This window comes from Macaca mulatta, chromosome 2 (genome assembly GCF_049350105.2).
Source record: "Macaca mulatta isolate MMU2019108-1 chromosome 2, T2T-MMU8v2.0, whole genome shotgun sequence".
In the NCBI taxonomy this organism is placed as follows: Eukaryota; Metazoa; Chordata; class Mammalia; order Primates; family Cercopithecidae; genus Macaca; species Macaca mulatta.
This window is the reverse complement of record NC_133407.1, coordinates 75,821,350-75,893,438: the sequence shown is the minus strand read 5'-3', so window position 1 is coordinate 75,893,438 and position 72,089 is coordinate 75,821,350. Positions and strand designations below refer to the sequence as shown.

Here is a 72,089-nt window from a genome sequence, read left to right as displayed (position 1 = left end):
ATTGGATTGTTTATTATTTAGTTGAAGGAGTTCTTTATACATCCTGGATATCAATCCCTCATCAGGTACATGCAAAATATATTCTGCCATTCTCTTGGATAGTTTTTTACTGTATTGATAACATCTTTTGATGCACATAAATTTTTAAATTTAAATCCAATTTATTATTTCTGCCTTTCTGTGTGTTTTTGGTGTCACATCCAAGAAAACATTGCCAAAAACAATGCAGTGAAGCTTTTCCCCATATTTTCTTCTAAGAGTTTTATAATGTTAGCTCTTAAGTTTAGGACTATTGTTCCCTTTAGTTGCTACTTTTATAGGTACAATGTAAAGGTACAACTTCATTCTTTTGCGTGTGGATATCTAGTTTGCCCAGCATTATTTGTCGAAGAGGTTTTAATGTAGCAACTCTGGAAATCTGATTCTCCTACTCCCCAGCAATCACTGATTTTCAAAGTTAACGGTAGGGAAATTCTTAAGTAACACAGTTTTCAATTAAATTAAAAATCCTAATTTTTAAGATAAATGTGGCCAAAAATTTTGGCATGACATATGTATTTTTTTACCCAGATATTGAGGAAAGCATTACTGCAATCTTGCATTTTGTTTCTTTTGAAAGTTTTATATCTTTAAGACACAATCTTGAGTGAAATTTAGTATGGTTATCAAAATAACAACAACAACAAAATTGGCATGTTACTATAAATTAATTGGAAACCCTTTCCTTACAACTGAGATGACCTTTATTTGGATATGTTAAACTAGGAATTTCTGGATTACCTGAAACCAAGAGCTATATATGGTGTTTTAAAAAATTTAGACAAATTAAATTTAGCCGAGTTTATTCCAGCAAAAATGAGTCCTAAATCAAACAGCACCCTGGACCAAAAGAGTTTCACAACACTACATCAAGCAATGTGGTCAGACAGTATTTGCAGACAGAACAAGAAAATGACTTACAGAAACAGCTTGATGGAATACAGCTCAGAATTTGCCTTATGTGGACATGGTCTGATCAGTTGGATGTCTGCCTTGGCCCAAGATATATATACAGAAATATACTCTTAAGTTAGGTTGCAGTTTGTTTATATACTAATTTAGGTTGCAGTTTGTTATGTAGGAACGCAAAGTACCAAGGGAGCCTCAAACTAAATTTAGTTTAATTTAATAGTTCTCCTTCAAAACTGAAAGGATGACAAAAATCCTGGGCATTGATAGCACTCTGTTACCATCATAATTGACTTCTTCGTCTCAGTATGGAATTCACAATTCTTGATAAGTCAGCTGCATATTTATTTACGTTTTCTTCACAGTTTCATTTTCTAACCATAGACAGTTTGATGTATAAGGAATGGCTGCATATTAACATTTAAGATTCTTGAGAATATATGAAATTCCAGGGACACTGTTATGATAGCTATTAGGCGAATAATACTAGGAAACTAAAGTATACTCTTTAGAAGGAGCTCCCATAAACCAAACTGATGAAAATAAAACACATCAAAAACGAGCCATAAAAGGAATCTACTTGTTTTAGCCAGATATCTTGTTGAGTTTTAACCATAGCAGATATATTTATCCAAGTGCAGTAGGAGGTGTTAGCTATGGCATACACCCCCTCTTCAGCCAACAGGTAAGTTAAAGCAATTGTTTGATCTAAAACAATTTTAGCAAGAGAAGTTTGCTGGGCAACGGTAGCTTTTGCAGTGGAGTCAGTATATTAGCTAATGTTTGAAAAAGATCTTTAATCATAACCTTATTTACATTTAGCCAGAGAAGGAGCATTCTCCCAAAATATGCCCATTTGGAGGAATTTATGACTGCTGGCAAGTTCCTCTTTATGCCATAATGCAAATTAAGACGTGTTCAGTTTCCAATTTGGTTTGGAGAGACCATGGTACTATTAGAATCTCTAATCCACATTGGCCTCTAATTTTCCACTTATGGGTACATGAAGTTGCCCACATGTTGAGCATTAAATCCTGTAGAGATAAAGTATACCCTAGTGGGGCACAACAGAGAGGCCTCTATGAGATGCCTTGTGCATTAGGGGTCACGAGCAGGGAAGCACTAGTAATATTTATCTGAGGCTCCATTATTATATGATTGCCTGGTTGGAGGTTACTAATGATTAAGGGATTAAGATGATACATTTGCCTATAAACTTTCAATTATCCTTTTTTTGATTCCTTTTTTAATTTCTGGCATAATTTAACTATAAAACCCTCATTATAGGTTTTTCCTACTGCATCTGAATGCCTGAAACTAAAAATGTAAACCTGTAGAAAAAAACACACATTCCACTTAGAGTATCAGTAAAATTTGTTACAGGATAAGCCAAACAATCTCTAGTAGCATGTAAGGATTTAAGTTTATCATGACATATCTAACATTCAATTAAGTTCCCTGTGGAAGCTATTGATTAGGAAATCTTAATTATCTTGTCATACATAGACGGAAAAGAAACATAGGCAAAGAAGAAAGGTGAAAGAGATTTTATGATGGCAGAGGGGAGCGGTCTTGATCTGTAATCTTAGGAAAGCTGACTAGGCTGTCACCCGGTTTTGAGGAAAAACGTCTCTTGTTAGTTTTACCTTGAGGTCTTCAGTGGATTTAGAGTCCCAAGATTCTGAAGGGGCTCTGTTAGATTGAGAAATGTGGATCTAAGCTCCTTAAGTTTTACTGCCACGTGGATAGATCTTGGTATGGTCTCCTCCAACAAACTTCGAAAGCAGTCTTTTTGTGGTGTAATTTCCAAAAGGACCAATCTTCAGGTTCTAGGTTGTAAATGGTTAGGCTGTTGTTGGGTCATGAAGGGCTTTTACTGGTGAAAATATACTTTGGCAAAATGCTTTAAAGCCTGGCAATATTGAATCATGTCAGAATTTATGAATGTGAGATACGCGAAGTTCTATTATTAGGGGCATAGGCCTTCCAATGACTGTTTGTAAGGGGGCAATTAATGTTTCCCAGTGGGATTGGATCTGATTGCCATGAATTGATAATACCTTCGGCCAATCTAATTTATTCAGTTAGGTTCCTGGTTGCCATTGTGTTTGAAACACTTGACTATTTTGCAACTCGTCCAGTAAAATGAGTACCTCTATCACTGGAGATTTCTCTGGGAATATTCCATAAGCAAACATATTTTCTCACAAAATAATTATGTATTTAACCAGAGTGATAATCCAAATAATTCAAAGGAAAATACAGTCAGTTACATAGTTGTAGGAAAAAAAATTAACTTTTTAATAGAGAAGACTTGGTTTTTCTTAAGAAGTAACAAATTAAATAATGACAACATGAAGTGCAAGATACCTTGGTAAAATACTAAACCTTTGTTTCTTAGGCCAGTTTCTCAAAAGGTAAAGGAAAACCTTTCATAATTACCTATTAAGAGCAGTTCAATACCCTAATAAAATCTTTCTGTTAACAGAGAGGACCAAATTCTAGTTTTACATGAATGTATTTTGATATTAATCTTAGTTTTAGAAATACTTATGAAAAATTACCTTCTAAAGTTGGTCACATATAAAGTTTATTTTACAATATTCATCTTTCATAAACTTCCATAATCTTCTTTTATCCTTTTGGTTATCTGTCTTATAATTTTGCTTTTTTTATTTTGAAATAATCATTCTATTCTAGGATAAAAATTACTATTTTTCCCTTAAAAAACACATCTTTGATTTAAGATTCACTTACCAAAATCACGTCTTCCATTTCTCATCTAAGTTGTTTCCTTTTTTATTTCTAGTTTTAATTATCATATATTAATTAGAATCTTAATTCTTAGCAACTGTGAATCAGCATTTTGTAGACTAATGAAATTTTATAATTTCTGGAATTATGTGTTTCCTTAAAGTGTAAGTTTTCATGTTTATTAACAATCTCAAATATATTTAGTTTCTCTATACCATATTAAAAACAATATGGCAGAAGTGCAGAAACATAAACCTGTTCAGCAATTAATGTTTTAGTATTATATTTGTAAATTATCTAGATGTTTAATGAATATCTATCATTTAATTTAACTTGGTAAACCTCCAGTGGTGTACGTTTCCAAAGAGATTTGTAAAGCTATTTTGAAGTACCCATGTCATAACCCAAAACAAAGCAAGGCACCCAAGTTATTTCCTTGCTAACTATTTTTACTGCATATGCATCTTATATAGTCATCACAAAAGTAATGAAACTAAAGAGCTAAAAACAAGATTTTTTTTCATGTTTTGTTGCTTGATATATATGAAATAATGGATATTATACTTCAGCTTGCACATTTGTTCTTAACTTGAAATTACAGTTTATTATTTTAAACATCTAATAAAGATACAAGTTATTGGCCTGCATCATACTTAATGCTGATAACTCTGATGACATGCCTGCTTGTATTACACCAACAATATTTTTATTTATCAAGGATCACCTAAGTCATGTGAACTTAAAAATAATTTGGATTGGTAATCATTTTTTGAAAGAACAATTAATGTATCTATTTTTAAAGCCAATTAAATAAACCTCTTTAACAATGTAATTTGACAATGTAATAAGATTTTTGAAATCACACATAAATACCATACATTCAGACATACACAGACATATTTAAAAACTATGTGTCCAGCACAATACTAAAAAACGTAATAATTGATGAAAGCATCCAGATTGGATCTGATAATTAAGTAGACTCAGTCGTAAAAAGTTGGAGAGTCTAATACACAAATTTGAGAAGCTCTAATATGAGAGAGAAGTCACCCATAACCCTAATTGCTTAAAGAGATTAATGGACACAATGGTCCTTGGAAGGTACGTTTGCTTGATCTCTTGATGCCCCTAGGGTTGATGGAGGTCTATTTTGGATCTAAATACTGACACACCAAATGGTTATAAGACTTTAGATAAATACATTTAGCAGAGTTTATGTGAGCCAAGAATGATTCATGAATTAGGTAGAAACTTGAACCAGCCGAAGTTCAGAGAGCACAACCCACTAATGTGAGCAGATCATATTTATAGATAGAAAAAGAAACACACAAAAACAGCTTGATTGATTACAGCTGGGCCCTTTCCTTATATGGACATGGTCTCGTAAGTTGGGAGCCTGCGATTGGCAGAAGTTTGGTTGCTGTGATTGGCTTAGGCCCAGGTAGTTGTTCAAATAATGTACTCCTTAGTTAGTGTGGAGTTTGTTTGCATACTATGTTAGGTTACAGTTTGATATGCAGGCAATTAAAATACAAAAGCAGGATTAGGCCAAATGTAGTGTAATTTAACAGTGGTGAATCAAAAGCAATATAATATCCCTGAGTATCAATAAAAAGTGCTTAATAAAAAATAGTCATGATTACAGGGAACATATTACCTACAAAATGTTATTGTAATGTTGCAAATTTGGCCAGCACAAAGTTGGACAAAACCTGGCAACTGAGAAGATTCAACGTGACCTAGAGATGGCCAATATTTTTTTTGGTGTGTGTGTATGTGTTTTAATCTTATTGTGTAAAAACAATTAACATGAGATTTGGCCTCTTAACAAATTTTAATTGTACAGTACAATATAGTTATCTATAGGCACGATGTTGTACAGAGGATTCGTATAACTTAGCTACAGTAATTGAAATTTTATACTCATTGATTAGCAAATACCCCTTTGTCCCTCCTCCAGCCCCTGGTAACCACCATTCTATTCTTTGCATCTATGAGTTTGATTATTTTAGGTAACTTATATAAGTGGGGTAATAAAGTATTTTTCCTTCTGTGACTGGCTTGACTTAACATAGCAATAGTAGTAGACTTCAATATCTCACTTTCAATAATAGGTAGAACAAAGAGACAGAAGATTACCTAAGAAACAGTAGACTTGAATAACATTATAGTTCACAGGCACCTAGCAGACCTATTCAAAACATTAAAGCCAACAATGGCAAAATATATATTCTCCAAGATAAATCACATATTAAATTACAAAACAAGTCTTAACAAATTTAAGAAGGTTGAAACATACCAAGTATCTTTTAATCACAACGGAATAAAACTAAAAACCAACAGCAGAAGAAAAACTGAAGAATTCACAAATATGTGGAAATTATACGACATATATTTGAACAATCTCTGGGTCAAAGAAGAAATCAAAAGGGAAATCATAAGATATCTTGAGAAACAATAAAACTCAATATGTTATAACTTATGGGATGCAGCAAAAGCAGTACTAAGAATAAAAATTTTGACCATAAATGTCTATATTAAAATGAACAAATACTTCAAATAAACAACCTAATTTTATATCTCAAGGAAGTAGAAAAAGAGAACAAACTAAATACAAAGCTATCAGAAGGAATCAAATAATAAAGATGGGAGCATAAATAAATAAAATAGAGACTAAAGAAACAATAGAAAAAAAATAAACAAAACTCAAAATTAGGAGTCAATTTTTAAAAGAAATAAAATTGACAAAACTTTAGCTAGACTAAAAAGAGAGAAGATTCAAATCAATAAAATCAGACATGAAAGAGGAGGCATTACAGTTAGTGCCACAGAAATAAAGAGGATCTTCAGAGACAAATATGAATAATTATGTAACAACAAAAACTAGAAAATCTAGAAGAAATGAACAAATTCCTAGAATTCAACGACCTACCAAGGCTAAATCATGGAGAAATAGAAAGTCTGAAGAGGCTTATAATGAGTATGGAGATTGAATCAGTAATGAAAAACATATCAAGAAGTAAAAATCTAAAATCAGATGGCTTTACTGGTGAGTTCTGTCAAACATTTAAAAAATAAACAGTGTCATACCTTCTCAATTTTTTTTCAAAAACATGAAGAGAAAGAAGCATTCCCAAATTCATTTCAGGAGATCAGGACCACGCCGATACCAAAACCAGACAAAGACACCAGAAGAACATAAAATTACAAGCCAATAATCCTGATGAACATAGACGCAAAAATCCAGCAAAGTACTAGCAACCAAATTCATCTGCACGTTAAAAGGATCTTACATAATGTCCAGGCATGTTTTATCCCTAAGATGCAAGTGTGGTTCAACATAACCAAATGCATAAATGTGATATACAGCATGAAAAAAAATGAAAGATAAAAATTACATGATTGCCTCAATAGATGTAGAAAAAGCACTTAAAATTATTAACAAGCATTAATAATTTTAATGCTTATTAAAATTAAGCATTTGACAAAAACTCCCAAAAAAGTAGTAATATGAGAAAATTACCTCAACATAATAAAGGCTTTATATGAAAAGTTCATAACTAACATTATATTTAACATACTTAACATTCATCATACTTTGTGAAAAATCTTTCAGTTTTTACCATTAAAAACTGACAGCTTTTTCAGTAAGACAAGGAACAAGGCAAGGATGTCCACTTTTCCACTTCTATTAAACACGGTATTGGACATTCTGACCAGTGAGTTAGGAAAAAGACATAGAAGTCATCCAAATCAGAAAGGAGAAAATAAAATTGTCCCTGTTTACAGATGACCTGATCTTATATATATTAAAATAGAGCATAATTAAAAGAAAAATAAGAAAACAATGTTATTTATAATAGCACTAAGAAGAATAAAATATTTGGGAATGAACTTAACTAAAAAAGTGAAAGACTTTTACACTGAACTGCAAAACATTAATGAAAAAAATTATAGAAGTTACGCAAAGAATGGAAAGACATTTTATGTTCATGGATTGGAAGACTTAATATTGTTAAAATAACCATACTTCACAAAGCCATCTACAGATTCAATGCAATTTCTATCAAAATTCCATTGACTTTTTTCTTTTTTACAAAAATTTTACATGGAACCAAAGAAGACAGCATATATCTAGAACAATCTTGAAAAGTAGTAAAATATGAGGCAGTATACTTTCTGATTTCAAAATATAAAACAAAGATTTAGTAATTAAAACAGCACAACATTGGCATAAAGACAGAAGTATTGATCAATGGAAAAGAATAGAAAGCCCAGAAATAAAAACATGCAAAATATGAACTTTCTACTTGAAGATCTGATATTACTGATCTAAAACTTGCATCATTTAATTATTTGCTATGTTCTGCCAACAGGTTATCACATGAGTAACCGACTCCTTATTATGTGTACATGACAAAAGGAGACTGTTTTCTAAATTCATAAAATTAACTGATCTAAATGAAAAATCATGCTTTACAGAATGTAAGCAATAGTACTTTCAGCAGCTGCAACCCTTTGTCTTTTGGAATGGTCTTCCTAAGGCTACTACATTCACAGAATGTTGAATTATCAGCCTAGAGAAATCTCCTAGGCCAAAGGAAGTATCTGGGTAGCTATTGAAAATGCCTTTGCAGGCTAGGCGCAGTGGCTCACGCCTGTAATCCCAGCACTTTGGGAGGCTGAGGAGGGTGGATCACTTGAGGTCCGGAGCTCGAGACCAGTCTGGACAACGTGGTGAAACCTTGTCTCTACTAAAAATACAAAAATTAACTGGGTGTGGTGATGCATGCCTGTAATCCCAGCTACTCAGGAGGCTGAGGCAGGAGAATCACTTTGAACCTGGGAGATGAAGTCTGCAGTGAGCCGAAGTCACGCCACTGCACTCCAGCCTGGGCAACAGAGTGAGACTGTCTCAACATAATAATAATAAGAAGAATACATTTTTTAAAAAGGGGAAAAAAATTCCTTTGCCAAATTATGACAGTAAGATAAATCTGACATAGTTGACTCCATCATGCTTCTGACCTCCAAATTCTCCTTGATCATTCCTGGGCATACTAGGCCAAGCAAACTTTGGGAGGAATTTAGTTTATAGTTTAACCTTAAAACAAATAGTGATTCCCAAAACAAAACTGTGTAGTTTCTGTAGTTGCTTAGTGCTCAGGGGTTATGTGGCCAGAGGTCACAAGATGCGTGACTATTACAACTGCTTCTATAAATAACATAAATATTGTAGAATCTAAGATTGTTTTTTTGAGATGTTTTCCAGAGTGACTCCACCTGGACTTCTGACTCATGACTCAATTGATCTTGTGGCCCCCATCTAGAATTACATACTATTTTGATTAATTATGAAATGACATATAACAAAAAATTCCATTGGGTAAATAGTCTAGACCACTGGTTCAAGCTATTTTATTGTTTTTATGTTTTTTCCCTTAAATACTTTTCAAATTCTATTATATCTGTTGATTTAGCAAATATTTATTTGCTTATAGTGTAATGAATAATCCAATGTGTTCACAGATGAATTTTCTGATTAATATTCATAATACAACTTTAAGGAATACTTGATTTTGAACGATCTTAACTACATTCATCCTGTTTCATTTTTTAACTTTTAAAATTGTAAAGTTTTTCTTTTAAAACAATACATTAAAACTATGCTTATGATATATAGAGAGATAGATAAAATGAAATTATGTGTGGGATTTACTGTAAAGTAAATCAGGAGGGAAGTCATTAGATAAAGCTAGTGTCATTGATGAGTAAATGGGAGCCCATTACATTTTTCTCTTAAATTCTTTATATTTGGAAATGTTCAAAATAGATAGCAACAAACAATTATAATCCTATTAGAAAGTAATTGTTTAGAAATATTTCTGACTTTTCCCCAAAGTTACCTATTTGAATCTTTGTATTATGTTACATGAGATTAAAGTGTTTTAAAAATTATACTTAGAGTCTGAGTGCAGTGTCTCACACCAGTAATCCCAGCATTTTGGGAGGCCTAGGCAGGCAGATCCCTTCAGCCCAGGAGTTTGAGACCAGCCTGGGCAACAGAGCAAAATTCCTTCTCTACAAAAAATAGAAAAAATTAGCCGGGTGTGGTGGTGTGTGCCTGCCTGTAATTCTAGCTGCTCAGGAGGTTGAGGTGGCAGGTACACATGATCCTAGAAAGTCGAGGCTACAGTGAGCTGTGATTGTGCCACTGCAGTGCAGCTGGGGTGACAGAGTGAGACTCTGTTTCAAAACAACAACACAAACAACAAATATGTGTATAAATGTATGCATACATATTATAGTACTGAAAGGTTAGAAGTCACTTCTTGGCTACCAGGAATATTTTTATATTTTAATGCATCAATTTTCTTTATAAATATATTTCTTTCATTTTTTTCACCTAAGTTCAAGTTATGATGTAAGAATGTAGCATCAGATACTAAGAAAAATAATGTATCTCACTGGTACTAAGAAAGATCATTATGTATTATTGGGTATACCAAGTTAAGTACATTAGCCAAATATTTATGCCAAAGTAAATATTGAAAGAACAAATCAAGCAAATCTAAATTATTTTTTATTGTTTTATTTCTCCTTTATTAAATCTAAAGATAAAAGAATACATGTGTAGAGGAAGCAAAACTTTCTAATTACTCTTTTAAGCCCTAGCTGGACCTGAGAATCAACTTGGTATAAGATAGATTCACAGACAAAAACCATTCAGATTTATTTAATGAAAGTTTTAGATCATCTGGGAGCCTTAGTAAATAAGTAAAGACCCAAAGCAGTAGCAAGAACTACTTTTTAAAAAAAAATTCTAAGTTGACCAATGTGAAGTAAGTTGTGTGTGTGTGTGTGTGTGTGTGTGAATGTAACTAAAATATGTGGGGAGGCCAACGAAGATAATTATTTCAAAAAAATGTACAGAAAGTTTTCAGTTTTAACCTCCATTCCTTTATGGTAAGAATATATATATGTTTTTTTTTTTTTTTTCGCCTTTTTCCTTTTTTTTTCTGAGATGTAGTCTCTCTCTGTCACCCAGGGTGAAGTGCAGTGGTGTGATCTCAGCTCACTGCAACCTCCACCTCCTGGGTTCAAGAGATTCCCCTGTAGTAGAGACGGGGTTTCACCATGTTCGCCAGGCTGGTCTTGAACTCCTGACCTCAGGTGATCCACCTGCCTCAGCCTCTCAAAGTGCTGGGATCACAGATGTGAGCCACTATGTCAGGCCGGTAAGAATTTTTTCTTTTATCCTCCTGGCATAGAAAAGGTAGCTTTCATACGGACACTGTATTTCTTATTTTAAAAGAAAGAGGATTAGAGTACTCTTCTTACATCTGCTGTTTTTCAAATGACTTTAACTCAAAATAGTCAATTTGCTAGAATAGCATATTTTCAAGTGTCACATTCTAATCTCCTTCACACACCTTAAAATATTCTGAAAGCCACATACATGATCATTTATCTTTGTTTTGCTTAAAGATTTAATTAAAATGTAACAAATTCATAGCTCTCTCCCCATTCAATATGTTTTCTAGATATTCTCTAACTTGTTAGGTACAGACCTTTTTAAGGTCTTGTGTTGTCTTTGCTAATGTTCATTGCGCATCAGAGAATGACTCATTAGGTTACTGTATTTTTGAAAACACAGTTCACCTACATGTTGACATTAATTTTTAATTACAAGTTTTACAAATAAAACAGCTGTCCCCTTTCCTGGTTTTGTTTCTGTTCTCTGAATGAATCTATTTTCCAGTTGACATTCACAAGTTATATATGTATTTTTACGACTTTTCTAAATATAAAACAAATTATATATCTAAAAACTTTTAAAACTCCTATAATGCAGAGAAATGTCTAGAAATAACCTCAAAGGAAGAAACTATAAAGATAGAGGTAGTTTTAAATACAGAAATACTGTCTTAATTTTCAGAAAGTACAAAATTAAAAGTCACATGAAACATGGGAAAAAAACATGTGATCATGAGCTTCTGTTCATTTTTACGTCTTTCACATCACTATACTGTGAGCTCGTTGGTTACAGGAAATGTATTTTTATAATGAAAACAATGCTTTTTAGCTACTTCTGCAAGTCTTATATCAGCCTATGTTCTGGACTATGTTTGCAAGGATATTTGTATAGCAAATGGCAGATAACATCCCCTCTGAGTGAAATGGCAGATGTGTTTCCACACGAGAATAATGAAGATAACGTCTCCCTCCAGGGAAAGGTCAGCTAAATTTGCTAGCACCATGGTCAAAAGATCGGGAATGTCATGTTCTCTGGATTTCTCAGTTGTGACACAAACACACCCAGGGTGCGATATCCACCTATATCAAGACCTGCCGACTATGGAGTCAAGGGAAAACAATGTAAACATAAACTTCATGCTGCCTGGTGTGCCATAAATAGAAAAGTCTTCTTCCTTGAACCTAAAAATTTCATACCTTCTCACAGTATCTATGAAACTGTCCGGATAATTTGTTAGCTTCCAATCCCAGTAAAATATCAGACCTTGCAAAGTTCTTCACCTATCAAGTCTTTGCCTGATACCTGTGTATGAACCTTATTGGAGACAAATACAATAAATTTGAATCAAAAAGTAATAATTGAGGCCAAGAATGTTGAATCTTGCAAGAATTTTGAAGTCTGCATCTTTAGTAACTAAAATAGTGTCTGACACCATTGAGTTAAAACCCAAAAAATTTCATAGGCCTGGGCAAGGACTTCATGTCTAAAACACCAAAAGCAATGGCAACAAAAGCCAAAATTGACAAATGGGATCTAATTAAACTAAAGAGCTTCTGCACAGCAAAAGAAACTACCATCAGAGTGAACAGGCAACCTACAGAATGGGAGAAAATTTTTGCCATCTACTCATCTGACAAAGGGCTAATATCCAGAACCTATAAAGAACTCAGTCAAATTTACAAGAAAAAAACAAAACAACCCCATCAAAAAGTGGACAAAGGATAAGAACAGACACTTCTCAAAAGAAGACATTAACACAGCCAACAGATGCATGAAAAAATGCTCATCATCACTGGCCATCAGAGAAATGCAAATCAAAACCACAATGAGATACTATCTCACACCAGTTACAATGGCAATCGTTAAAACATCAGGAAACAACAGGTGCTGGAGACGACGTGGAGAAATAGGAACACTTTTACACTGTTGGTGGGACTGTAAACTACTTCAATCATTGTGGAAAACAGTGTGGTGATTCTTCAAGGATATAGAACTAGAAATACCATTTGACCCAGCCATCCCACTAGTGGGTATATACCCAAAGGATTATAAATCATGCTGCTATAAAGACACATGCACACGTATGTTCATATGTTTATTGTGGCACTATTCACAATAGCAAAGACTTGGAATCAACTCAAATGTCCATCAGTGATAGACTGGGTTAAGAAAATGTGGCACATATACACCATGGAATACTATGCAGCCATAAAAAGGATGAGTTTGTGTCCTTCGTAGGGACATGGATGCAGCTGGAAACCATCATTGTCAGCAAACTATTGCAAGAACAGAAAACCAAACACTGCACGTTCTCACTCATAGGTGCGAATTGAACCATGAGATTACTTGGACACAGGAAGGGGAACATCACACACCAGGGCCTATTGTGGGGAGGGGGGATGGCAGAGGGATAGCATTAGGAGATATACCTAATGTAAATGACGAGTTAATGGATGCAGCACACCAACATGGCACATGTATACATATGTAACAAACCTGCACATTGTGCATATGTACCCTAAAACTTAAAGTATAATAAAAAAGAAAAGAAAAAATAAAAAAGCCAATCAACCACAACAAATGTATTGAACAAGCAAACGAATTAGAATTGAAGTATTTTGTCTCTATTTTAAATGTTTTCCTACTGCACTATAAATACTAGTTAGACTTATAAAATATGGTTTAATTATTTTAGTAAACTTGACACTTAGGAAAAGTCTATCACTACTTGAACCTGTTAATTCAAACTGCTTGTTGATAGAGGGTTCTTGATTCATTTTACATGCCAAAAACATCATCATTGGAACATTTTATTTTTGAAAAACACCACAGAAATATCAATCTAAAATTTTCCTTTGCATATAAAATTAACTAAATGTTAATACTCTGTTTTCAATATAATCATTTCAATGAATTAAATATTTTATATTTTTAACTCATATGTAAAAGTGTCTATTCACATAGTATCAAAGTCAGTAAAGTGCTAAAAAGGTGCCTTTTACTGCTTTTCTTTGTGTACTTTTGCACTGAAATTAAATTGAGTGGGAATTGTGTTTTTGTCATATGTGATTCAAAGTGGAAGTGAGCTCTCCAAATAAATATGTCTGAGAGATAAGTAAGCATGTCAGACAGGATACATGAAGAAAATAGATTGTGTAAAGAGAACTAGACATGGTATTTAAAAATGTGATTTCATGAAAACTTGTAAGTGAAACAACAGGAATTTATATTGAATCATGAAGAACATTTGCAAAGAATGGTGAAAATACTGATGAGAATTACAAAGGAGGTCACTGAAGAGAGAAATGAGGCTTGCTCAGAACAATGAATTTTTTCTTGTAAATGAACTGGGTTCTGCAAAGAGATAGTCACTTCATTTATCAAAACATTGGTGAATGAGTTGTCTCCTTGCCATCACCAAAAGACCCCAGACAGTAGAGCTTAAGGTAAAAGGAGATACGGAGGAGGAAGAGGAAAAGGAGCAGGGAACCTCATGTAAGGACTCTGTCAAATCCCTTGGGAATGTGAAATAGTCTTGGGAATCTTTTTTTTTTTTTGAGACGGAGTCTCGCTCTGTCGCCCAGGCTGGAGTGCAGTGGCGCGATCTCAGCTCACTGCAAGCTCCACCACCCAGGTTCATGCCATTCTCCTGCCTCAGCCTCCCGAGTAGCTGGGACTACAGGCACCCGCCACCTCGCCTGGCTATTTTTTTTTTTTTTTGTATTTTTTTTAGTAGAGACGGGGTTTCACCGTGTTAGCCAGGATGGCCTCGATGCCCTGACCTCACGATCCGCCCGCCTTGGTCTCCCAAACTGCTGGGATTACAGGCTTGAGCCACCGCGCCCGGCCAGTCTTGGGAATCTTAAGACATATCAGAGAGTGCAGCTTCTTTACCAAAGCAAAGTACGGAATTGTTTGGGGAAAAAGTTGCAAATGAAGTAAATGGGTGGGAAACAAAAAACAGTATAAACATGTTTTAAAAATGCCATCAACCAATAGAGTCTAGAATGACAAAAGATACAAGGCCTCTTCTAGAAATGAGGTCTGGAAAGAACTTTGTTACTCCCCATCATCATTACAATTGTTTTTCTGCTTGGGAGTGAATCTAGCCCAGTATACTAGGATCTACCTGCTTAGAACTTATTTTCCAAATACATATAGTGTAAAGAAGACCCAGTAAGGGATACATTAATTATAATAATTAATGTCATAATGTCTTTGCAATGTGTAAATCTTTTGATAAATAAGAAACATGTTAAATCCAGGTAATACAGATTCAAAAATGTTAAAATGCCTTCCATAATTCCATTGATAGAGGCAAAAGTCAGAGAAATTCTAGGTGGACAGGGGTGGGTCTCCAGTAAAACCCCACCCTCAAGGTGAAAAGTCTGAAACCCATGGCCCAAAGTGATAATTTCTATCCCTGTTTGCCGACTCTCTCCCAATTATTTGTTTCTAAATAATGTCTTTTTATAAATCAAATGTTGCCTTTTCCAAAAGTATCTATGCTCCGCCCCCCACCCAGCAGCTCCCGTGCTGGACCTGTAAAGACCCCAGACTCAATCAGTAGAGAGGGGGATGCAGCTTGACTGGAAAGAAGCAACTTGATTTGAGAGGTACGGCTGGACTTCAGGGGAGAGATGGCTTCACTTCGAAGAAGAGCTGGCCAGAGATAGCTGGACTTCAGGGAAAATTGCTTGCCTGTCCTTCCACCCCTCCAGCTCCCCTCTCTTTTGAGAGCCATTTTCATTGCTAAATAAAATTCTCCACCTCCACCATACTTCAAGTGTCCATGTGACCTCATTCCTCTCAGATCCTGGACAAGAGCTTGGGACTCGTTGAGCACGGGTACCTGAAAAAGGCTGTTACACTGCCCCTTTACCATCACTGGCAGAGGGCAGCTGCCCCACCTGACAAGAAAAGGTACCCATTGAGCTGACAACACACTGCTGTCCATGGATGGTGGAGCTAAGAGAGCATTGTAACACACACTCTGGGGCTTCGAGGGTCACAGGCACCCCTACTTGGGCTCCACCATGGGGCCCGCACAGAGCCTGCGCTGACCAGTGCCCAAAGTGGCCAGCCAGATCCCACACTCACTTGCTTACTCTCTCCTTCCCATAAGAGGTTGAATACAGCTGGCCGAGTAAATGGGGCAACCCTGTTGTAAGTCCAACGCAGGGGTCGAGAAAAATTCCGGCATCACCATGATATAGAGATAATGGAATGAAATGTGAAAGTCCCATTTGTTTTTTCCCAACAATTTAATTATAGTTGTGCTTCAGGCACTTGGTTGATGACTGGGGATAAAATGACAAATAATATAGCTATACCCATAAGGAGCACATATTTTATTAAAGAAATAAGAATTAGGTACAGGAACAACAACAACAAAAACCTAGAGATTTAAATATGCTATGAAAGGCACTGGTTGAATGTTGGCTAGAAATTGTTAATGTTGCTGAATAAAAAGTTACTTTAAATGGGATAGGATAAAAATATTTCTCTGAGGTGGGGAGCTCTAAATTGAGTCCTAAGGGATGAAAACTTCCACGTGAGGAAGCATGGTGAAGAATATTTTAGGCATAGGAAACACACAGGGTGACTATAGAAAATAAAAATGACAATGTCACCAGATTAGACTGGAGAGAGAAAAAGTGCAAAAAATATTGCAGTGTCTTGTAGACCAATCATTAATGATTGATTCTTCTACCCAATTATTCAATTAATGTTTATTGAGAACCTATTATGTGCCAGGAACTATTCTAGGCATTTAGGAATATTCTCTATGGAGTTTACATTTTATGTGAGAGAAAACTGACAGTGAATGCAAAAGATAAGAACAACACTTAGTATATTGATGGGTGATCAATGCTTTGGAGAGAAATAAAACCGTGAAGGGAAAGAGGGAGTAGCTCCATGGAGAATTGGCTTACAATATTTATTATGGTTTATGTAGACAGTACAGATAAAGGCAAGAATAAAGGCTTGAACTGATTTGGGTGTAATGTTCAGTGTTACATTTTAAACATGCTAATGAAATTGTCCTTGCAAAATTATGACAGTAAGAGAAATCTGACAGAGTTGACCCTAACTTGCTTCTAACCTCCAAGCTGTCCTTGGTTATTCCTATACATAGGCCAAGCTAACTTTGAGAGAAATTTATAGTTTAACTTTGAAACAACAATAATACTAATCCCTACCAAAAATTAATTCCCTCTCTCTTCCTGCAGCTATAAGTGCTTTGTAAGACTGATGAGAGGTTATGAGACACATGTAGTTTCTATAGTCCCTTACTGCTCAGGGGTCATGTGGCCAGAGGTCACAAGATTTGTGATCTTCCCAATTGCTCCTATGGATAACATCACTACTGTAGAACCTAAGATTTTTTGTGTGAGATATTTTTTAGAGTGACCTCACCCAGACTCCTGACTCAGGATTCAACTAATCCCGTGGCTGCATCCAGAGGCAGATGCAAATGGTTTTCCATACCTCCATAATTTCATCTCTAACCAAGCAGCAGTACCCATTCCCTAGTCCCCTGCTTTCCAGAGTGTGCATAAAACCCTTGGAGTCTTTGGGAAGACTGATTTGAGTAATAACTCCAGTTTTCCCTTGTGGACCGGTCTTGCATCAGTTACATTCTTTCTCTACTACAATACTGTGGTCTTAGTGGATGGATTTTGTCTGGGCAGTGGGCAGAAAGGACCTGGAAGATGATTACATTAAGTTGAAATTATTCTTAGATACCAAGTGAAAATTAGCTGGCTATAGTAAAAATTTAATTTTAAGTTACGGAAATTTTCAAGATCTTTTCACTATTTTATTTTATTTTATTTTTATTTTTTATTTATTTATTTTTCTTTTTTTTTCTTTATTATACTTTAAGTTCTAGGGTACCTGTGCACAACGTGCAGGTTTGTTACATATGTATACATGTGCCATGTTGGTGTGCTGCACCCATCAACTCGTCAGCATCTGTCAACTCGTCATTTACATCAGTTATAACTCCCAATGCCATCCCTTTCCCCTCCCCCCTCCCCATAATAGGCTCTGGTGTGTGATGTTCCCCTTCCCATGTCCAAGTGATCTCATTGTTCAGTTCCCACCTATGAGTGAGAACATGTGGTGTTTGGTTTTCTGTTCTTATGATAGTTTGCTGAGAATGATGGTTTCCAGCTGCATCCATGTCCCTACAAAGGACACAAACTCATCCTTTTTTATGGCTACATAGTGTTCCATGGTGTATATGTGCCACATTTTCTTTATCCAGTCTGTCACTGATGGACATTTGGGTTGATTCCAAGTCTTTGCTATTGTGAATAGTGCCACAATGAACATACGTGTGCATGTGTCTTTATAGCAGCATGATTATAATCCTTTGGGTATATACCCAGTAATGGGATGGCTGGGTCATATGGTATTTCTAGTTCTAGATCCTTGAGGAATTGCCATACTCTTTTCCACAATGGTTGAACTAGTTTACAATCCCACCAACAGTGTAAAAGTGTTCCTATTTCTCCACATCGTCTCCAGCACCTGTTGTTTCCTGACTTTTTAATGATTGCCATTCTAACTGGTGTGACTGGCCATCAGAGAAATGCAAATCAAAACCACAATGAGATCTTTTCACTATTTTATAAAAGAATATCCTGATAGATGTTTGGAGAATTGGTAGGAGTCTACTTTGAAGGAATGTGATCATGGAAGATTATTAATACTGTTTGAGGATAAAGATGTTGACTTGGACAGTGGTGGCAATAGAGTTGGAGAAGAAACAGATTTTAAATATATATATATGTGTGTATATATATACATATATATATGTGTGTGTATATATATCCTTTAGGGTTTTACTTCACAATGGAATCAGTAGTTAGTACAGGAATCTGTATCAATATTGTAATATGAACACTAGATATTTTGATTATTCACTTGATAAGGAAACTCTGAAAATATAATGAATTCAAAAGGCCTAGGGTTTAATGCTTTTATATAATTCAATATTTGTAGCAGTACTGCAAATGTTATAAATTCCCTTGGTTACAAGGCAGACAAAAATTTATTAGGATTTGTTCCATCCATAAGTCTGAATTACTTGTAACATATCACATTATTTTAATTACTATGTTTTTGTATTATGTTTAACAATTTAGTTGATGAAACCCTGTCTCTACTGAAAATACAAAATTAGCCAGGCATGGTGGCAGGTGCCTGTAATCCCAGCTACTTGGCAGGCTGAGGCAGGAGAATCGCTTGAACCCGGGAGGCAGAGATTGAAGTGAGCCGAGATCGCACCATTACACTCCAGCCTGGGCAACAAGAGCGAAACTCCATCTCAAAAAATAAATTAATTAAAATAAAATAAAAAATTAAATATATTTTAGAAGAAGAAACTACTGAAGACACGATAGATAAGATATATGACATAAAAAGAGTAAATATTGAAGAGTGCTTTGGAAGTTTTGGGTTTGAAGAAATCAATGTTTATTCAGGGCACGACTAAACTATTAGAAGGTGAAGAATAGTCAAGACATAGATTCTATTTTGGGTGTAATGTGGGAGGGAGCTAAAGTCAAGGGTTTCTCTTTAAAATTTGCAAAACGACACATAAAAGCGAGTTGATTAGTCAGCAAGTTACTGACAACTCTTTTTAAGCTCTTGTTTTGTGTCAGACACTGCTATAGTCTCTAAAGGACACAAGAAAACAAGGTAGAGGTTTCTTGACATCTCTAAGCCTCATTTTCACTCTTCTATAAAACTAGTGTCTACTAAATGAAGTTGTGAGGATTATATAATAAATAACCATACTTTTCCATAGTAATTATGTCTGCTAAAAGGTGACCACTATAGAATAAAACTGAGAGTGCAAATTAAATTTGGAGGAATATATTTGATTGAAATTTAAATGTTAAGTAAATAATTGTATGCAAACAGTTAAAGACAACTCTTCCTGCAAAATAAAATATTCTAAGGGTTTGAGGTTCCCAGGGAAGAACCTGGGGTCCCATAAAACATAGTTTAAGAAATTAAAGTCTTAATCTATGATTTATTACTTAGCAAGTGGTGGTTAATTGTCTTGTCTCAAACATTCCGTTTTCTACCTTCGCTTTAATTTCCTCAAGTAAGTGCATTATATTTCCCACACTGAGATATTAGAAAACAAAGTTAATCTACGCTCCCAAGGAGAATCAAATTAATTTAGTCACCAAAATTTAGTAATGTTGTTTCAGTGCTGTCAGATTCTATTTTGAAATCTGTCAAATTTTCATGCATCAGTGATCAAAAGGGATCCCCCCAGTTTGATTTTTTTAATCTATAGATAAATTTATTGACTGTTTTTCTTTAAAATGTCTTTTTTCTCTTCTTTTATGTTTTGTTGTTGTTTTCCAGTGAAGAATTTACTATTTTAAACACGCTTGCTGCTACCAGCGTTGAAAGCAAAAATTATGGCTTCAACTACATTTTGTTTTTCACTTATAAGTTTATATATTTTCATTTAGAGAAAAGGAAGTTCTCTGTTATTACCTACCATTGAAAAGCAGAATAAGAGTCTAGATTTAACAACTGTATAAATCTACCAAGGATCTTTCATTTTGGTGACACTATTAGTTGAGTTGATAGGTTGACTATCATGACTCATCTTCCATTTGTTGTGTGGGTTGAGGATTTCTTTTTGGGAAAACGCTAAAAAGGGAATATTTTTAAATTGTGATTTCCTTCATATTTTTCCTGATTGATTGCACAGCTTTTTCTCTGTGGCTTCTTCCTCATCCAGCATATTTCAGCTTTAATAGCATCTTTTTTAGAGAGGCTTTCACTAATCACTCCGCAGAATTAATTCTCTTTGTACTGTGCTCTATCCGTATACCTTGTTTATTTCCTCAACAGCACTCATCAAAATTTCTGATTATCTTCTTACTTTTTTATCTACTTCACTTTATTATAATTTCGACAAGGTCAGAGACCATTCCTGCTTTATGCACTCACTTAAAACATTTATAATTTTGCATAGGACTCTTTTCAGCTAGTTCTCTAGCTCCTGTCAGGCCAGTGCTGTGGTGACCAGGTCCTCATAGGCTTGCACCAACTTCATAAAAGCATCTCATCTGGGGCCCATATCCATCACTTTCCTCCTTATTATGTAATTTTTCTGTGCACCTGAGAGAGATGTGCCCAGTAAACCCACTTAGCCCTTACACACACAAAACCTCAAACTGTGGAGAGGTCAATGCCTGTGAATTTCTGGATCAATGGGGAATAAGAGCAAAGGACAAATGCTTGTCCTTTTAATCTTCTGAGTGGACAGTTTTGAAATATATGTCAGAAAGCTCCTCAGACGTTCTGAAAAACTGTACGTGAATTGCTATAATCTGTGGCCAACTTGATAAAGCATTCATATATTAAACTTTTCTTCTTCATCTCATTTTTCTTTTCCCTCATCCTTACTCCCTGGTATAACATTAGCAAACAAACTAACTCCTTGCAAACCATTGTCTCAGGCTCAAGTTTTTTTTATGCTACCCTAAAATAGGCTATTTCAGTTTAAATTAATTAATATAAAATAAAAATTAAAAATTAGTTTATTAACAAAATCAATGCACAAAAATTAGTAGCATTCCTATACACAAACAACAGTCAAGTCAAGAGCCAAATCAGGAATTCAATACCATTCACAATTAACACAGAAAGAAATAAATATCCAGGAATATAGCTAACCAGGGAGATGAAAGATGTCTACAAGGAGAACTACAAAACTGCTCAAAAAATCAAATGGAAAAACATTCTATGATCATGATAGGAAGAATCAATTTTGTTAAAATGTCCAAACTGTTTAAAAGAATTTGAAGATTCAATGCTATTCCTATCAAACAACCAATGACATTCCTCACAGAACTGGAAAAAAAACCCTATTTTAAAATTCACGTGGAACAAAAAAGAGCTGAATAACCACGGCAATTCTAATCTAAAAGAACAAAGCTGGAGGCATCAGGTTACCTGATTTCAAACTATACTATAGAGTTACAGTAACCAAAACAGCATGGCACTGGTACAAATACAATCATATAGACTGATGTAACAGAATCAAGAGCCCAGAAATAAGGTCACACACCTAAAACCATCTGTTCTTTGACAAACCTGACAAAAACAAGCAGTGAGAAAAGAACTCCCAATTCAATAAATGATGCTGGAATAACTGGCAAGTCATATGTGAAGGATTGAGACTGGACCCCTTCCTTATACCATAGGCAAAAATTAACTTGAGATGGATTAAAGACTTAAATGTAAAACCCAAAACTATAAAAAACCTGGACGACAACCTAGGCAATACCATACTGAACATACAAATGGGTAAAAATTTCATGATGAACATTCCAGGAGCAATTGCAAAAAAAGCAAAAATTGACAAATGGGATTTAATTAAACTAAAGAGCTTCTGCATAGCAAAGGAAACTATGAACAAATGGACAACCGACAAAATGAAAGAAAATTTTTGTAGACTAGCATCTGATAACAGTCTAATATCCAGTGTCCGCAAGGAACTTAAACACATTTGCAATAAAAAATCAAACAATCCCATTAAAAAGTAGGCAATACAGCTGGGCGCAGTAGCTCATGCTTGTAATCCCAGCACTTTGGGAGACCAAGGCGGGCGGATCACGAGGTCAGGAGATCGAGACCATCCTGGCTAACATGGTGAAAACCCGTCTCCACTAAAAATACAAAAAATTAGGCAGGTGTGGTGGTGGGCACCTGAAGTCCCAGCTACTTGGGAGGCTGAGGCAGGAGAATGGCATGAACCTGGGAGATGAAAGTTGCAGTGAGCCAAGGTGGTGCCACTGCACTCCAGCCTGGGTGACAGAGCAAGACTCTGTCTCAAAAAAAAAAAAAAGTAGGCAAAGGACATGAACAGACACTTTTCATAAAAAGACGTACATGTGGGCAACAATCCTATTAAAAAATGCTCAACATCACTGATCATTAGATAAATGCAAATCAAAACCACTGTGAGATACCATCTCACACCAGTCGGAATGGCCATTAAAAAGTAAAAAAAATAGGGCCTGGCGCAGTGCCTCAAGCCTGTAATCTCAGAGCTTTGGGAGGCCGAGACGGGCGGATCACGAGGTCAGGAGATCGAGACCATCCTGGCTAACATGGTGAAACCCTGTCTCCACTAAAAAATACAAAAAACTAGCCGGGCGAGGTGGCGGGCACCTGTAGTCCCAGCTACTCGGGAGGCTGACGCAGGAGAATGGCGTGAACCCGGGAGGCGGAGCTTGCAGTGAGCTGAGATCCGACCACTGCACTCCAGCCTGGGCGACAGAGCGAGACTCCGTCTCAAAAAAAAAAAAAATAAAAATAAAAAAATAACAGGTGTTGTGAGTTCACAGAGAAAGAGGACACTTATAAACTGTCGGTAAAATTGTAAATTACTTCAACCGTTGTTGAGAACAGTGTGGTGATTCTTCAAATACCTAAAAACAGAACTATCAATCAACCCAGCAAACCTACTACTGGGTATACATCCAAAGGAATAAAAATCATTCTATTACAAAGACATATGCATGCATATGTTCATTGCAGCACTTTTTACAGTAACAAAGACATGAAAGCACCCTAAATGTCCATCAATGGTAGACTGAATAGAAACTGTGATGTATATACATCATAGAATAGGTAGTAATAAAATGATAGATTATGTCCTTTGAAGCAATATAGATGAAGCTGTAGGCCATTATGCTTAACAAACTAACACAGGAAAAGAAAACCAATTACTCATGATCTCACTTATAAGTGGGAGCTAAATGATGAGGACACATGGACACATAGAGGAGAACAACACACAGTGGGTACTTTCAGAGGGTAGAAGGTGGGAGGAGGGAGAGGATCCAGAAAAAAATAAGTAATGGCTACGAGACTTAATAAATGAGTGATGAAATAATCTGCACAACAAATCCTGATGGCACACGTGTATCTATGTAACAAACTTGCCTACACATGTAACTCTGAAATATATATATATATATCACATATATATATCATATATATATGATGATCAGTCTTACTAGCCACATTTTCTTTTTTTTCCCCTCTTTTTTCAGAGAGGGTCTCTCTCCCTCTGTCACCCAGGCTGGAGTGCAGTGGTGCCTCTGCTCAATGCATCCTTGACTGCCTGGGCTCAACGGAACCTCCCACCTCAATCTCCTGAGTAGCTGAGAACACATCACAACAGCTGGCTAGGTTTTCTTATTATTATTATTTTAAATTTTTTGTAGAGATGAGGTCTCACTATGTTGCCAAGGCTGATCTTGAACTCCTGGACTTAAGCAATCCTCCCACCTTGGCCTCCCAGAGTTCTGGGAATATAGGCATTTGTCACTGCACCCAGCCTCACTAACTGTGTTCCTAACACTCAATAGTCCCATGTGTCTAGAAACTACCACACTGGAAAATAAAACTTTAGAACATTTTCATAAAGATGAAGAAGTTTATTGTATGACACTTACTAGTCCACTGACTAGTGCACCACAGAACCCCAGTAGACAAGTGAAGGCACGTCTAGGTAGGAATTAATCCACCTTTCTTATCTAGAGAGATAATCAATAAGCCTGATCGTTTTGATAGGATTTTATTGACTGATCCCTTTCACTTATATCATATGCTTTAATTTCCAAGACTCACTAATTTGTAGGAGTTAACAAATGGCTATGCCAATTGTGAGACTTATTGGAAGAAGATGTGAATAATTTATAAAGACAACACTAGCATAGGAAAAGGTGATTACAGTTTTTTTAAATTGAAAACAAACGTATTCACTAAACATGTAGAAGAGATACACTACTTCTATATTAAATACATATTTTTAGATCAGTCCACAAAATGAGTTTGACAGTCAATCTTAAGGTATAATTTAAAATAAAATTCAAAGAAAAAGAACAATTCAGGTTTAACCAAATAAATTGGGACGATTAATTAAACTAATTATTGGCATGATAAGTAATCAAACTCTTGTTTTCTCAGTTAGAGGGTTATTTGAAATGTTTCTTGAAATTAAATTTCTGCTAAATAATTTTTGCTTTAAAAAATGCTTTTTGGTTTCAAATAGTAATGTTGTGGTGATGCTTCTAGTTGTATCACTTCAGGCATCAACATTTTAATTTGTACAAACTGGGACTTCATTTCTGTCTTACTCGTCGAGTCTTTGAAATACTCATTATGTTTATTTATAGTTACAAGACGGACATTATTTGTTGGCTATACCACTAACCTTTATCTCCTCTAGAGTCATGAATATTTTCACCAGAGGCGGTTGGCTCACGAAGTCAAGAGATCGAGAGCATCCTGGTCAACATGGTGAAACCCTGCTTCTACTAAAAATACAAAAATTAGCCGGGTGTGGTGACATGTGCCTGTAGTCCCAGATACTCAGGAGGCTGAGGTAGGAGAACTGCTGGAGGTTGCAGTGAGCCAAGATCGAGCCACTGCACTCCAACCTGGCAACAGAGTGAGACTCTGTTGGAAAAAAAAAAAAAAAAAAAGCATACAAAACCCCATTTCCTTTGTAGAAAGGTAAGCGTATCAGCTTTATAAACATGCAATTTCTGATATCTAGTGTGTTTTATTCAAGTCCCCAGTGAAGTCAAAAACAAGCATTCCCCCAGTGTTGACTGAATCTGAATTCTTGTAAAATTGTGCCTACTTTTCTTTATACAAAGCTGGAAATACATATTTATATATTTAAAAATAAATACTTATCAAGTAGAATCATTACATTTATCATATATGCTAAAAGTAACTCTATGCACTAAATGATGATTAAATATGTACAAATGAATATTAATTTGTTGTCTCTTCAACTTTATGAAAAATCTTCAAAATGAAAATCAATTGGTTATAATTAACAAATAGTACAAGATCTAAACTTTCAGTATAATTGTACTTATAAGTTAAATATCTTTCACAGTCAAACTGAAGTGGTGAAGCACCCCAAAAGTAAGTTACCAAAAAGAAATACCAGTGACCCATAAATATACAAAAGTGTATCTAAATGATCAGTATTCAGCAACTAATTTGGAGAGATAAAAACGGATGATACTATAAGTGTAAGTATAGATTTTTTTTGAAACAATATTTGACAAAAAATTCAAAACAAACTTAATGCCAAAACTTTTGACCAAGGCATACCATATGAATATATTTATTCTATGAAGAATGAAACAAAGAAAATCACAGAAATGCTTGTTTTAGAATATTTATCATATGATTGTTTATGATGGAGAAAAAAGTAAAGAGCTGTAATATGCTACTTTAAGGGTCTGAATTATATAATTGGATAAATTTTTTTTTACACATGACTTTTATAGAGCCACAAAATTATGTTCTTATAAATCTAAAACTCTTCTAAAAAGTAAAGTCTCTTTAAGTAATATTCTTAAATATATTTATAAATCTGTAGATATTCTTACAATATATTATTAGGTAATTAAATCTAATTATGAAGCATTGTTATGATGCCAACAATATGAAATGATAAAAACTTAAATAGAGAGAGAAAAAAGATTGTCATGGGCCAGGCACAGTGGCTCATGCCTGTAATCCCAGCACTTTGGGAGGCTGAGGCAGGCAGATCATGAGGTCAGGAGTTCGAGACCAGCGTGCCCTACATGGTGAAACTCCATCTCTATTAAAAACACAAAAATTAGCCACGCATGGTGGTGGGCCCCTATAATCCCAGCTACTATGGGAGGCTGAGGCAGGGGAATCACTTGAATCTGGGAGGTGGAGGTTGCAGTGAGCTGAGATCACACCATTGCACTCTAGCCTGGGCAACAAGATCAAAGCTCCCTCTCAAAAACAAAAACAAACAAAAAAGATTATCATGATGTAATAGTAAAGTACTTTATGGCGTGCTATAAGCGCTTTGAGATGTCTCGTTTAATCATTACTGTTCTTTATGTAGTGTGATTAATTACTGTTCTTTATGTAGTGCTATAAGTGCTTTTATATTTCCAAGACAGATATTACTTGTTGGCTATACCACTGTCCTTTTTCCCCTTTCAGTTCATTCTGTAAAACTCACTTTAGTTTTTCTTTCAAGACAGGTCTACTAGTAATGAACTTCTTCAGCTTCTGTTTGTCTGAGAAAGTCGTAATCTCTACCTTATTTTCAAAGGATAATTCTGTTGAATGTAGGATATTCTTGGTTGACCGTTTTATTATTCGCACTTCGAACATGTTGGCCCACTGCCTTCTGGCATCCAAAGTTTCTGATAAAAAATATGCTTAAAATATTTTAATGGATTTCTTGTATGTGACATGTCATTTCTCTGTTGCTGCCTTCAAGAATGTCTTTGTCTTTCAGAAGTTTGATTATAATCTGACTCGGTGTGTGCCTCTTTGAGTTCATGTTAGTTGGCATATGTTGCGTCTCTTGGACGTTTTTTCAGGTCTTTCATCAAATCTGGGAAGTTTTCAGTGTTTACATTTTCAGATAGTCTCTCTGTGCCTTTCTTTTATCTAGCTGCTTCTTCTAGAAATTCCACAATCCATATGTTAGTCAGCTTGACGGTGTCCTATAGGTTCTTCAGGATCTGTTCAATTTTCTTCAAATTGTTTTTTTCTTTCTGTTCCTCAGGCTCAATAGTTTCCACTGACCTATTGTAAAGTTCATTATTTATTCCTATTCTTTATTTTGCTTTCTCATATTTGCCTTTGAATTTGTCTAATTTTTCGTTGCAGTTACTGTACTTTTCAGATGCAAAATTTCCTTTTTTTAGTTTTTTCTCTTTATTATTATATTTTGTTTATGTATCATTTTCTTAACTTTTGAAAAATGTTTCTTTAGTACTTTGAACATCTTTTGAAAGAAAAATCTTTGTTTAATAGATATGTCAACAGCTCCTTCTCATGAACAGTTCTTGTCAGTTTATTTATTTATTTATTTTTCTTTTGAATGGGCAGTACATTTATTCTTCTTTGTCGTTCTTGTGATTTCTTTTGTTGAAGATTAGAAGCATAAATCTGATAATTTGTAACTCTGGAAATCAGATTCTTCCAATACCAAGGGTAGGCTTTGGTGTTATTTTGGTTATGACTTTTGTTTATTGTTTTTATTTTTTGCTTGTTGTGAGCTGTGCCTATGCCAAGTATCAGCTTAAAGTGTAAACTTAAGGTCTCCCCATTTCTTTTGAGCCTTGTGTTTCCCTGAACATGTGTGGTCATTTCTAATTTTCCTTATATATAAACTTACTTTTTCATATTCTAGCTTTTAATGTCTGGCTCTCAAAATGGGAAAGAAAGAAAATTGAAGAGTAGGGAAAAAAGAATATAATCCCTTTACATCTTCTGGAAGTCACTTCAGCTGCTGAGGAAGGAGGCTTTAACCATGGGACAGGTACAGCATCAGACCATCCCCTGGAAGTTGGAAGCATTAGATAGACTCCTTCTATGACAAAAAAGGGACTTCTGATATCTGTCATTTGTCTATCTCAGTCATCTGTAACTATCCACATGTAGCAAGAGAGATGCTTTCATTTGACAGTATGTTTTGGAAAACACTCCATATCACTACACAGATATATTTTCAATTTCCCTTCATGTGTGTATAGTAACTCATTTATAAATGTGTCATTGTTATTTCAATCAATTCCTTAATGAATATTTGAATTATTTCTAATATTTGCTATTACTAATAATGGCACTAATAATGAAGAAATTTTGTGCATTTCAGTTAGCTTTGCATGAGTATGTTTAAATACCTATAAACAAGTCAAGGAGTAAATGGATATGTGATTTGCTAAATAGTGTCTAGTTTTCCTTCAAAAAATTTGCACGATTTTATATTACCACCAATAGTATGCCATTTCTGTAAACATTTAAAAACTATTTGCTACTTAAGTTTTTGTTTTTTTTGTAATATGATAGATGAGAAATAGTGTTACTGTAGTGTTACTTATCTCCTTAAGAGTGAGATTAAGCACCTTATATGTTCAGAGATGTTTGCATTTCTTTTCCTATATATTGAATTTATATATTTTTCCTATCATAACATTGGTATATATCTTTTTTATTTTGTAGGAGCTCTTTCTATGTTAAGGACATTAACATTTGGTTGTCACATAAGAATATTATAGTTTCTCTTTTTAGGGTGATTTTTGTCAATTATTTTATCTGCTATAATTTCTGATTTGCAAAGTTGCTGCAGGTTATTATGCACAGATAATAATTCTTATATTTTTATGGGACATTTAGAGAACATGAAGTAGCTCTTTTTCTCTTATTTTTGGCATAAATTCCATTTTTTTAGATATGAAGATTATGGCTTATTTTACTTTTATTTGCATTTGTCAAGTTTATGATTCCCAATGTTTTTCTAAAATTTACTTATTTACTGTTTTTTTATTTAAAAAAATAGATGTAAGTCTCACTATGTTTCCCAGGATAGTCGAGACCTCCTGGCCTCAAGCAATCCTGCCTGAGCACCCCAAGGTATGGGTATTATAGGCATGAAACACTGCACTCAGCCGTGCTTTTTTTATTTTTAAATGTCCAAAATAATTTAGTTTGATTTTTTTATCTTCTTGTTTTTGCATTGAATGGCTGAATTTTACATTGTTAACAAATCTTAAAAAATTGTCATTTAAAGGGAAAATTTGACATATTTATATACATAAGATAGATGTTTGATCTCAATTTTGTCATAATGTTTCATTCCACTACATATGCAAAGAAAAAAAATACTATGAGGTTTATTTCTTTATCATTTTTCTGTTGTTTTGGTATATTTTTGGAATTTAGTAAGTAAGATTTCTTGGCTGCTTAAAATAAGAGTAAATATGATTAGCAAACAACGTTTTATCCTTTTTACCTTCTCTCACTCTATTAAAATATTATCACTAATATTATCTTAATTCGGGTATTTTCTTTGTCCTGTTTAGTGTGATAAATGTAATTGAACTACTTAATTTTTTGGCATGAAATGAATTTTTTTTGCATCTATCTGACATACACCCTGCCTTTTTTTTTCAAATATCTGTAAGTTCTATACTCTTACATTATCAGATCATTTGTATTTACATAATATCCTATTGCAGTTATCTCTATTTTTAATCTTAATTTTGTATTTAAATATATTTAATGTATACAAATAACCGGTTGCAAAATCTTCAATGTCTTGTTTGTTTGAAGTTCTTTCTTTGTTCCTCAGGAACACTGCCCGAATATATTAATGCAAGAGGATTTTTTTGTTATTTTGTTTTAGATGCTTTTAGCCTTTATTTACTTTTTGTACTAAAATTTCTTTTGGTTGGATAGAGAAAAATACTTGATTCATATTTTCTTTCTGTTTGTAACCAGTATCTTTGGTATGCAATGTTACTCTTCAGATGTTTGATGAAAGCCTGATTTTTCTTAATATAAGAAAATTGGTATTCATGCCTAGGTTCTCAGAAATTTTTTTCTTTGTTTTTGTAGTCTAATAGTGTTGCTATGATAGTTCTCAGTGTCAATAATTATTACTCAGTTTCTCCAGGTAAATAGCATGCCTTATCAGTGAGAATATTTCTGAAATAAGGTTCTCTTGACATAGGTCTATATATTTTTAACATTATTTTTTGCTTTTGGGGGGAAGATAGAGTACTTTTGTGGGAGCTCAAATTAAACATGTGCTAAATAGCTTCATCTTCTGCTTATATCATTTTCTCTTGAAATATTTTCATGCTTTTCTCTGTATCTTGAACTTTTCAATATTTTTCTATTCTAGTCTCTATTTTTATTACAGGGCTTTATGAAGTCTGTATTTGCTCTGTGTTAATTCTACACTGTCATTTCTGAATTTCTTTTATGTTTCACCTACTTGTTTTGTCTAGTTAACAAGAAGAAATTTGGAAGATTTAAAATTATGCCATGGTTTTATTTTCTTGGAACTGAACATCTGGATTACATAATAAAATATCTATTTTTTAAAAAGTTAGTCTAATTTGTGAGAATACAATTTGGGCCTTTTAAAATCACTTTTTTGTGTGTAGAATATTATTATAAATCAGAATTATCTTTTGACTTACAGGAAAACTAAAAATACATGGACCTAGAATGTATTTCCAATTCCCCTAATTTTTATAGCACAATAAGGAGTCACCCGAACAGTGTGATGAGATAGACAAGTATTAAACATTTTTAGATTCTCATTAAAGAAAAAAAAATGACCACAAATGCCTTTTTTTTTTTTTTTTTTTTTTTTGAGATGAAGTCTCACTTTGTTGCCCACGCTGGAGTGCAATGGTGAGATCTCAGCTCACTGCAACATCAGCCTCTCACGTTCACAGCAATTCTTGTGCCTCAGCCTCCCGAGTAACTGGGATAACAGGAGTGAGCCACCTCGGCCAGCTAAATTTTGTACTTTTGGTAGAGACGGGGCTTCATCATGTTGGCCTGGTTAGTGTCTAACTCCTGACCTCAGGTGATCGGCCCGACTCGGCCTTCCAATGTGCTGGGATTACAGGGGTGAGCCACTGCACCCTGCCACAAATGCCATTTTCTGATAGACCCAGGAACTCCCTCTCCTAGTTTTTCTTCGTTTGATTCTGCACATTGCCTCATTTCTTTCCTTTCCGGATAAATTAATATTAGCTAACTTAAATTGCCATGGACCGTGAAAATACATGCTTTCTTCCCACCCCTTCAGGTACTCTGCAAGTGGTAAATACCTTCCCTAATTTACTAAGGATAATGAAGTCGCATTTACTAAGGATAATGAAGTCAGCATATTCTCAGCATACGTAATGAATAGAGTCTCAATCTTCTGGCCTTTAAAATCTGCCTATTTTAGTCGGCAAATAACAAAACATTCAAATATTAAATTTTCAGTTTATTTCTAATGGTAATATACTTAAAATTTACTTTGATGACTTTTTACAGAATTGAAGTATCATTTTGTCATGAAGGAAAAATATGATTCAGCATCGGTAAACCTATTTTTCCACAATCCCTCTAAAACTGACAATATGCCAGACAGAGACAGATTTAGATAATTTGAGACAGGTGCAACAGTATGCGTATAATAAATCTGTTCTCTACAGACAATGATGTGGATCAGATGGGCCAGGTGTCAAGAACATAACAACCAGCATCAACTAGAAGACAGGTTTGGAGCTGATACTGTTTGAACAGGTGCAAGGTATCTACAAATATAAAAAATATCCATCTATTGAATGGAACATGTCCAGTTGGAATCAGTACTGATTCATAACAGATGAAGAAAATCCAGCAAACACCTGTTAGGTTTTCAGAAGAGAAAATATGTTGGTGCTGTTAACTAGGTTGTCAAATAATTATAAAATGCTATTATAAGACAACTGAAATTTAATTTTAATTTTCCTGTAATGCATCACCATACTGAACTACTTCCCCTAGAGATACGGGTGATAGGAACTCGCCATCAGCAAAGCAACTTCTCCACAGGAGATGCTGGAGGACATCATTTAACATAAATTGGAACTTCACATTTATGGGCAATACCATAAACAGCTTCACCAAATACAACTGAATTGGCTGACTTAACTACATTCTTATAATTGCTATTCAATTCAACGATAGAATTGATTTATCTGGTAATGTACTAGCTCACAGAAGGTTGAAAATTGAATGTCGGATTTTCATTTTAAATCAAATGTGTTGTTTGTTTATGGTCAAATAACTTGTCAACACAACCAAAATAAGGACAAAAACAAAATAAACAATTGAAACTACTCACACACATATAGAGATATCGGTCTGAGGCTATTGTAAGTCAGTTCTAGTCTAAAAATTGAAACAAAAGTATGGTTATGCTTGAAAGTGCTCTAAAATATTTCCAGTTGTAGAAATTGGTATTTAATTTGAAGATAAAAATAAATACTTTATAATAATTATTATATATTGTAATGTCTCAGTGTTAAATGCGTATGATTTACAAAAGAAAATATATAATACCTACCAATTAAAAACCCTTAATTGTGTATAATTCACTTGAAAGATGAAAAATCTAGCTTCTCCCTTAAAAAAATAACAAATACATATGCAAATATGTTTGAAATGATATTAATTAATTTCCAAATAATTCAATTTAAATTTTGTAAAAATTTTAAGGATGTTATAACAGCAATATAGATTAATTTGGACTATTTATTCTAAAACTAAAATTGAAACCATAACCTTTTCAGAGCAATATCAAATATTTATATTTAAAAATACTTACTAGGTAAAAGTATGCCCACACCTAAAATGGACAAAGTGATTAAATATGCACACACTTGTCATTAATGTCAGTTTGTAATAGATGTCTAAAATATCATTTCTTTAGCATACGTAGTCTTCAAATCTCTGAAATAAAGTGAATCACAAGGCCAACCAATTTAAGTGAGTATAATTCTTGCAAACAATTAAGAGTACATCTACTGAAGCAGTGTTTAGCATCTGAGTTATCTCTGCTGTCATTTCTTTTCCTTAAGTTAATTATTTTATAAATTAGAAAATGAATATCAGAAACTTTAATGAAGACAGTCACAGAGATTTAGCATAGGCCTAGGTTAAGTAGCTAAAACATCTCACCACAGTCTGTTGCTGTTAGAAGGTCCAGAATGAAATCCAAGTACAATATAATAAATTAGCACCTATATATATAGGCATAAAATTGGTGTGATTTGTAGTGTCTTATCTGCACATACTTTCAAATGTATAATTTATTTTTAATATGCTTAAAAATATGTGCATTTTTGAAGGAAGCATATAATAATTCCTAATAAATACACTGAATGTTCTTTGAGATCTATGGCCTTCCTTTATTTTAAATCTTCACTTCTTTGTATTAGTGTGCTTACCACCAAACTATTGTCTCAAGTTACTTTAAAAAAATCATCTAGCCTGTTATATTTATTACTTTAATTAATACTCAAATGCTAATTCTTAAAACGTTTTCATCTTTAAACCCCAGTAATCTCTGAATATGATTAAATGGTCAAAGACTATGACTGGTGCCACACATGAGGTGGTTACAGTATCTAATACTTGCCTAAATTTTTGAAAGTAAATCCAGCACAACAGATGCAAATGACACAGTGACTGTATCAAAATCCATTCTCAAGCTATGATTCTTTCCTGTGTTCAGAGGTCCTTTCTATTTTGAATGTTTAGCCTCTGCTTGGCCGAAGAATCTAGCAAGTGACTCTCCATCTCTCCTCAAGGATGGGTCACAACTGGTCTTAGCTAGGCAGAGTGATGTCATTCCTTTTAGAATGATTGTTTTAACAGAGACATGTATTTTTTTCCAGCCAGCGGGATATGAAATAAATTCTGTGGGAGTCATGAATAAGGTTTGTCTTCCTTATAAAAGGAAGCACTTGGGAGTAATTGCCTATCTTCTTTGCTGCATCACATAACTGCATGTGATACCTAGAATTACTGCAGCAGTCATCTAACTGGAGAGAAGGGCGGAGGAGAGAAATTATTAACACCTGTGGTAATGACAGAAGTAGGAGATTAAAATCACCTGGATCCCTGTGCTATCTATCATTCAACCAGCAGCTCTAAAGTTCTGGAGACTCAGGAATTCTTTACAGTCTTAAAAATTACTGAGGATTCCAAAGAGCTTCTGTTTATGTGGATTACATCTCTCAATATTTGCTGTATTAGAATTTTTTAAAAAGAAAATAAAACATACTATATATTAATTCACTTGATATCAATATATTTATTACACGCTATCATGAATAACATGTTTTTTATGAGTGATAACTATATTTTTCAAAATAAGATAATTGTGGTCAGGCATGGTGGCTCATACCTGTAATACCAGCACTTTCAGTGTCTGAGGTGGGTGGATCACCGGAGGTCCGGAGTTTGAGACCATCCTACCAACATGGTAAAACCTCATCTCTAGGGGAAAAAAAATTAAAATAAAATAGCTGGGCATGGTAGCACGCACCTAATAGTTCCAGCTACTCGTGAGGTTGAAGTAGGAGAATTGCTTGAACTCGGGAGGTGGAGGTTGCAGTGAGCCTAGATCACGCCACTGTGCTCGAGCCTGAGTGACAGAGTGAGACTCTGTCTCAAAAATAAAATAAAATAAAATAAAATAGACTGTGTGAGAGGGAGCATAACTTTACATTGTGTTCTAATCTCTTTAATATTTGGCTTAATAGCAGAGGGTGGATTCTTATATAATTTTTTGCATTATCCAGTTGTGATATCACACATAATATAGCTCCTAGAAAATGTCACTGTACACTCATGAGAGAAAGAGAGAAATAGGCAAATAATATCTGAGTATTATCTGGAAGATATTTCAGATCCACACTATGAAAACTGCCTTATCAATTCACCCTGGATTAAACACTTTCTAATTATTGTTTTGTGAAATAACATAACTTTTATTACTTAGAGTCCCTTCAATTGATTTTCTGCTGTTTTTGGCTAACACAATTTTAAGTAAAACAACGGTCAAAAATATATCAGTCATGAGTCACAGATTGTTTTTTAATCTCAAAAAATAGTTACTAAGTTTAGAAATTGTTATTCTCTGTGCTTACTTTCACCTGTGTGTTGTATAACTGGTTCTAAAAGTTGCTGACTCTCTAGGCAAGGAGGGCCATTGGATTAAAAATACAGTATAAATAATTCTTTTGTATTACTAACATATTTGTTATTATGTTTTTACTTATTTATTTATTATTTATTTATTTATTTTGATATGGAGTCTCTCTCTGTCACCCAGGCTGGAGTGTAGTGGCACAATCTCTGCTCACCGCAACTTCTTCCTCCCAGGTTCAAGAGATTCTCTTGCCTCAGCCTCCTGAGTAGCTGGGATTACAGACGCCCGTCACCATGCCCAGCTAATTTTTGTATTTTTAGTAAAGATGGGGTTTCACCATGTTAGCCAGGATGGTCTCGATCTCCTGACCTCATGATCCGCCTGCCTCAGCCTCCCAAAGTGCTGGGATTACAGTTGTAAGCCACCTCACCCGTACTAAATTATTTATTATTAAGAGGTGTTCATTACAACATCTATTAGTTCCTGAGGAGGAAAATTAAAATTGTCATGTAGAAAAGAATAAAAAAGTATTTATTCCTAATATCTGACTCATATGCAGATTTATAAATATATGTATAAGAATTCAATAATAATTAATAATTTTGCACATATAATTTGGTTATAATATATTGATATTGCCCAGTTAAAGAAAAATAAAATTGTGTAGCTAGAGATAAGTTCAGTGTCAACAAAACTCTAATAAAAACCAACTGTAAAATGGTTTCAAATTTTAAAATGGATTATGTAAAAATAGCAGGAGTTAAAAAATTGTTTATGTGTAAAGGAACTCACTCAAAGATTCTAATCCTGATTTTATCTTTTATTTTTTGTAATTGCTACAAAAATGCTAAATTAAGACAGCAAAGGCTGTAGAGAACATTAGTTGAAGTAGGAAAGGTGAGATTATACTTGTTTTTTAGGTGAGATTTCCTAGCCACAAAGTCAGAATTGTTACATTGCAACTGTAAATCTGAGTTTTTAAATATTTATTATTAAATAATGAATTAAAATTAAATATGTGTTATAAATTTACAGAAAATTATATACTGGAACTGGAATTTAATTTATTGAAATGGAGAACACTCAAAGAGCAAGCACTTTAATTTGACAATTTGTGGAGTACTAAAATTGATTCCATTACAATTTGAAGTTCAATAATTTTTTGCTAGACAAAATTATAGTTAGAACAGAAAAATTAGTATTTGCATATTAGAGACAGAAATGCATTAAATTTGTGATGATCAGTATTTAAATTGATTTGATAATTTAAAACATTTTAAATAAATTAGAAACAAAATATTGCTTGAGCATGATTTTGAAACTATCTTTTCTGGAAGTAAAAATAATAATTTATTTTTTAAAACGACGTAGAAAATTAGCCTTAGAAACATTTCTTTAATTTTGAAGCCATAGGGTGTAATATTCAATTACATTTATCACTACATATTTCAAGCTAATTCTGAATTCATTTGAACTACTTTGAAATATGAGCTGAGTATTGTCTGCATTATTGTTGTCTAATCCAACACTGAATTAGTGTTGCCTGTATTTCCCGAATTTGACATGCAGCGAAAGTAAACAAATCTCAGTAAAAAATATTAGCAGCTGCAGGGCGTGTTAAACTAATTTATCATGAAATGCTCGCAACTCAGAAAATTATGAAAATGTTTTACAAGTGACCAAAATAATGTGAACTAAAAAGATATTTTAAACCTTAATTTATTTTCTAGTAGTATTCTAGAATTAAATATTTGAGGAAAGACATTAGTGGAAAATCAATTTAAATATTAATGAAACACAGAAGTTTTATAATGCTTTGAAACTTGGTCTATTGTAAAATTATTTCTTTATGAGAACTAATGGATTTTTAAAACTTAACACCATTGTTACATTGTCTTGTCTTATCTTGCTTTTGCTTTCTGAGTTAAACCTACACCCGAGTTGTCAAGTTTTTGTTTCTGCCATCTGCATTGAAACTGTCATTCAGTTGCCAGGTTTGGTGGCTGCTCCACCATTTTGGCCAAGCAGTATATTCTACCTCTTTGGAATGCTTTCAGTGGAGGTACAGGTTATTTGATTCCACTTAACAGTAAATATTTCTCTTTTTGTGTATGTTTCCCAACAATCTACAACCCCAGTCGAATCTAAAATTTTAATGAGAAAAAAATTAGAAAAACCCTAATTGGTGTATGTTCTACAAAATATATGACCAATATTCTTCAAAAGTGCCAAGGGCATGACAAACAAGAAAGGATCAGGCAACTACCAAAGATTTGAAGGACACTAAGGAGACATTATTACTAAATGCAATGTGGTATAAACTGTGCCTTAGAGTAAAAATAAGGCATTAGTGGAAAACTTGGTGGAATAAGTAGCTTAGTTAATAATAGGATTGTATTACTATTAAATTCTCAGTTTTGATGAATGTACCATGATTATGGTTAGAGGAAGATGAGTAAAAGCTATATAGGAGTTATTTACTATCATTGCAACTCTTCTGTAAATTTATGATTTTTTTTTTCTTTTTTTTTTTTTTGAGACAGGGTCTTGCTCTATTGCTCAGGCTGGAATACAATAGTGTGATCACAGCTGACTGTAACCTCAAACTCCTGGTTTCATGTGATCCTCCCACCTTGGCCTATTTTAAAACTATTTGAAATAAAAAGTACAAAAAGGTAAGTGAAAATATAATAAAAATTGTCAAACCTTTGAGGCTTTCTCCAGGAATTTATGTTATCTAACTATGGATGGGACCAGTAGTGGGAGTGGGAATGGTGAGAAACAAGACAGACATTCTTAATGTATGGCTTTGGGAGTGCCAAAGGTTTCTCAGCCAGAAGTTATGTATTTATCTAGTAAAAAATAAAGTATAGGTCTTCAATTAGTTTAATAACTATATATTAGCAACTATTTTGGCAGGAAGATGGGTCAGGATTTATGTTTAGCGTGAGTAAAATGCTGGGGAATATGATAGTCAAGTTTATTATCCTTATAAAACTTGCATTCTAGTGAGGGAAAGAGAAAAAAGAACAATTAATAAGAACATTGCAGAAATCTATGAATGCCAAGAAGGATGTAAACATGGACTCTTCAAAGGCAATATGGCAGATATTCATGGGCCCTAAATCTAGACCCTGCAGTCTTATAGGGTAAACTGACTCGTGCTTAAACAATAGTATAGAGATCTGTGATATTTGTAAGAGTTTGCAGGATGCAGAAAATATTTTCCCCAGATAACATGTTGTGAGAGTGATGTTCATTGTATTTGTTTGGATTTTAATATGTCCATAGGATTTAAGGAGGATCTAAAAACAAGAAATTCTGAGCCAGCAAAGGATTTACATGGAATATGAAAAACCTGAAGAAAAGCAGTGGAATATTTTTGGGTCCTCTGCAAATCTGACCCCAAAATTTATGTAGTTATTGATCAACAAATATTAAACAAATACATGACAAAGTATAAAGCTATAAATTTGGGATATACAGAAGTCTTTAAAAGCCAAACTAAGGAATTGTAGTTTTACTTATGTGTCACATTAGAATAAAGACAAATTTGAGTTATCAGGTAGTTTCAAAAGATAAAGTTGATAGTGTGGTTTCAAAAAAGAACGGTGGCAGAAAGTTAAATTAGGATATAACAATAAATAATATGTACTTTATGTTTATTAGCCAACCTATAATGTAAGTATAAATTAAATATATACATATATATATATAAAAAATATGCACTAGTATCCCTGTTTTGTAGATAATAATGATGGTATTTTTCCAAAGATTAGAAAAAAAATATACCATTATGGTTAAAGAATTTCCCCAGTATCAACATTTATTAAGTGGTAGAGTAGAGATTCAAACCTAAGGATCAAAGAGTTTGAATTCTTAAACCAAGATGCACTGTAATGGGAGAATATGTTTGATCCAAGGTGGTGACCATGGGAATGGAAGGAAGCGTAGATTAAAATACTATTATGAATAAAATCAATAGAATGTGGTTATTTCACAAGGGTTGGAATAAGAGGAGTAATTGATGACACCAATGTTTCAATCCCCCGGGGGGGTGGAAAAGGGATTTACTAAACAAAGGATGTTCTTTTTTTGTGAGAATAACGGATGAGATCATCCCAGCAGAGGCTGAAGTAGTAGGGTAAGTTTTGTTAATAAATACGTATGTTAGATCTCTGTAAGTCAGGAAATGAGTACAGATGAATATATGTAGACATTAGTTGGTGAGTTTTGTAACCTCATCTCTCATTTGTAAAGTTCATGTTTTGGCAAAAAAAAAAAAAGCAAATGTGCACAATACTATATCTACAAAAATACAAAAGGAATATTAAAAATTAATTTAATTAATAAGGAATTTCCATTGCAGGTAAAGCAAGTGATAAGTGACGTTTCAGATCTGTTATTAGTTATTTTCATGAAAGAGTCTTGTATTTTTGAAATGTTTTAAAATAATTTTGAATATTTTATGCATTTTCATTTTTATTAATATACATTATATTCTTCATCTTTTCTTTGCTCTCATTCTTTCTTTTGCCATATAAAGCATCCCTAAACAACATTATTTTTAATTCTATTTGCTTCATATAAATAGAAAATGAGATCTAATTGGTTATGGTATCCACTAGCACCTGGGTAAAAGAAACTTTAGAGAAAAAACAAATTTCTGCCTTTCTTTGTCAGTCATTTCATTTAACAATGGTAAATCATTATTTTAATGCATAGGTATAGCCACTCAATTTGAATCTAAGAAGTTCTCTTAAACTCTCTTACAGTGAGATTTAGCTGCTTTCTATCTCTTAAGTATATTTCCCTGCTGTTTGATAACACGATTCTCAGACAGCAGGATCAATGATGTTTTAATGTTCCAGGTATAGAAAAGGTTCACTGCACTTGACCAAGAGTCAGCAGGATGAGCAGGTAACTCATGTCATTTTCTATACAAACATTTTTCTTCAGGGTATCACACATATTTTCTTCCAGTGTCTTCAATGTTCTTGCAAAAGTCTTATCATATAAAGGAGTACCATGAATTAACTCATTTAATTCTTACAAAATTATAGGCAATATTAATTTCATTTTTCTGCCAAGTAGAGAAACATGATAAGTAACATGACAAGAAATCATGCTCAGACGTTTGCTTCCAAATTAATGTGATTTTTTTTTTCTTTGCTCTGCCCCATGTTGTGGTGGCTCTGTTATTGCCTCCTATGTGACATTGCAATGGGACTTTAGCAAGGTCTTTCCTAGAATGTTTGGAATCACCAGTTGTTGCTTCTACACTTCGTTTATGATATGTTGCTGTCATCCCCATTACAGAGTCTGTGAAGCTGGATTAAAGGACCATCCAAAGTTGCGGCACCAAAACAAATGTGTAATCCCACTGCCACTAGGAGTCTGCCTGTGGTAGATCAGTCTCATCTTAGTTAATATGACATTGTTTGTGTTGTTGCCATTCCACTAAGATACAGTGAACTCTCAAAACATTTTCTCTATGTTTACTGGGATTACCTCTAATTTACATTTCACATTATTTTGAACACTTAAATTTCAAGTGATTTCTCTAAGATCACAGCTACAACTGAAAAAAGGATGAGTGCTTGCCTATACACCTTGCAGTGACTACTCCAGCATGATTTACAGCTCTTTCCTAGTGACATTTTTTTTTTCCTGATCTATCCTTAGGACATGTAGATCTACAGGAGCAATAATAAGGCATCTATGCCTTTATTTTATTTGATTTTCATTTTTATGGATACATAACGGTTTTACATATTTATAGAGTACATGTGATCTATTCATACATGTATGTGTAATGAATAAATCTGGATATTTGGTATATCCATCACCTCAAACATTTATCATTTCTTTTTGTTGGGAACATCCCAGATCTTCTTTTCCAGTTATTTTGAAATATACAATAAATTATTGTTAACTGTAGTTGCCCTATTTTGCTATTGAACACTAAATCTTAATCCTTCTCTTTAATTGCAATTTTTTTTACCCATTAACCAACCCTTCTTTATTGCCCCTCTCCACTACCCTTTCCAGGCTCTGAACACCACCATTCTATTTGTTACCTTCATGGACTCAATTATTTTAGCTTCCACATGTAAGTCAGAACATGCAATATTTGTCTTTCTGTGTCTGGCTTATTTCACTTAACATAATGTCCTCCATTCCATTCATGCTGCTGCAAAAGACAAGATTTTATTCTTTTTTATGGTTGAATAATATTTCATTGTGTGCATATAAGACATTTTCTTTATCCATTTATCTGTTGATGGACACTCAGTTTGATTCCATGTATTCACTATTGTGGATAGTGCTGTAATAAACAAGAAGGTACAGATATCTCATTTATATACTGATTTCTTATTTTGGATATATATCCAGCAGTAGGATTTCTGGATCATATGGTAATTCTATCTTTAGTTTTCTGAGGAGTCTCCATATTGTTTTTCATAGTGATTGTACTAATTTACATTCCCACTAACAGTGAAACTATGCTCCCCTTTCTCCACATCTTCACCAGCATGCATTACTGATTGACTTTTTAAAAATAACATTTTTAATTGAGCTGAAATGATGTATCTTTGTCGTTTTGACGTGCATTTTCCTGATAATTGGTGAAGTCAAGCATTTAAAATATATACCTATTTATTATTCTATGTTTTCATTTTAGAAATGGCTATTTCAGGGTAAAAAGAACCCCTCCTATCAGGCTCTTTAAATATTAAACAGCTTGGGACTTTGAGACCACTTTTCCATGACATCTTAACCAGGGGAATGCTAACCAGGATTATGCAATGCAATCCTCAAAATTTCTCTGACTCAATTAAAATGGCTGATTAAAAGTGGAAAACTCCTAGGTTTGAAGACTAGATAGATAGATGATTGAGATAGATAGATAGATAGATAGATAGATAGATAGATAGATAGATAGATAGATAGATAGATAGATAGAGTCCTCTGAAAGTGAGTTGAATTATCAAGGCATGAGATTCTGTTATAGATTGTTGTAAGTATCTCTTTTCATGTAGGGAACAACTGAATAAAAAGAAAACAAAATACAAATAAAATTTTCTAAAATATGCAAATGGAAGTGTGATGAGAGAGCCTCATTGAAGGTCAGAATATTCTTCTAAATTTTTTAGGGTTTTAAGAGGCTATACACACCATTCTCTTCATATTGACAAACAGTGAGAAATTAAAATCTTCCCTTGAGTCCATTAGGTTCTTTGAAAAGCTTCTGCAAATAGAGCGTTGACACAATACTTATTGCTACAAACCCATGTCTAAAATCTTCTTTAAATATATATGTCTTATGTTTTAGCCAATGATGTGGTATATCTCATAGCCATATTCATGTAAACTATTTCAATTATTTGAACCGATCAAGTCATGCAAGACATGCATATATATGCGTCTACATCTATGTATAAATGTATATATAAATATATATATTTATATGTAAAAACATGCTCTTAAAACTTAATGGACTCCAAGAGAGATTTAGTGTGGGAAGCATCAGAAGTTCTTACTTTAAAGAAATGAAAAGCATAGGAATTTTTCAGGGAAATTTAAATGAGAGGATTTAAATTAGAATGTTATTTCTGGTTCTTTATAACCCAGCAATGTTTTTATTAATGGTATTAAAAAAAGAAAAGAAAATGTATAAATAAGGCTTTGTAGGAGCATTTCCACATTTATCAGTGACTACATAAAGGTTAAAAAAAGTAAACCCCACCATTGATTGCATCACTCTAATATACACATCATCATAATTGTAGTGAATATCTCTTCACTTATTTTATTATAAATATATAGGCTTATGTACCCATTGAAATCTCATCTACTATTTTATCAATGCTGTCTTTACACTGAGTTATATTAACATGTGGTCTTTATGTTTCCTAATTCCAGTATTCACCTGACCTCAATCAAAATAGTGTTGACTACAAAAGGCTAAACATACATTTTATCATATATATATATATAATAATGCTCCCAGAAACATGCCCTCTGCTTAGAAACATTGGTTATCCTCATACTTTTAGGAAAACAGACACATATATAATGATAAATATCTTACTTTTCTCACTTATTTTATGGTGCAGGTACAGTGTAGAAATTCTGATACTCATATGACATTTAGTTCTAAGGAATAGCCAAATAGTATTTCATGATCTTGAAATATTTATGCAACTTTTCTCCTAGTGCTTCCTTATTGAAGCACTTTCTTTCTTTCTGGGTTTTTTGTTTGTTTGTTTGTTTGTTTTGCCTTTGCTACTACAAACAACGGTACATAAAACATTCTAAAGAATAAATTACTGAGAACAGAGCTTTCTAATATGATATTCTTTTATTTTTTTGATACAGAGTGCCAGGAATTGAATTGCTGAGACAATGAGTACATGTTTAATGCAATAGTTTTAAAAATATACTTTTACTTCTATAGTATGGAGTCCCAGAAATGTGGTTGCTGAATCAATGGGTACATTCGTAATGAAATTGCTTTTGAATTACATTTTTATTTCTATATGATAGTGTTCCCTGAATGGGATTGCTGAGTAAATGTATATGTTTTCAATGTAATAATTTTCAAATAGTGATCTAAGAAAACCAAGAGTTTGGAAAAGGCTTTTGTTGTTATTTTGGCTGTTTTTTAAAGGGGCTGAGAGAAATGTCTACTGGGTGATACTGGGTTCACTTTCATGTTTCAACCACAGAAGTCTTCCTTTTATACATTTGATATATTGCTATCGTAGCTGTTGGTAGCTATCTATCAGAATCAATTTTCCTTTCCCTGGGCATACATCAACACTATATTTTCTAGCTTTCCTTGCTTTTACTTGCCACTGTGTGACAGAGTTCTCGGCAGCCGAAAAAGAGCAGAACAAATGAGATCAGTGACTTCCAAGCTTGTCCCATAGAAGTGTCCCATATACCCTCCATCTATCTTCTTTCTGACTGATCCAGAGGAGGCTATCATGGTTGGTGAACTTGTAAGCCACATTTTGAAGCTTGGAGAAGCTCTGTAAGTCTAAGTGATTATAGGGAGAAAGTCCTATTGCTGACTAGAGAAACTCGTCTTGGAAAAATAATTTGTTTAAAAAAGTATTATGTTTGAACCATGATACACTTTGGAATCAATTTGTTACACAGGTAGCACCAACCTAACTAATAATTGCATGACTTGAGCAGAGAAAAAGCTTTTTGAAGTCTGGTACTCTGTTTCAGTAATGTCTTACTTATTTTTTAATATAATTTCTGAAAGAATAAATAACTTAATTTTCTAATAATAGTGACAAAGATGATGATTTTCAAAATGAAATAAAGCAAGTTGTTTAAAAAAGTGCAATGTGCTCTTACAAGCTTGAAGCTTAGGAATTATTTCCAGCTTCAGATCACAAGAAAATAACACTAAGCCATATATATATTTCAATTTTTCAACTTCTATTTCAGAGTCTTATAAAAGATAAGAGTATGGTCTGTCTTTTAATAAATTAAGCTTTGGATGTTGATAAATGTGTGATAGTCTTTAATAAAATAGGATAAAATCAAGATTAAAATGTGACCACTGATAATACTTGTGATGCCTGTTAACAAGAGCAATAGTAATATTACAAAATAAAGACCAGGAGAAAGACATTATTCCTTTCCATGAAATAGAAATACATTACATCAGTTTCTTTCCCTTTTCATATGTTTCCTTCCATCATTAATTGTATCATGAAGCAAAATTAGATTTGTCTTTCAATATTTGTTCAAAGAAAAATATTATTTTTTCTCTTTATTTCCTTCCTTCCTCCCTTCTTTAATAATGTCATCAAAAAGTCATTAAGCAAACAAGCATAGAAAGAGGCCTGGTGAGTCCTGCGGTCCATGTGAGGAAGCAGGAAAAATATAGTGTAAGCTGTTGGTGTCATAATGTTGGTTATGTATAGGAGATTGAGAAATAACTAGTAGATAGATTTCTCAATATTAGATAAAACAATTACAGGTTTGAAAAGGAGGGAACCTAGAATGAATATTGTGGTGATGGGATAGAATTGAAGTTATTACTGTAAACTAATATAGACACACACATATATACATATATAAAATATATTTAAAATAGATATATAGATATTTATATATTACATACATATTTACATACACATACATATGTATGACTCAAAATTATGTACACATATGTTCATCTATGTAGTATACGGCTACACACACACACACACACACACACACACACACATATCTTTGTCCTCATTTTGCCCAGTAAAAAGGCCACAGAGTACCAAGCAGCAATAAAATAAGTGCTGAAATCTTCGTTTCTGAATTCATTTCCCGCTAAAAGGAACCAGATCTCCTTGAAGAAATGGCTACTTCTAAAATTGAGAAAGGGAAAGGACAATATAAACCTGTAATATCTCATGTCAAAAATTACAGAATAGAAGTCATTTCTAAAAGATTAAGTTTAAAAATAGAACATTGTATACTTGCGGTTTGGTTTAGAATAGTATTTTTAATCTACAGTTTATGACTTTAAAATAATCTATAGTTACATAGTGGTCTATATAAAAGTTAAAAACAATATACAATAAACTATTTTTACATTTTAAATATGGAATTCTATTTCATTATAATTATTAAGTTATAACTATCATATTTTCTTATATAAAATGACATCAGAATATATCATTGTTATGATAATTTTGTGCTAGTTTAAAGAGAGACAAAGTAGCCAATGGAACAGAAGAAAGAGTCCAAAAACACACTATACTTCTGTGGTCACCTTATTTATCCCAAAGGCAATAATACAGTGTAAAGAGGAGAAGATGGGCTAGGTGCAGTGGTTCACACCTATAATCCCAGCACTTTGGGAGGCCGAAGTGGGTGGATCATCTGATGTCGGGAGTTCGAGACCAGCCTGACCAACATTGTGAAATCCCGTCTATACTAAAAAAATATATACAAATTAGCTGGGCTTGGTGGCGGGCGCCTGTAATCTCAGCTACTCGGGAGGCTGAGGCAGGAGAATCACTTGAACCTGGGAGGCAGAGGTTGCAGTAAGTCGAGATCGCGCCATTGTACTCCATCCTGGGTGACAAGAGTTAAATTCCGTCTCAGAAAAAGAGAAGAGAAGATGGTATTTTTGAAAAAGTCTTTTGACCCATTACCCTCACATCATACACGGAAGTCATTTTAAGATGTATTGGAAATTTAAACAACAAGTAAAACAATAAAATTTTTAATTGAAAATATAGGAGAAACTCTGTTACCTTGGAAGAGCAGACTTTTTTGACACAACACAAAATTTATGACAATGACCTAAGAAAGCTAAAATAAGCTTTATTAAAATTAATAAACTTACATTTAACAAAATATACCATTAAGAGAAAAAATCGTAATCTACTAATTGGGAGAAAACATTAACAACATATACATCCTTCAAATAACTCATTATATACATATAAAGAGCCACAAATTAATAAAAACACAGATAACTCGATGGAAAGAAATGCACAAAACACTTGAATGGATAGCTTGATAAAAGAAGATATCCAAATGGCCAATAAATATCTGAAAAATTCTGCAATTTCATTAGTCTTCAGATAAATGCAAATTAAAACCACAACCTGATACCACTGCATGCACTTCAAGGTAATGGAAAAGCAGAACATAATGTGAGCCAACCAACACTATCATGTACTATTTATAGGAATATATGTTGACACAAACACTTTTCTAAAGTGTTTGGTGGTATCTGTTAAATATGAACAAATACATACCATATGACCTAGCAGTTTATTCTTAGGTATATGCCCAATAGTTATGCCTGTGTATATTCACCAAACAACATGTATTGAAATATTTGTAGCAGCACTATTTTTATTAACCCTAAAGTTTCAGCTAATTGTGTATGATTATTAGGAGAAAGAATAAATAAATTATGGTACATTAATGAAGTGGAATACTATGCAACAATGAGTACAAATGATATAGCACTACCTGGAAAAAAAAAGAGATAGATTTTATAATCATAAAATTAGGTGAAAGAATCCAAACTTAAATGATTGCACTGCATGATTCTATTTACATAAAGTATAAAACAGCCCAAACTATTTTTTAGGTTAGAAGTAAAGAAAGTGAGTATCTTCAGTGTGAGGAGGGTATTGAGTGAAAGGAGCATGAGACCTCTTCTAAGAAGCAGATAATGTTTCTTCTTAATTTGAGTGCTAATTACACAGATGTCTTCATTTTGGGGAAAATGCATTGTGCTGTATATTTATTTCTATGCGCTTTTCTGTTTTATATATATCTCAATAAAAAACTGAAAAAATGGAAGTTACGAAATAAGAATAGATCTTCATCATACACGGAATGGAAACTGAATATAAGAAAGCACAAAAAGCATGAAGCTTATAAATGTGAATTAAAAGTTTATAAAGTTAGATGTTACCCTGATGTGATTATTATGCATTGTATGCCCGTATCAAAATATTTAATGTACCCCATAAATATATCCGTCTACTATGTGCCCATAAAAGTTAAAACAATTTTTTTAAAAAAATTAAATATATTCATAATTATTTTAGTAACTTATTGACAGTCATATTTAAATAAGTGTGCTTTGGAATAAATCATATAACTCGATTAAAACTTTCTATAGCTTTTATGAATGCTAATAAGTTTCATTTCTGCAGTGTCACTAGGTATACTTCTGAAAAAGAGTCTAGTTTCACAGCGGTTCTCACTATAACCATGTAGGAATTTCTGACATGGAAATGTTTTCCCTGTAGTTTTGTAAAATTTACTCTCCCTCTATATATATATACACACACACACATATACACATATATACACACACACACATATTTTATATAATTAAATGTGAGACATTAAATATTTAATATTATATATACCTTTAAATATATAATTTATATGATCTATTTAATGTCTCACATTTACTTCTTAAATATAGATGGTCTGAAATCTAACAGTGAATTTTACTTTTAGAAATTTCAATCATTCAATCAGCACTTATTAACAATTAATATAGTGGATAATTTAGTGAAACACAACTCAAGTTACGCGTATTTATTCCTTGTTTGCTGTTTTATTCTTTTTGCTTGTAGTAAGTAAGTCCTAGAAAGTTATGTGGTTTTTTTTTTTCTTTTTGGAATCTTTGATCGTGTTCAACCTCATGAAGAAGTCAGTTGATCTCTACTATTTTGGGAAAGGAGGCAAGGTGAAAGAGCACTTTGAGTTTCATAGTAAGAAAGAGAAAGCTCCCTGATCCTTAGTTTGATCACCAAGCTTGTAAAAACAGTAACAGTTGTAAATTTGCAAAGTGAACAGCTAAACATACACTTCTGAGGTGCCAAGCAGCTTAGAGGATTATGCATTTGAAAGAACTGAAACCTAAGGAATATCTCCCTGGGAACTCAGGGAACAATCTAAGTTGAGTCTGACAAGGAATGAGTGGAGTTGCCACTGGAATCTGTTTCTTGTGAAAGACTGCTCTAGACCCTGCCTAGATCAGGTCAAGCAAGATAGAACTGCATTAGGATCTTGACTGCAGCAGTCAGACTAGGAAAGTTTAGCGCTCAACAGCAACACATTTTGGTAGCTATATGTAAGAGTAGCCATGGGTTGACTGAAAACCAAAGCCATGTGTATGGAAATAATTAGATGTCTTTAGGAATGTGAAGATTATTTGGAAATGAATTATAAGAAATAATCTTAAGATTGAAAATGAGGGGTGGATAAGGTGTCAAAGAAAAAGTTATTAGGCTTTCTGCCACCCTAGCCAGCAGCTCTCTGAAATGAATTTAATTTGAGAAATAAAGGAAATTAACCCTGCATCTGAATGTTGTGGATCATTTCCTATTGTTTACTAGTTACCATATACTTAGGTACCAAAAAGATAAACAACCAAAACAGAAGCAAAAATTAAAAAAAAAAAAATTACCCTAAAAGAAGTAAATATAGAGGCTGAAGAAAGCATGCAAGTAAAAGATATATTGGGATATTTGAGATTTTATCTAAGTAGCAGGTAAAGCATAAAATGTTTCTGAGAAAAAATTCAATGTAAAGCAAAATAATGAAATTATATGACAGTGATGCAGAAAGACTAAGTTAATATGTTTTTGTTGTTTGTACTAGGATGTAGAATATTGCAATCAGCTTGGGTCACCATTTCCAAAAAGAATATTGAAAGAATAAAACTTAATAAATCAAAATAAAAGCATAAATGATAACAAATAGGGAAGATGGAGAAAAAATTTAAATGCAAAAAGAAGAGAATGTTTGGATTTTTTTTCTTTCTTTTTTTTTTTTTTTTTTTTTTTTTTTTTTTAGATGGAGTCTCGCTCTGTCGCCCAGACTGGTGGGCAGTGGCGCGATCTCGGCTCCCTGCAAGCTCTGCCTCCCAGGTTCACGCCATTCTCCTGCCTCAGCCTCCCGAGGAGCTGGGACTGCAGGCGCCTACTACCACGCCTGGCTATTTTTGTATTTTTAGTAGAGACGGGGTTCACCTTATTAGCCAGGATGGTCTGGATCTCCTGACCCGGTGGTCCACCCACTTCGGTCTCCCAAAGGTGCTGGGATTACAGGCGTGAGCCACCGCACCCGGCCGAGAATGTTTGGATTTATATTAGCTATAAATACAAAGACACTCAATTAAAAATGTTCTTATCCTAGAATGCTCACTTAGAAATACTCAAAATACAAGTATTTGGATGTATAAAACTCATGACAAAGATGGTATACAAAAGTAGATAAGTTAAAGTATTTTTTTTCTTTTAATGTAAAAACTCTGACAGAGCTATCTTCAATGGTTTGATTCTTTACTAATAATTTCTTATTGTTGACAGTTGTATCTAATAATTTCTTTTCTAGCTTAGTGATTTTTTTCATAGAAACACTGATGTAATTAATAATAGAACCATTTGTTATTTCCTTCTTTTATATATAGTCAACATATTAATATATATTTGTTAGATGTTAAGCAATGCACTAAGCTATAGGAATTCACTAGAAATTCAATCGCGACCAAAATATACTGTTATTTCTAGGTTTTTAGTTCCTCTCTCTCTCCTCTCTCTCTCTCTCTCTCTCTCTCTCTCCACACACACACACACACACACAGATACACACAAAATGCGTGTGTATCTATATCTATATTTATCATATTGTACGGTAGTCAACAACTTATGGCCCGTGGACCAAATTCTGTCTTTCTCCAATTTTTGCATGGCCCATGATTTTTACACTTGTAAACGGTTGGAAAAAAAAAATCAAACGATAATATGTTGACATGTGAAAATTATGCAATATTGACATTTCAGTATTCGTAAATAAAGTTTTATTGGAACACAGGTGCACTAATTTGCTTATGTATTATCTATGGCTGCTTTTATGCTGCGATAGCAGATTTGAGTAGTTGCAAAAGAGTGTATATCACTTGAAAAGTCTAAATTACTTACTGTGTCTACGAAAACTGGTTGTTGTAATAGATACTTGCATTAAATGTATCTTTTTCACCTTTATTTATAAGTGAATATGCCTATATGTATACCCATCCTAGAAACAGAATGAGTCATGGGAAACCAGGTTGTAAATATAATGAAAAATGACATATATGTATTTCTATTGGCAACATAATTTAGATCAAAAGGATTACAGTCTAACGTTTTAAAAATGATGCAGGGGAAAAGGCGAAGAGAAGAAAAAAGTGAATATTTATAAATTTATTCATAAAATCTTATAAATTAAACAAACTGTCGTGTGCCTTACATATGCTTTTTTAATGGAAAATATATATTTTAAGAATAATTCGGGCCGGGCGCGGTGGCTCAAGCCTGTAATCCCAGCACTTTGGGAGGCCGAGATGGGCGGATCACGAGGTCAGGAGATCGAGAGACGATCCCGGCTAACACGGTGAAACCCCGTCTCTACTAAAAAATACAAAAAAAAAAATAGCCGGGCGAGGTGGCGGGCGCCTGTAGTCCCAGCTACTGGGGAGGCTGAGGCAGCAGAATGACGTAAACCCGGGAGGCGGAGCTTGCAGTGAGCTGAGATCCGGCCACTGCACTCCAGCCTGGGTGACAGAGCAAGACTCCGTCTCAAAAAAAAAAAAAAAAAAAAAAAAAGAATAATTCATTAAAATTTATTGATAGGTATAGGAAGGGGTAACTACCTATGTGTATATCTTTTTCTTATATGAAAGTGTCATCCTTTCATAGAGTATTAAAACATTGTCTTACAACTCATACATTGAAATAAAACTTTCATAGGACTTCATGTATAAGAAGACATCACTTTAAAGAAAGTCAGTAGCAGTTCTAGAGTATTTGAGAGTCACCTTTTCAAACCATTAGTTCATATAAAAAGTGAAAGCAAGATAGAAAGGTACAATGTGGTTATGCCATAAGATTTTGCTGTTTTTCCATAAGAATAATGAGTGTTTTCATTTTAAAATACAATTTAAAATATGATGCAAAATACAATGCAAAAACCACAGATGAGTTTTTCTACACAGTAATGACTAGGTAATACTAAATCACATTTCATCTAAACTCCAAAATGTTTCATAATTACATTGTGGTTTGTACCCTTGTTCATGTTCATGCCTTGTCAATATGCTTCTTATACATTCAATTTATTTTTGTCTTGCTCTGTTAGCCACATCACCCTCTAAATTAGTAATGGATTTAATTGGATAGAGTAATAACCAAGAGCATTTTATTTTCAGAAATGAAATTATATAAATTGTGGTTTGCTTAGTTATTTGTAAATTATGAGTTTTATAAATAATAGCAAACCATCATATGTTTAGTTTATCAGAAATTTCAAAACTTTTTATGTCATAGTGATATAGTTTGGTTGTTTTCCCAGTCTGGTTTTACTTCTTTTGTGTTTGTTAACATAGCTGTACTTCATTTTGATGCTGATTTGGCAACCACTTATACCGCTGCCTCTTGTGACTGATCTTCAGTGTGTTATGTCGGTCCATCTCGTATACGAATAAACCAGAGACAGAGAGAGACAGAAACAGACAGAGACAGAGAGATGCTGCTGTGACAAAATTTTTAAAAGTTGAAGAGAAAATTCTTCCTGACTAGGGAAGGTTAAGAGATCATCAGGACATCTGTAATATAGTCAAGCTAAAGATAGTGTGAAATCCAGATAAGCCACAGATGAGATCAAATGGTTGAGTCATTTCCAAGTTGTTACAACCTTCAAATGTCACTTTCCAATATAATAAACTTCAATAAGATTTGTGGAACCTTATTAGATACATAGTTAACCTTGTTTGATTAATTTAGGCAGTAGACATAAGAGATTCCATTCATGTTTGGTCTGGCAATATTCACAACTTGATACTTAATGAATTAATATTTCTTCTTTTCTTGCATTGGTTTTGAGGAATTGTGATTTGTTGTACCTTAATTGCAACGTCCATTTAGCTATTAGAATTTTTTTCACACATAATTTTAATGGATGTTAAAATTTCTTCCATCGTCATGCAATCACTAAAATTTTTAATACCTGCAACGTTGCCGAATGTAATCACATTTGTAATCTGCAAGTTGGCCTCTTATACTGCTGAATTCAAGTAGCTGAAGATTATTATTGGATATTCATTTTCCATTTAGTTAAACTTATGAATAATAATCCTTTTTATTTATGATTTCCTCTTAATTTCATCAAAATAAAAATATACTTATGACAGCATGTGATATTTTAAGTGAAAAATGTGGTTTCCGAAAATGAAAAGATCTACTCATTCAAAATCCAAAACACAAAATCTAGAATAGGTAATAAAAATGTATTGGACACATTAGTAAAATACTATTTAAAAAGGAAATAGCACTGAACCAGTGGTCAGTATTAGAGTGGAAGCTTGAACATGACACATGCCCTCTGCACATCACTTTCTCCATCACAAGATTACACAATTGGAATACATGCTTTCTAACGAATCATCTAATTCAAATAGTTTTGATTCATAGAGAGTCAGCTTTTAATCATCTGTAAGTGAACTTAATTATCTATTCTTTACTATCCAATGGTATATGAAAGTTGGGCTTAACTATATAGATATTAATGTCATCATAAGTAAAATGGGTACATGTATGTACACACACATCCTCTCTGTATTATCATTCTGTCCATATATTCAGAGCACAATATCTCATCTGGTTAAATTCTCATGTGTCGTCATAATTATTAGGCTCTTACTAACACTGTAATTCTTACAATAAGAAACGATTGGGCAGGCAATCTAGTTCAAATTCACACTAAGTGAAGGAACTTTTTACACTTCATACATTAAAGATAGTCACCCAGAGTTTCTATTGAATACTCAATATCATTGGATATTATTATCTCCAATAATAAGATAATTGTAGTAACAAAAAACCTTACTAACACTCAAGGCAACCCATTCAATTTTAAGTAGATTCAGTTATTCAATTAAATCAAATTTATTTATTGATCATTTATAACAATCCAAATATTGTTCTGGACATTTGTAATAACTGTCCTCATTCTGAAGATATGCTTCAATGTATTTTTTTCCAATTGGATTATGTGATTCATGACTACAATTGATATACCTTAAGACTACGTTTTTTTTTTCTTTTCTTTTTTTCCAAAATAATTGAACTAGCAGCCTACACAGCTTTGTTAGAGTCATCATTGTTAATTTTCCATTCAGGGAAGTAGTCTGATTATTGCTAACTCTCTAGCGGCATATTCAGCATAGGGGAAAGTAATGACAAGAGTATAGATACACTGTCTGTACTGTTGTCTTTTCCTGCCATTTCTCAGTGTAGCTTTGACAGGTAATGTAAGTTTGCCCCATTCTATGGGTAGTTAGACGACATTTGCTTCATAAATTGTCAGCATGTTCTCTCTTCAAAGTTGTAAGGCTGACCTTAAGCAAAGACAAATGTCTTGTAAGAATACTAAATTTCCTCTAAAAAGCCCTACCCGTCAGATAGAATATCAAGATATTTTCTTAAAAGTGTACCTAAAACTTTGAAACACAAATAAGAATAGATCTAAATTAGTGATTTCCTGACCTTCAATATCTGTACATGGGGATTTACTTAAAATTCTCCTAGGTTTCTTTAATAATATTATTAATTAGAGAAAACCATCACACCACAGGAAACGTTTTGTAGTGAAAAGATTTCGGTATCTCTTTTTAATTTGTATTACTCCAGTCATTCTTAAATTACTCTGAGGCATGCCATGAATAGCAGCTACCCAGGATTTGTCACTGCTGCTCTCCTTTCTATATCTACAGTAAAATTTATCTCTATTCAATTAAGGATTTTCATTTTTAAAGAATATTGAATTACTGTGACATATAGTGTTACATAATAATTTGGATATAAAACACTAGCCTGAAAGCGTCTTCACTTCTAGAAAGTACCCGTGCAATTTATCAGTTAACTCTGTAGACAATGCTCTTAGTTTCTTTACATAACACTCAAAAGAATAGCATCTCCACTAATAACTGGATATGGAAGTCATGTGGAAGAGTAAGATGGCATCATTGTTTACTTTTATGCAATAGCGTGGAGAAAGTTAGCAAGAGTCTTCAGATTATATTATATAATCACAAACTACATCAAGGGAGATGCATATTTAACAAAAATTTACTCGATAAAGTTGTTGACTTATTACTTCAGTTGATACATTCTGAATGCTACTATGCATAAGGCACTTGGAGTACAGAATTGGAAAAACAAATCTACTTTGAAGGAATTTTTATTTAATTTAGTATAAAAGCCAGTCAATACAGCTGTTATTCATAAACTACTATTTCCTACATTTTAAATTCGGTAACATTTATAGCATTTGACTATATACTAAACCAAATAGCAAATATGGGGATGGCAGATAGTTTCTATAAATTTTTAACATAAATCCAATAATGACATCATGCTAATTAATCTTTGTTCTAAATAGATAGATAGATAGATAGATAAATAAATAAATAAATAAATAAATAAATAAATTGGGGAAGAGGTTTCAGTGTGAGGTGATTTTTCTTTTGTTTTGCTTACTTTCCTTCCTTGTAAGATTTACCTATCCATCACTCTTTAAATGCAGAGTAATTCAAAGGCCCTTTAAGTCTTGGAAGACTGCTGCTGCTTAAATGTCAGTACAATGATCGTGGAGAAATTGAAAGCTAGCAATATAGCAATTAGGCAAACAAATAAATAGAAAAAAAATAGCGTGTGGAACAATAAAGTATTATTTTCATACCTAAATAAATTTTTCAAGAGATAATGATGCCTTGAATACAGAACTGCTGTTACCAGAGCAGTTGTTTGACAGATTTAGTCTTTTTCCAATTGAAAAATTAGATGTCACATGTTCTTTTACCACAATTGTATGATGGTTACAGGTCGTTTTTGAACTGTAATGAACTTGAACTATGATTACTTTGACCCCTGTTACACAATGAACATTTATTTTTGTTGCTGTCATTGTTTTAGCTTATTTTAAAGAAGAATCCAAAAAGTCCTAGCAAAGAAAGGATTTTGTTCATTGGCAAAAACATGATTGGTGTTCTAGTAATGTTTCATTATACTAATCAAATACCCTGAAAGTGTATTTATTCTTCCCCTTCAAATAGAAGCATATGGTATACAGTAGGAGCCAGGAAACTACAATTTGTCATCTGTGTTTGTAAACAAAGTTTTATTGTAACACAGCCATGGTCATCCATTTAAATACTGACCGTGGCTAATTTTGCACTCACAGGCGAAGTTGAAGATTTGTGACATAGACCATTTGGTATGACTTGAAAAGCCTAAAATATGTATTATCTGGCCCTTGATAGAAAATGTTTCCTGACCCCTTCAATAGAAATAGAGAAAAATGTACTGCCAGAGAATAGAGCAAAAACCAATGTGCAGAATATGCACTATTCAGTAAGACAAGAAGGAAGAAAGAGTGGAGTAAAGTGAAGAGAAGCAGAAAGATGATAAAGGTAGCAGAGGAAATATATATGAAAATGTTTACAGAAATATGAAGCCATTTTAAAGGTGAAAAATGCCTTGGTAGTAGTAATTAAAATTGTACATTCTTCTCTTATATATTGAAAATTAGAGACATTAAAAAGGCAATATATGACAAGCCAGAAGGAGGCAAGATTTAGGTCAAGTGCCTAAATAAATATAGTATGATAAGGCTCCATGAAAACAAACCTGGTTTTAAGGGAAAAGGACAGAAGCACTGCACATATTTTTCTGAGGCTCAAGAACCATACTAATCTCAAGCATAATGTCTAAATGCGAAGTTCAAGGAGAAGTGCCAAGTATTGACAGCAAATGTATTAGCGAACAGGTATTAGGCAGCAATTATCTGTGAAGGCTGTATGCAGGATTCATCAACCAATACTCTGCTGGACCACTATACAGATAAATTAAATCCTGGGGAAGTGGTAGTCACAACAGTAGCCTCCTGCTAAGAATTGTACCCCTGGAAAAAAGGTGAAGGTATAACCTGAGAAGCAATTCAGGTGTCAATAGTGCTCACAATGCTACAGATGATGATGATTGACCTGGTAGCAATATATGCATCATGATGATGCCAGCAGAGAACTTCTTTATCTTTTGAAGGAAACTAGTGAGGGATATGGTGTTACATTTCTGATCACCAACTTCCATACAGAGCAGATGTATAGACACATATTGGTAGACTTTGTAATATTCTTTGTGGAGGACATGGGCAGGGAGGTCAGTGGGATGAAGCTGTCAATGCTGGCAACGTGCGTCACTGCGACTGAGGAGTTATTTATGAATTTGCAAAACATATGGTTGAATCCGGTAACCTTTCTTTTCATTTTCCCCAACGCATCTTTGAAGTTGTCTTATTACTCAGGTGTTCTGTTTCTCGTGGTTTGTTATCGTTGTTTTTTTTTTTTTTTTTTTTTTTTTTTTTTTTTTTTTTTTGCTTATTTGTTTATTTGGTTGTTTTCCAGGTATAAAGCCTACTGTTTAGATAAATAAATTAATGACTTTAGTTTTGCATTTTGGAAAAGATAGAGAGAAGGGAAAAGAAGGATAGATTAATGTCTTTGTCATAGCAACAAAGTTAGATGTATTTTAAGAATTAATGGTTTAGTTTGAGAGAAGAGTACTGTATTTTCACACAGCAAATTGTAAATGGATAATACACACTAAGGATGAGTCATTAAACATTGCCTTCAAAACCTCTGGCCAGTTAACTGTTGCCAACTCCCTGTGAATCAGAAATTATAACCTATACAACGTGCTGTATTATGTATGTTTAATTTGGTAAAATATAAGCTAGCTTTTGGGATTTATATTAATACAGTCATGTGCCTCATAACCATCTTTTGGCCAACAATGGATGACATGTGCCATGGTAGTCTCATAACATTATAATAAAGCTGAAATATTACTATCACTTACTGATATTGTAGCCATTGTAACATCCTAGCACAACACAATACTTTTTATATGTTTAGATACACAAATACCGTTGTGTTACAATTGCCTACAGCATTCAGCACAGTAACATGCTGTACACGTTTGTAGCCTAAGAACAACAAGCTACACCATATAGCCTAGGTATGTAGTAGGCTATACCATCTAGGTATGCATAATTGCACTCTATGATGTTCACACATTGATAAAATCACCTAATAACGCATTTATCAGAACATATCTCTGTCATTAAGCAACACATGATTGTACAAGTATTTTTTTTTTGTTGTAGACACTATGTAAGAATCCTATCAAAGGTAGTGGCTGCATTTAAACGTTCTTAACATTAATTGTATCTATTGATTTTCCCGTTAACCTGGGGACACAGTAAGTTATGACTGAACTTTGCTTATGTTCTTACCTGCAGCAGAGAAAGAGAAGAGAAATAAAATAATGTGAAGACTTTGTGGAGGACATGATATACTTTGGAGTTAATACTTATATTAGGAAGTAAATATTCTCACTCCTCTAATATTTATTAAGCCAGATTTTCATAATGTATAAATATTATCTAGTTGCAAATAAGGAGTTAATTTTAGCAGTGAACCAAGGAACACTGAAACATTTCACCTGTCCTTTGGAATAGTATATTAGTATCTCCAATGAATACATACAGCTCCCCAAAGAGCTGAATGGAAAACTAGAGCAAAGTCTTGGTATAAAATAATCTGATTCACTGATGTTTCTTTGGATTTATGGCATCAAATACTTAGGTACTCCCGATCAATATTTTGTTTTTTTTTAATAAAAAAATCATCAATAAATTAGTTCTTGTCCATCACATAAAGTTTTATGCTTTTAATTTTTGATACAATGTGGAATAATGTGGAAGTAATTTTTATATTCCATCATTTTATAAACATCAAAATTAAGGGTAAATTATTGGTCTATTACACAAAAAACTACCATTTATATTCTAGTAATTGCTGCTTCTCTACTAATTCTGATCATAACAGAGATCTTTACTACACTTAAGTACACTTTTAAATATACTTCTAAACTAATTGCACCTCCTTATTTCTAGAAGATTATAACCCTACTTTTTACTTGTTTTGATTGTATTAAAAGTTCTTCTTACATAATTAATAGAAAATCAATACTGCTTAGAACTGTAGAACAGTGACCTAATGCAATTATATTACAGGCTACCATTTATTCTACCATTACTTGTAGAATTTTTCACTTCAATTTGTGTCGGTAAATTTTTATATATGCATATACATTTTTAAATTATTAAAATTCTCTTTTCTCAACTTGTTTAAACTGATTCTTAAAATATTTCTAAAAATTCTATTTTCAATGTCTATAATGCTTGTAAATTAAATAAAATGCTTGCTATTACACTTAAACCACTCTTCATCTGCTTAACCCCTCAATTATTTGGAATGTTTATCCTGGCTATATTGTAATATAAGTGTTTATTTTGTTGACAAGTGTTTCAACATTTAAAAATGCCTTCTAAATTAAACAAACAATGTTCCACAGAAGTGGTTCAGAATTTTGAGGATAAGAGTTTCATATTTTTAAAATTTCAAACCACAATTCTTGAGCTGTGATAATGTAATATTAAATTTTATTTGCATGTTTAAGTTTTACCATTTTTATCTACAGTAGAAATGTGCCTGAGAAAATTGATGTTAGAAATTTCAGGCTTTCATTGGAACACGTTAGTATTTCAAAATGCTATTTAAAAGGCAATACTCTGAAATAGAAGCATGAGGATATGCTTGTGTCTTATTGGAGGCTTAACAGTTATTGGTTGTAAGTTGCAAATCTGCTAGCATTTCCTCCTGGTGGTTAAAAGCAGAGGGCTCAAGTGAACACATCAGTGGTTAAAAGCAGTTCCTACCAATCCTTAGCGCTGTGAACTTAATTCACTTTGCTTCTGATCACAATTCCTTTGTCCTTAACACTGAGAAATAATAATTGCACAAGGTTGTTATAAAGAATAAATGGAATAATATTTCTAAAGAGAGATAATACTTAGCATATAGTATTCTCTAATAAAAGGGCAGCTATTTTTTTAACTATTATATTTTTAATTCACTGGCTGTACTCCTTCATGTAAAATGCTACTGTTTGTAACTCCAGGTAGAAAAATCATTAATAAATGTTCATTGGCATAAATGAAAGGTTACAATGAGAAAAAAATTCAGAATGAAAATATTTCAAGAAAATAAAATCAATAAAAGTGAAATGTAAAAACTAAAAAAAAAAAAATCAAAGTGAACTTTATAATTCTACTACCAGAGGCATTTTAAACAAAATAGATTTAATGAAAGGAGTCAATTATTTACTCAGAGCATGAAAGGTTGTTTTTTTTTTTCTTTTCTTTTAAAGTGGAGAAAGTGGTAACGGAAATGTAGCTACAAAATGTATAACAAGAGTAAAAATAAAAGGATTGGGGCTATCAGAATATAGTTGCTTAGATGAGGGGACCGCACATGTCCTCAAATGCCATGAGGTACTACCTAATGACCCTTAGGGAAACATGGGATGGTGATTTTCTGAGTGCTCATGGGAGCCCAGACTGCAGCTGTATCTGTCTTTAGCTTCTAGGGGATTGCTACCAGAGGTGGAGAAGAAGCAGGTATCTCTTGCTTCACTACTTGCTTCAATCTTTCCTCAGTGCCTCCCATCCTGAACCTAATAAGAAACTAGGTAGTAATAGTGTTGGAGACATGCAGTTTTCTTGTTTTCATCTCAAGCACGGAACAGATTTTAAAAAGAGTGATTGGGGCAGAAATAAACAAGTAATACATACATAGCATGTTAAATCTATTATTTAGGAAGAAAGAAAAAAAAGATAAAAATCTACCAGCTTAACAAAAAGGAAAAAATAAGAACAAAATGAACTTAGACAAAGTTTATATTAACCTTAAAATAATAAGAATAGATTAAGAGCTGGAGAAATTCAAGTACGCTTCATGTTCCTTAGGCAACCACTTTCACAGGCACATGGGAAAATTAGCTAATTATGTAGAAAGTGTAAAAAGAAATGAAGGCATAAAATTGGCTTAGTCCAGAACAAAGTAAACTCAATAGAAAAATAGGATTGAGCCTGATACAAGAAATCAGGACAAGCCACAAAGGGAGAGTAGAAACAAACAGTACAGACATATAGGAAAGCTGTTGGAAAGCAGTGCACACAAAATGGCAATGCAGCTTGAGAGGCCTGTTGACAGCAATTAAAACAAAAGACCCACTCAATTATTTGTGTGAAGTGATTGTTTAGAGAGAAAGTTGGATCTCATAAAAAATAGTAATATAGGTACATACATTTATCTAAAAATAACTGTCACTTTTATGAGATAAAACCTATGTTATTTTAATTATTAGTGACTTTTAATGGAGTATAGGGTTTCTACTTGGAAGCATGAAGATATAGAGTCAAAAAAATATTTAAAAGAGCATGCCAAAACCTTTGGCAGTGTTCTTAATAAGCACTTCTTGATGTCTTGAATCACAGTGTTCATATGTAATCAGCAGGTGCTATTGCAAAGTAATTAGCTATTAATTTTACGTTCCTTGGGGGCCTGCAGAAGTAGTTTAGGATTATTCAAATTTGAAATCAGGAAAACAATGATTTTGGAAAATATAGGGTTGTCATTTTAATTTGGGGAGAGTTTCCAGAAAAATGCAAGAAATCAAAGAGCAGAGTCGTTCTCAAGTAAAAAGTAAACATTTGAAAATAATATTTAAATTTAATATAATTTATTTTTTAAAAAATAAAGTGGTAAACCAAACACATAAAAGGTAGCTATGGTGAGGTAGTTATAAGTTCACACATTGAAAGTCACCCAGACTAATAGGGTTCAAATCTTGGTACTTGTCCTAAAAATTTTCAGTCTTTCAAAATCTGCATAAAAAAAATTTATTATACTAAGTCTACTTTGTATGAAATGCATTCAACAGGAAAAAAATCAAGATTTTGTTGATTTTGTTATCTGACAATATTTTAATTTTGAAATCTTTTTTTCTTATTTTAACCTTTCAATTATGCCAATGAACTTGATCACTTAACATCTCAGTTTCTTTAACTTCAAACTTAGAATAATAATGTTACATCCTTAGAGGGTGACACAGATTGAACAAGTTAATATACATACATACAATACACTTAGAAGAATATCTGATATATATCATGAATTTTAAAATGCTATATCTTCTCATTGTCATCTGACAGATGACTTAAGTTATCTTTTGATCAAGTATTTTATTCAGTTTCATGATATTTTCATAACTAATGGATGACTAATAGAGTAGTAAATGAGTCAACTGATAGCAATTATTTTAACTCTGAAGAAAAAAAATATTCTCTTTTTTTCTATCCTTAGGTCTATTTCATTCCATTGTCAACCTCAGTCTTATCATTATAACCAAAGTATGCTTTTTTCTCACTTTTATTTGAACTTTTTATTCTACTTTACATATAAAATCTGCACACATTTTGCCTCCTCCTCTTAGAAACATCCACCTGCCACATATACTTTAACTTGTCACAGCTTACATTCAGTTTGAAATTAACCTGCTCAGAACATAGTTCTCTGATCTATCATATTATATTAGGTACTGACGTCTAATGTCATTTCTCACTCTTTATAACGTTTATCCTATTTTAATTATCTTTTCACAGTTTATCTTTCTCATTATATATAAGCTCCTTGGGAGCTGCTGCTGTGTCTGCCTTATCTAAAAACCAAAATATTAGTTTATCTTAGGGCCTGGAATATGTGACATTCTAAATGTGTTAGTGCATTCTCACACTGATATAAAGAAACACCTGAGACTAGGTAATTTATAAAGAAAATAGGTTTAATCTCTCATGGTTCTGCAGGCTGTACAAGAAGCATGATGCTGGCATCTGCTCAGCTTCTGCGGAGGCCTCAGGAAACTACAATCCTGGTGAAAGGTGAAGGGGGAGCAGGCACGTCACATGGCCAGAGGAGGAGCAAGAGAGCAAGGAGGGAGATGCTACACACTTTTTTTTTTTTTTTAATTTATTTATTATTATTATACTTTAAGTTGTAGGGTACATGTGCATAACGTGCAGGTTTGTTACATATGTATACTTGTGCCATGTTGCTTTTAAACAATTAGATCATATGAGGACTGACTCCCAATCCCAAGGACAGTACCGAGCGGGACGGCGTTAAGACATTTCTGAGAAATCTGCCCCATGATCCAGTCTCTTCCGACCAGGCCCCACCTCCAACATTGGGGATTACATTTCAACATGAGATTTGGGCAGGGACACACATCCAAACTGTATCACTATAAATGTGTGTGTGAAGTGTTAATAAAAATTTTTATGCAAATTAAAAAGTGCAGGTGTTCTACGCTATAAATATAATAAATGAATATAAATAAATCTGAAAATAAATTCATAATTACTATTTGAAATCTCTGGAGAGTGAACAAAAGCAGGCAGAAGTTGAAAAAATTCGACTCTTGAAAAAAGCATACTGGAAAAAATCAATTCTCATATGTTTTTTATATTGAGGGAACTCACTGGTCTGTTTGGTGTGATGTAAATAGAACTTAAGAACGATTTTTGGCCTGAAGGGCTGAATTGCTGAATTTGTGGCTGCCAGAACAGGTGAAGTATCTGCATCAAAATTCCCTTTGAATCATTGGCTGACTCCCAAACTACTCAGGCATGGGAAGACTCCAAGCAGCTCAAAAAAAAAAAAAAAAAAAAAAGCACATACCTGGATGGCTGAGAGAACTGGGCAGAGATTTCAATTTTTGCTTAATGCAAGAGAGAGACTTGTTATTGCTATTTATTATTACCTTTTTAAATTTCAGCTATTATTTTTGGTACAGGAGGTACATGTGTAAGATTGTTACATGAACATGTTGGATGTGGGTAGTGAGCATAGTGTCCAATAGTAGTTTTTCAAACCAGGCTCCCTTCTCACCCTCCCCATTCTAGCATTCCATAGGGTCTATTGTTTCCATTTATGTTCATAGGTGCTCAATGCTTAGCTCTCACTTATAAGTTCAAACGTTCAGTATTTGGTCTCTTGTTCCTGGATTAATTCACTTACGATTACAGCCTCCAGATCCATCCTTTTTGCAAAGAACATGATTGCATTCTTTTTATGACTGTGAAGGATTTCATGGTGTATATATGCCACATATTTTATTCATGCAATACATCATTGAGGACCATCTGGGTTAATTCCACATCTTTGTTATTGTAAATAGCACAGTGATGAACATACAAGTGTATGTGACTTTTTGGTATGACGATCTATATTTCTTTGAGTATATGTCCGGCAATGATATTGATGGATCAAATGGTAGCTTTGTTTGAGGTCTTGGAGAAATCTCCAAAGTGCTTTCCACAGTGGCTGAACTAATTTACATTCTCACCAACAGTGTATAAACATTCCCTTTCTCAGCAGCCTTGCGAGCATCTGTTATTTTTTGACTTTTTAATAATATCCATTCTGTCTGGTGTGAGATAGTATTTATTGTGGTTTTGATTTGCATTTCTCTGATGATTACTGTTGATAAGTATTGTTTTCATATGTTTGTTGGTTGCTTATATGTCTTCTTTTGAGAAGTGTCTGTTCTTGTCTTTTCATCACGTTTAATGGAGTTACTTGTTTTTGCTTGTTGATTTGTTTAAATTTCTTATAGATTCTAGATATTTGACCTTTGTTGGATGCATAGTTTGTGAATATTATCTCCCATTTTATAGGCTGTCTGTTTAACCTGTTGATAGCTTTTTTTGTTGCATAGAAGCTCTTTTGTATAATTATGTCTCACTTGTGAATTTTTATTTTTATTGTGATTGTTTTGGGGACGTGGGCGTAAACTCTTTGTCAAGGCCAATGTTGAGAAGGGCATTTCATAGGTTTTCTATAGTTTGAGGACTTACATTTAAGTCTCTAATCTATCTTGGGTTAATTTTTGTGTATACTGAAAGGTAACAGTCTAGTTTTATTCTTCTGTATATGACTATACAGCCCAGCACCATTTGATGAATAGATGGGCACAGTGGATCACACCTGCAATTCCAGCACTTTGGGAGGCTGAGATGGGAGGGTCAGTTGAGGTCAACAGTTCGAAGAAAGAGAGTATTAATCAAGTCAAGTTAGAGTGCTGGTAAAAACCTCAGTCTTTACATAGCTGGAGTCTATCAAAATACAAAACCAAGCCTTCATGATTTCAGAAGTATCAACAAATAACTTAATTGTTTGCTTAAAAAAAAAAAGCAACCAACATACTTCAGAGAACGAAAACCTAACTGAAAGCCTCTGGATTGCATTATCTACATTGTTCAGTATATAATCCAAAATTACTACATGTAAGAAGAAACAGGAAAATGTGAGCCATATTTGGGGGAGAAAAGAAAAACAAGTAATAGAATAAGACCTGGTAATGTGAGACTTAACAATCAGAAACATTAAATAAACCAGTAAAAATATGGGGAAGAATATATAGGAAATGACTATCATAATAAGTGAACAACCAGTAAATCTCAATTATGAAGTGAAAAACAAAATATAATACTAAATAAGAATCTCATAATTGAAAATTCCAATATCTGAAATGAATTTAGTTTATCAGAATGGTTAAACTGCACATTGAAAATAGCAGAAGAAAGTTTTAGTGCATGTGGAAAAAGATTAATAAAAATTATCTTATATAAAGAAGAAAAAATAAATAAAATTGACATAGTGACCTATAAGATAATGTTGAGTAGTCTACCACGAATGGATTCGGGGTCCAAAAAAAGAGAGGAGATAGAAGAGCTAGAGAAAGAAAAAAAAAAAAAAAAGAACAATACAAAACAAAACAAACAAACAAAAACTGAGAAAAAAAGAGCCTTAAATCTTTCAAATCTGATGAATAAAATAAATGTAGAAATCCAAAAGCTCAGCACAATTCAAAGACAAATCCTAATCAAACTATAGAAAATCAAAGATATTAAAGTAAAAATTGTTAAATGAAGTCACAACATGAATACTAATATGAATCAGGCCTGGTTTCTCCTCAAAGATAATAAAAGCCAGAAAATAATGCAACATCTAACGGTAAAACAAAATTATCAATCCAGCATCCTAGTCAGTTTAGGCTGCCAAAACAGAATGTCATGGACTTGGTGACTTAAACAACAGATATTTATTTTCACAGTTCTAGAGATTGTGAAGTCCAAGAACAAGGTACTAGGAAATCCTGTATCAAATGAGGTCAATTCTGGATGGTCAATCTTGTGCCCCCAAAAAGCAGTGAGTAAAGGGAGAGAGAGAGGATGCGCCTATGTCCTGTCTTAAAAGAGCACTAATCCCATTTATGAGGGCTTCACTTTCATGACTTAATTACCTCCCAAATGCTTTACTTCCAAATACCATGAAATTAGGGATTAGGCTTCAACATATGAATCTGGGGCAAGACAAACATTCAGCCTATAGCACCTAGTGAAAAGTAAGGCATAAAATCAGATAATGTGATATCAGCTAAATTTACTAAAAAAAAAATCATAAAGAAAATTGTACAATTAAAGGAAAATGATGTTAAATGAATCATTGACTTTAAAGGAGGGAATGCAGAAAACAACACACTGTTAAAGGCAAATTTTATTTAAACTTATAATATCTTTACATTGGAAATATGTAACAGCAATGGGGAAAATACTAACAATAAGTAGACTCTGATAAGTTCATGGTGCTATTTTAATCCTTAGAGCAAAATAAAAGTGATTGTAAGTGCAAGAAGAGGTATAGCTTAGAAGACAATAAAGGAATCAAATAGGAACCCAAAATTTTTAAAAATATCTATTCCAGAAAAGACAGGGAAAAAGGTAAAGATAAACTAGATAACCACACAAAATAAATATAAACAAAATAACCACATGGAACAAGCACAAAACAAATAAAAACGCATATGTTTATAGAGTTCAAAGTATTTAAAATATTTATCATACATTATCTAGAAGAAAAAGGTAAGATCCCATCTAGTATCAAAGTGCATATAAATTGACTTCCATTGTTGGTGGGTTTGATGAATATATTCAATATATTCTTCAATAAATTGAAAAAACAAAAAGAAGTTTTAAGAATATCCGTCTTCATCTTATTATCTGGTGGAACCCCAGTAATAGATATAAATGGTTTATTCCCAAGGATATAGAAACACTTAAAAACTTTATAACTATAAAACCTAGTGATACTATTTCAAAATTGCAGTTGAAAACCTCATTGAAATATTTACAAATCTATCAACTCCTGTGCCATAATGCAGTAGACTATTTTAAAAATTTTTAAATTAGGTAAAATATATAAAAATACATTTGACAGAGTATATGAATATTGTTATTCAAGCTACTGATATTTATTTACTAAAGACCCATGCTTACATTTTGAAGCATCTACCTTATGAATAGAAAAGTACTTGTTATGAACTGAATTTCTGTGTAGAGAATATGTACATCAATGTTGTTGCTCTAATTGGCCAGTATGAACAATAAGTGGCTAGCATGATGGAGGCCCTGTGAAGAGAAATATCTTCCAATGCGTGTTAAGATAAATCTTTCAAAAGATTCAAGGATCTGCCAATTCAGTAAAGATTTTAGAGGTCCAGTAATGAGAGACATGTTAGGATATCACCTTCAAAATAACAGACAAATTGTCCATTTTACATTCCATACCACCAAGAGGTAGGCACAGTGTCCACATGTGCTTTCAATTTCTGAAAGATATATTCCACCCCTAGAAATAATTATCCAGCTCATATATCGGGTGACATAGAAGACTGTCAGTTTTTAACAGCTTTTACAGACCACTCACTTTCCTTAGCTCATGGCTCCTCATTTCATCTTCACTCAAAATGAGACATTTATGTAGCCAACAGACACATGAAAAAATGCTCATCATCACTGGCCATCAGAGAAATGCAAATCAAAACCATAATGAGATACCATCTTACACTAGTTAGAATGATGATTATTTTAAAAAGTCAGGAAACAACAGGTGCTGGAGAGGATGTGGAGAAATAGGAACAGTTGGTGGAACTGTAAACTAGTTCCACCATTGTGGAAGACAGGGTGGCAATTCCTCAAGGATCTAAAACTAGAAATACCATTTGACCCAGGCACCCCATTACTAGGTGTATACCCAAAGGATTGTAAATCATGCTGCTATAAAGACACATGCACACTTAGGTTTATTACGGCACTATTGACAATAACAAAGACTTGAGACCAACCCAAATGTCCATCAATGATAGACTGGATTAAGAAAATGTGGCATGTTGCACCATGGTATACTATGCAGCCAGCCAAAACAAAGAATGAGTTCATGTCTTTTGTAGGGACATGGATGAACCTGGAAACCATCATTCTGAGCAAACTATTGCAAGGACAGAAAATGCAACACTGCATGTTCTCACTCATAGGTGGGAACTGAACAATGAGAATACTTGGACACAGGGTGGAGAACATCATACACCGGGGCCTGTTGTGGGGTGTGGGGAGGAGGGAGGGATAGCATTAGGAGATATACCTAATGTAAATGACGAGTTAATGGGTGCAACACGTTGACATGGCACATGTATACTTATGTAACAAACCTGCACATTGTGCACATGTACCCTAGAACTTAAAATATAATTTTTAAAAAGTCAATTTTGGTCCAAATTGTTCTCATGCTGTTATTTCTTTAGTTCTCTGAACACAGCTGGGAAAGAGTCTCCACTTATACAGACTCATATGTTTAGATGGTGTCCACTGGGATAGACCGGGATAATCTCCCCATTGCAAGGCTGTTAACTTTAATCATATATGTAAATTATCCTTAGTCATGTAAGCTAACATAGCTACAGTTTCCAAGGACTAGGATGTGGACCTCTGAAAGTCTATTGTTCTGCCTATCACACCAACCTTCCCATCTTTCTGTTTTCATGTTCTTGACAGCCAGGCCATGAACAACTTCTCATGAGTGTATATTTGAACTATGTTCCACTCCTCTTTTCATTCAAAGTGTATGAATAGGTATACAAGCTGATGCTCTGACCATGAAGAAAATTTTTTTCTCACTACTTTCTTTCAAGATCTTCATTGAGTGGAATTCTACTGTGGTAATTAATCTGTTTTTGCTTGCATCAAAGTATCAGCCAATCAGTCAGGAATTCTTACTACCATATGTCTGAACTGAGCTGTGTAATAGTGGTGGATGACATGAGACCTGTATTATCTGATGATGTAGCTTGCTTGTGCCTTCAGTTCCCACTTGTACTCAATCCTGGTTATCCTATCTCCATCGTAAAATTGGTTATTTCTGGGTTTGTCTTTGACTTGTTGAATTTTGTAGAACCCAATTTATGACTATCTATTCCGGACACGTGGTCAGTTATGAGGTGTTCCATCTCTACAGGTGCCCAATGTCAAGTCAAGAGGTATTTTCCTAAAAAGCATGTATTTCTTTAAACTGTTGGATGAAGACATGGTTCAGGGTTCTAATTTTCCCATTGGGGCACTTCATAAACTCTAAAGAGTGTATTTTACCACCTCTACCTCTATAATATAGGATTATACCTCTAACATTCTGTGGCATAGAGTCTACTGATTGTATGTTCCAAGCAGCAGGGCTGCTTGCATCACAACCTGAACATTCTACCCATCCCTTTCTTAGTCTGGGCTTCATTTAAAGCTAGGAGATTTTTCTGTCACCATGTGCAGGAGTCAGAGCAATATTCCTAGGAGTAGAACATGCAGAAGAGGACTATTAGGCATTATTGTCCCTTATTGGTGTTGGGATATTCAATAAATGCAATATATTTTTCTTTATTATGGAGGGGATGACCAGTATGTCCCAGACCATAGGCACACAAACATAAAAAGTTTTACTAATGTAGTCTTTTCATTTTCTACAGTTTACCTTCCACGATCTGGATTTCACATGCCTTACCAAGGTCTTCAATGGGCTAGCCTTTTCTTGCTCCACTAATTATGATGACATCAGTAGAATGGATTAGTATGAAATTCTACAAAATGTCAAACAGGTCCAGATCTCTTTGAACAATATTACAAGCGAAGGTGAAAAAATTAACATAGCCCTAGAGAACAACTACTTGTTTGCATGTTTGTTTGTTGAAAATAAATACAATCCACTTTTCTAATGTGAATGTAAAATAACTCATTTGCTAACTAAATAGCTCCACACTCTGCCCCTGAAAATGCAAATCTGCACCTGCAAAAACACCATATCTGCCACAGTACCTGTGATTACAGCTTGGCTAATTAAGATAGTTCACTGTCATTATCCAGAATCCATCTGTGTTTTTTGTTTTTTAGTTTTTTGTTTTGTTTTGTTTTGTTTTGTTTTGTTTTTTCAGGAACCAGATAAGTAAATTAAATTGAAATGTGATAGGGATGACTACCACCTTGCATTTTTAAGTCTTTAAATGTGTCACCAATTTCTGCCATTTTCCCCATTGTATGCTATGAAACAATGCCTGTAATAAACCCCACGATATGGAATGACAGAAGGCACAAGCAAACTACATTATTAGAGTACAGGCCTCGTGTTTTGATTTGCTGTTTTGGAGATGGAAAAAGGTAAGGAATTGGAGGCTCCTACTTGGCTTTGTTCACTATAATATTTCTTACTCTGCTGTATACAGATCTGGGCTTTGTGCCTACCAACATGTATGTCTACTGCAATGAGAAATTCACTGGCTAGGCAATGAGCACTTTATACGTTCATAAATCCCATGAACTCACTCAATGTGAGCTAGATCCAGCCCAGAACTATTTATATTTGGCCCCACATATAGCCTAGAGCCATAGTGGCCCTTCTAATCTCCAGACATAAATGACAACCTTGACTCGATGTCCAATAGTCCTTAAAATATTTGAGTACCTCCTTTTTGCTTGAGATACCTGAATACACATATTTATGTAATTTTAACATATATTAAGAGACTCATTGCTGAGTAGACTTGCATTGTCAGTACAATCTTCCTTTATGGGATCAGACGATTTTTTTCATGCATTGAGTTCTGTGTATGAAAATGGGCTCTAGTTCGGAAACTGAGACAGAATTAGGGAGTTTTTATTGGAACAACTATCTCAGCCTCATGATCTCCTTTGAATTCTTATTTATTTATTTATTGATACAGGGTCTTACTCTGTCACCTACGCTGGAATACAGTGGCGCGATCTCAGCCCAATGCAACCTCTGCTTCCTGGGTTCATGCGATTCTCCTGACTCCCAAGGAGCTGGGATTACAGGCGCGCGCCACTACACCTGGCTAATTTTTGTACTTTTAGTAGAGATGGGGTTTCACCATGTTGACCAGGCTGGTCTCAATCTCCTGACTTCATGATCCACCCCCCTCAACCACCCAAAGTGTTGGGATTACAGGCGTGAGCCACTGCAACCTGCCCCTTTGAATTCTTTAATGGTACAACTCGAGATATGCTCATAATTGTTATCATCCTATTTTGTTCCTATATATGTTTTGGTCCATTATTTTGTGTCAGACCAATTTGACTGTTTCTCCAAATTGCCTTACCAAAGTTTTGAAATCAAAGACTTTGTACACATAGCTTTTGAGGATTTGATTTCAATCTGGCATTTATTGTTGCAGCTCCTATTACCCCCAGTGCTGTTAGTGAGCCCAGTTTTGCAACAGGGTCTCCTACCGTTAGCTTCAGGTTTCAGAGTAGCTACCACTGACTTTTTAGTAATGATGGTGCCCCTCTCATCAGCATAGTTCTCATTGCTTTGGGAAATGATGTGTTTTCCATGCCATTCATGGGAATGTATTCACCTGAGCGTTTTCTAGTCTTACAGATCGTATCCAATCTCATATGCCAACTTCTCTGAGCATTTTAATTCCTTCTTCCAACATTTATTTTTGTAATTCTGGCATTTCACTTCACTTAAAGGGGTGAATGGATTTCTTTATACATTTAGAAGCCTCCCCAGAATCATGTTCATACTGTCTCTCAGTGTTATTCTCAGTATGTTAAATCCTGTATCCTGGAAGAGTTCTGCCATGTTAA

At 33.7% G+C, this 72,089-nt stretch overlaps 1 long non-coding RNA gene across 1 annotated transcript; it reads left to right on the top strand.

The window, feature by feature from the left end:
• The first annotated feature begins 25,252 nt into the window (after positions 1-25,252).
• On the top strand, positions 25,253-63,049 carry LOC144339517 (uncharacterized). Its single transcript, XR_013414546.1, has 5 exons — positions 25,253-25,403; positions 38,072-38,203; positions 40,400-40,448; positions 41,580-41,640; positions 62,907-63,049. It is a non-coding gene; the product is annotated as an uncharacterized LOC144339517 (long non-coding RNA).
• The last annotated feature ends 9,040 nt before the right edge of the window (positions 63,050-72,089 follow it).